The sequence below is a fragment of the Phaethon aethereus genome, assembly GCF_964289735.1.
Source record: "Phaethon aethereus genome assembly, chromosome: W".
Lineage (NCBI taxonomy): Eukaryota > Metazoa > Chordata > Aves > Phaethontiformes > Phaethontidae > Phaethon > Phaethon aethereus.
This window is the reverse complement of record NC_138581.1, coordinates 2,130,181-2,201,361: the sequence shown is the minus strand read 5'-3', so window position 1 is coordinate 2,201,361 and position 71,181 is coordinate 2,130,181. Positions and strand designations below refer to the sequence as shown.

Genomic DNA, 71,181 nt, shown 5'->3' with positions numbered 1-71,181 from the left:
AATAAAGGGATCGGGTCGGGGCCATCTATTCTGCCCTGCAGGCACCGGGTTTGCGCTGCAGTAGGAGGGAGAAATTACTTACGCTGTAAACAGATGTTTATCATTCTAGATAACGAATGCTCATTCAGTTTGTAGATAAATTCTAAAGTTTTCTGTTTGTCAGCCTATTGCGCACAGCTCTTCGTCTGCATGATGAACTGCTCTCCGTTCTCTGCCCCAGTAAAATGCTCCTCTGTTTGCAACGGGGCTGCAAATCTATGATTCCTGTAACTATCTTACAACAGTCAAAGGCTTTGTGGCTACCTCTGCATCTGCGGAGGGCACACACCTAACTTGGGCCGACGAGTGTGCCAGCGTTGCGCGAGTCCTTTGTCGTGGCTTGGGCAGGAGTGGCTGGAGCAGCCCGGGGAAAGGGACCTGGGGGTGCTGGTTGGCAGCCGGCTGAACATGAGCCGGCAGTGTGCCCAGGTGGCCAAGAAGGCCAACAGCATCCTGGCCTGTATCAGCACTGGTGTGGCCAGCAGGAGCAGGGCAGGGATCGTGCCCCTGCACTCGGCACTGGTGAGGCCGCACCTTGAATCCTGTGTTCAGTTCTGGGCCCCTCACTCCAAGAAGGACGTTGAGGTGCTGGAGCGTGTCCAGAGAAGGGCAACGGAGCTGGTGAGGGGTCTGGAGCACAAGTCTGATGAGGAGCGGCTGAGGGAACTGGGGGTGTTCAGTCTGGAGAAGAGGAGGCTGAGGGGAGCCCTCATCGCTCTCTACAGCTCCCTGAAACGGGGTTGTGGTGAGGTGGGTGTTGGTCTCTTCTCCCAAGTAACCAGCAATAGAACGAGAGGAAATGGCCTCAAGTTGCGCCAGGGAAGGTTTAGGCTGGATATCAGGAAAAATTTCTTTACGGAGAGAGTGGTCAAGCATTGGAACAGGCTGCCCAGGGAGGTGGTGGAGTCGCCATCACTGGAGGTGTTCAAAAAATGTGTGGATGTGGCACTTCGGGACATGGTTCAGTGGGCATGGTGGTGTTGGATTGATGGTTGGACTTGATGATCTTGCAGGTCTTTTCCAGCCTTAATGAATCTGTGATTCTGTAAATGCAAAATACACAGATGCAATGCAAGTCTCTCCTGAAATCAACGAGCAGTGGGAGCCGCCGTTCTCCATGTGCATGGCCTCCACGGCCCGAGGGGGGACAGCTCGGAGACACCCTCGTCTGAAACCTCCTGCAGATTTTGCTAGTGCTGTCCTGGCTTGATAGTTTTTCTGCTCTTCTGTAAGATGGGGGAGCAGGAACTCGTACCGGTGCCGTCAAGCTGACTCAGAGGACGCAGATCACTTGCCAGCTCCTAGATAGTAGATGCTAAAATGATCAAAACGTTAAAAAAAGATACTAATCCTTTCCTTGTGGCAATTACATCAAGACAGATGGTGTACAGTAAAAAGGAAAAGGGACGCTGTTATGCTTGAAATCACTGTTGAAATAAAGAGCGTAGCTCGTTCTTCGCTCTGAGCCTGCCTCCCTTCGCTGTGCGGACGGACTGGCCGAGCCGCCTTTCTCGCCGTCCCCGCACCGCGACTCCCTCCTGCCACGGAGACTCGTCGCGATTAATGGATGTCATGATCCCCCGTGCTGCCGAGCGCCCAGGGTGCTGAGAACCCAGCCTGGCTCTACCTTCAGCTAAAAATCCTACTTCAGAGCTACAGAGAAATGGTCAGTGCAGCATCTGGTTCCTGAATGACGCATCTTCGGTCATACATTTGGCTTAGAGGGTTTCTCCCGCTGTCACAGCGCTGCCCAAAGTAAATGATTCTTCCAAATCAGCTCTTCATTTAGGAAGAGAGAGCACGTTGACCGTTGATCACTGCGGGCTTCCCATGCCCACTCTTGTCATCTAAATTCAGGAATTGCTTCACATCCACCAGTTTTGAGGATGGAGATATTATATAGGAATAACTATTGGAAGCGAAAAGTGTCAAGATCTGCCTGGAAGGTGCCCATGTCTTGGGTACTGTCTTCTCATGGTTTTTAACATGATTTTCAGTTATTTGTTATTTTTAGTTACTTGTCTTGGTGCTGACATCCCAGGATCTAAAGCAATCCGGACGGCTTTCCTAAGAACTAGGTTGCTGGTGAAGACTTTACCTTCAAACTGCCCAGCGTGTATTCTTCAAAATATCCTATTGTGGCTAAAACTACTTTTAAATTTCATATATATTGAAGAAAAAATTCCAGCCAAAGACAGCCTCAAATGCTCCAGCTCAGCACCACGAAGCCCGAGCTGCTGGCCCTGCTCCGCACACGGATCGGCTCCAGCAACCCACGAGTGAAAGACAGGCATCATTGAGGGCTCATTTAGCAGAAAATAAAGATGCCAAGGTAAAAACTCATCAGATTCCACCGGACTCACTCAAAAAAAAGCCAGTAGGTGCCTGACACACAAGCACTGGCAGCACGGGCAGTAAATAACAGGTGCTGGTACTGGTCTGAGCACATTCCTGAGCACAAACTGGGTCCGGTTATTACTTAAACCCAACAGGAGGGTTGCTGAGGCTGGAAAGCGCAAGTCGGTGTCTTTGAGTGGTTTAGCGAGCAGCAAGAAGAGGAGTGCTTTGCCCAACGCCCAGCACCCAGAGCCGCCTCGCGGGGGGCTGAGCCGGCGCGGGACCGGAGCACGGCCGCCCGCAGAGCAGCCCGGAGGAGCGCAAACGCTGCACGCCGGATGCCGTGGCCAGTGCGCCGGTATCCCCGGTGAAAATGAATATTTATAAAACCTTGCACAGGCTGTTCGTGTCCTTGTATTCCGGCTGGTGCATTTGTGAGTCTGAGAAGCGAGCAGCGAGTTAAGAGCATCGCACGGGGTTAACTCGGGAAATGCAGCTGATCTAAATGAGCGGCGTCAAACTTAATTGCGGAGCTTCTTCCAATTATTGAGGCTGTTTTGTAATCTCCCAGCACTACCTCGCGTGCGTCCCCCGAGGATCTGCCTGAGGAAGTAGGTATAATTCATGGAATCAATATTTCTTGCCTGACGCTCCCCCGGGGACCCGTTATTTCACAGGGCGGACGTAGCCTCTGCCAGCAGCCGGGCACCGAGACGCGCCGGCCAGCGCGGACCCGGGGAGCGGGCAAGCGGGAGAGCCCGGTGCTGCCCAGGCGCCGAGGGGAGCCGGTGGGCGTGCACGGGGCTGCACCCCCGGGCACCCCTGCTTTGCTCGGGCCTCCTGCGCCCACGGATGCTCCTGCTTTGAGGACTCGGGCTCTTTGCAACACCTTCATACGCAGTTTTCCCCTCAGCCTTACTGGAATTTCTTCAGATATCTTTTTAACCAAGTAACTGTGTTACGGGCTATGTTTGTTACGGGAAAGGTTGATTATTGCCGCTAGGGAAAGTCCCACAACACCTGAAAAAGCAGTTCGCTGTGAACGGGTGGAGTGGCTGCTGAATCGCGGCGCTGTGACGGAGCTCCCTGGAGAGCAGCCGTGCTGACGCAGGTGCTGCGGCCGGCGACGTCCGGCATTTGCGCTCACTCCTTCTGCGCCGCAGCATCCTCGGGGCACAGCCTCGCCGCCGTGCAGGCAGCGTCCGAGATCGCCCCGTCCAGGCGCAGCCCTTCCCGGGGGTGGCCCGTGCGTGCCTGGCAGCCCCCGTTCCTCCCCTGCGTGTCCCTGTTTTGCTCCCGGTCCCTTTCCAATCCTCCCCGCCCCAAAGCGTTGCGCTAACCGCATGTGCGAGCATTTGGCCAGCCCGGGGGCTCCCGTGCTGTCGCGGTGGTCCTGAGTCCCCAGCCAGAGCCTCCACCTCCGCCCTCCGATATTGCGATTAGAGAGGAGCCCTCGAGTCATGCCAGGACGATAACAGCACTTCACCTGACAGACAACAGTGACACGCTTTTGACAAATTGTTTATTGTCTCTCCTCTGCTTCAAGGGCAGCATCGCCAGCCCTGCCATTGCCGGCTTGCCTTGTGGGTGCTTGCTGCAGCTCAGCCTTTTAGTGCTGCTCAGCACTTCTCCTCTGCAAGGCTTTGTTGCTTCCTTGGTAGGTCTAAAATGCATGGATTACACTGGAAATATCCAATAATTCTACAGAAACTGCAAAGCGTAGCTCACGGGGTTAACCTGCTAATACAATACCTAAAACGCGTAGCTGGATTTTCATGGGAACAAGGAAGAGCAGATCGCAAGGAAAACGCGAGTAAGACAGAGGCAGCACGAAACCAGTTCTGTTTCATTACAGTTAAATCACTTATTCTCACATGTGTAAAATTTAAAAATAACCCAGACAGTTCATCAGAGGCTTCAGACTATGCTGTCTGCTTAACGCCGCAACAAACAGCCTTCATCTCTTGCCCCTGTAAGCAGATGACTAGTGATAGGTGTAGGTGGTGAAACTGGAAAACTCGGTTTGAAACAATCACTTTTCTTCTAGACAACACTATTTTGTATGTTCGCTATTATAGAGCTTTTAATTTAATAATTAGATACAAATGCTAATCCCTCTTTGCATCTCCAGTCTGTTCCGTGCAGTGTACTCCAGATAGCATTTCACAATGCAGCTAAAAGAACTTGGTGCCATGAATTTCTTAATTTAGCATGTGCCCTAAAATGTGTAAAACATAATAACCCCTGCTTATACGAGAAGGTTTTGATATTAACAATGTATACCTGTATGATTATAATGTGTAGATCACTATTTAGGCTACTCTGTGGGTAAGAAACCCAAGCCGCATCCCGGCATCCCACGGTGCCGGGCACTGTGCAGGTGCAGATTAGCCCCCTGAAACAGTCACTGAATTTGCAGTGATAATAGATACTTCTCCAGAAGTTATCTCTTCTTTTAATGTTATCGGTGAGCCATTCTATGATTCTAAGTTACCGTTCTCTTTCCAGCTACGAAATCAGAATTTTTCCTACTTTAATATATTTACCAAAATGATTACATTATACCATAAGGTAGTATTGCACAACTGTGTGAGCAACATGAGTAATTCTTGAGAATAACTTGGCATTTTCTAATAACCCTTTTGAGCTTGCTGAAGGAACGGCACAGGGCGGTTTGGTTTCAGCCTGCTTTGAGGCTCAGGTGACAAAGACGAGATGAGATATATCGTTCCCTCGACTGGTTGAATCCAATCTGTTCAGCTCAATCTTTCCTTGGGGGAACAGATTGCTTCATTACTTTCTGCTTCCTTCCACTAGGCTGGTTTTTCTCAGTTATCCTTCATGGTCCCTTAGAAATAGTCCACGGACTCCCAGGAGGTCGGCAATTACAAACCGGTGCTTAGCTGCGCTGAAGCTGTAGGATGCACAGGTATCCAGTGACCTGGAGGCTTAGGATTTGCCTCAGCTCACCAGGCGTCAAAAAAGACGGACTTCAACGAGGATGCAAAGGTCTTAATCAGTGATGTGGACTTTTTCCCGTTCCCATTTTGTGGGGAGTCGCCTGGGTGGGGCTGAGACACCTAGAATAGTCCTTTCCGCCATCCCCACTTTGCAACAGAGGTCAAAAAATCAAAACACGTTCAGCTCAGCAGAGGAAAGGCCTGTGATAAGGAAAGCCACCCTCAGCTTCTCCAGGGGTAAGGTGACTTCCAGTTTTACATTTTTCTCCTTTGAGAGTCTGTGGCTCCCAACATCTGAGTCTGCCCTACAGCAGCGAACTGGTTCAGCGAAACCAAACCACCAGCAACCTTCACCAGGTCTCTTCCTCAGCTTTGCCTGAAGGTTTACGAGAGCATTTAGGGCAACAAAATAATCCAGCTGCCCACCAAATACTGCTTACAGCGACCAAGGTGAGAAGCTGCCAGAGCCGTCGGTGCCCGTGCCATGGCTGCACGGGGAAGGCCCCGGGCTGCTGTGACAGCCACCCTGGTTGTACCCCCGGGGCGACGCCAGCGGTGCTGCGTACGGCCGGGAACGAGAGCCCGTGTCCCTGTGCAGGGACGTAGCCATGCCCCCCCGGGATGCCTCCTACCCCAGCTGCCCCCAAACCCACCTAATTGCAGCCTGTTTTGATCCTTAGATCGTGTTTTCTAACAGCGGTGCTGACCACCCCTGCAGTGAGATTATCTCTTGATAATATTCTGGCTTTTCTTCACTATTTGTCATGGACCTTCCCCACAGTCTATGGAAAAACATGGTTCCGACTTGCCGAGTGACTGCCGGCACGCTCCTGTGCGCTGTCCCGTCAAGCGGGGAAATACAGGTTTAAAAGTACTTCTCGCAGCAGGCAGTATGGCAAACCGATTTCCCAAATCCTCCGCGAATGCCCACAGAAATTCCATCGGAGTTCCTCGCCAGTTGCCTTTAAAAAAAGGGAACAAACCCTGAACCCCAAGAGACCAGCTTGACTGAGCTGCCAGGAGCAGTAGGTTCGGGGCTGTTAACCACAACGGGAAAGTGCCTCTTCATAAGCCTCCCCGAGGCACCTAATTACCTCCGTGGGACTTGCAACGTGCCCCGGGCCGCGGTGCCTCCCCGCTGCCTGTGCCCGGGGAGCTCGGCGCCGCTCCTCCGCGGCGGTTTGCCGCAGCGCGCCGGGTTTCCAGGCGCGGGGGGAAGGAACGGGGAGCGTGACCCCCGGGGCGGCGCGCCCGACAGCCCCGCTCCGGCAAGCGCCGCTGCGCTGCAGCACGTGCTGTAACGCCGCACGCGCACCGGCGAGCCGCGCGCAGCTCGCCGCCCTGCCCCACGGGGCTGCTTGGGTAGGACGAAGTGGCTGCGCTCGTGCCCCGATTCAGCTGCTTGGTCCATCATACGTGAATGCTTTCGACACTAGAATTGTTTTTCTAAGACTTCTAGATAAATGCCTTATTGGGGCAAACGGGACGGAGCGGGGGGTTTTCCGGCGTGATATCGGACCTGGCTCTGCCGTTTCTCACGCACCGTCACCGTCGGTCCAGCGTGCCCGCAGGCTCTCCCGCAGCCAGCCCCGGCTTACACAGGGGTTACAAGTGGTGCAGAACTAAACCCGAAAGCTGAAGACCGACTTCGCTGCAGCCAAACCCAAAGGTGTCAGAGCTTCCTCCGCAGGGAGAGCGGGGAAGGGTCAGCGACGGCCACGCGCCCGAGCGCGACTTGGACTGCCCTGCGTTGGTGAGGCTGGTAAAGCAGCCCCGGTGCCGCCCCGGGAGGAGGGAGCGTGCACGGGCGAGGCGCGGGACCGAGCCTGGGGCATGTAACCCCAGCTAGATGCAGGTCTGCTTGTCGGTCCACGGCTACGGCATCCGCTGGGGAAATGGCTTTCCCCAGCATCCGCAGGCTACGGCTGCCATGAGCAGGCGTAACTCACGACACGACTGTGGCACCGGTTTAGAACAGAAATAACCATCCTCCTTATTCCGGTGGAAGGCTAACGAGCAGGGCACACAATTACACGGCAGACGAGTTTAAATCCACTCTCCTAATCGCACGCCACGGTAGGCGCTACCTTTCAGTTCTTAATGATGTCTCCTCCCGCCACGCACACGGCTCGGCGCATAGGCAACGCCGGGATGACATTCAACAAGAATAGCTGTCTCCATCCCACTGGGATGGAAACGACTCAGTCAAAGTAAGGAAGAAATATCCTCCTCTCTAAAAGGGCTTTTAAAAATCTTCACAGCCAGGACCTGGAGTTATTCAGGGACGTTAGCGCTGGCTGGAAAGGAGGATGGGGACATGTCCATTCTAGCTAAAAGAGCAACAGAGGACAGGCGGGCGTGGGTGACATTTTCAGATGCCGTTCATCCTCTGCCGGTAAGGTACAGCGGGGAGGCAGGACAAAACGGGATTTCCAGGGCCATCAGCTCCCACCCCTGCCACTGCAGGGCCACCGCTCACCGGGTCCTGCTGAAGGCAACGGCACAGGTCCCCCTTCGGGGAGGGCACCCTCTGCACCTCGCCTTCTCTTTCGTGCGTGAATTGGACAGAAAAAGATTTTTTTTTCAGCAGATATTTTCTGTTCAGTGTGGTCTCCAACCTGTTTGAGCAGTTGCTTATTCAGTGAAATGTGTTTTGTTCTGCGGCCTGACAATTACAAATTCTGCTCTGAATATTCAGTACTCAGTAATTTAGCTGGGATCACATGCTGGAGCTGCTGTTCCTCAAAATTAATTGTCTTTGGGTAAGTTATACAAAGTAACGTACTTTACCCGAAAGCAATTAATTTTTGAGTGGCAACTTGTCACAATTCAACACAGAATTCAAAATTCACAAGTAGTCAGTATTTCCAGTGTCTGAGCTTTAAATTTCTTTTCCATGAACATTTATGTGGCTCCTTAATGATTGCAAATAGTGAAATAAAATTTTTGAAAAAGGAGAGCATTGACATTTCAATTTAAGAATTACTATTAAAGACTATTTTCTTGTTCATAGTCATCTCAAGACACTACCTTTTATTTTAAGAAAAACTATCTGCATAATTCTCTTCTTGTAAGGTATAACACTGAGAATTAGATCCTCCAAGCAAAAGAGAAACGAAAAGAAACTTCTATTGGTAAAAATCGGTGTGTGCAAAACAGCCAAGACATCAGAGGCAGGAAGAAAATTGTGCATCCATAGCCACGAGCTCTTGCAGAAAGGGGGCTTAAGCTGCGCCGAGCGAGCCTTTCACCACTCATCGAGATTATAAAATCTTGACGGATTGTTTCCATGGAAAACAAGAGATATTCGCTTCCTAAGGAGAATAAGGGCCGCCCTGCGTAAAGCCCTGCGTGTTGCTTGTGCTCCTGGCACTGGCAGTGAAAGCACCCATACCTGAGACCTTGCAAATGAAAAACCAAAAGAAGAGGAAGACAGAGAGATAGGAAATAACTAATAAAAGGCTTGGACAGATTCTAAAATATTTTAAAGCAGGTTTCAGTCGACAATTGCGGAGTATCTCAGGGTTTATATTCCCCAGTTGCTGCCCGCGAGCAGGCACCGGCACAGGCTCGGTGCCGCCGGCTCTTGCTGCTCTGCTGACGGGGAACGAAGCCCCGCGGGCGCTCGCAGAGCAGCGTCGCACCAAGGGAAAACTGGCAATATTTCAGACCAGAGGGATATTTTGTTTAGTTACAAAATCGAGGCCAACTGGTTTGGGCTGTGCTCCCGATATGAGCGCACCGTTCCAGCCGCGACAGCGGAGGGACCTCGGAGAGCCAGGAAAACGCAGAATGAGAAACAGGACCGTCGCAGAGCCTGGGCCATGACGTGAAAAACCCCGTTTCCTCCCGTCGACGTCCTTTGCGTAACAGTGCGTATGGTTAGAGGGAAATAACTAAACAACCGAGGGAGAATCTTGAGCAAGCCGTGCTATTACGCGTAGAGCACGGTCAGGGTGGCGATCGACCGCGCGCAGGGCCCGCCGGCAGCCCCAGCGCGGCGTGCACGGCACGTCTCCCGCGCCCGCCGGAGCACTGAGCAGCTACTCAAGCTCATTTGGATGCCGAGGCCAGCGGCCCCCCCGGACTGCCGCATCTCCAGACGCGAGCGGCTCTGCAGAAGCCACCTGGGACCCAACTGGGTCAACGCCGAGCAGAAGCTAACAAGGCTTGATGAGTCTGATTTGAATTTGAGCTGTTGATTGCCTCCACGGTGAATCCTTATTTCGTGTCGTACGCTTCCCATTTAAATGTGAAGAGCCACTTCTCCTCAAAGCTGTGGAGCACTTTAGGCCACATTTGTTCCTTCTGGGCCAAATCACCCGTTCCTTCTCCAAACGAGGTATGAAGTGCTCGTGAAGCACCTACGGCACGTGTGTCCCCACGTATTTCTGTGGCCCCTCGTGCTCCGACGTGGGGGGGTGACTCAGTTCCCCGGGCGCAGGCTGCAGCTGTGGTTTAGACCCCATCGGGTTTTGCATCTTGCCCCCACGTGCTGCTTCAGCAGACAAGGCCATCCCTGCCGTCCCCGCCAGCCCGAGGCCATTCCCCAGGCAGTGCTGTCCTGCCCGCCTGCGGACATCGCGCAGCCCGTGGCTCCGGCTTCCCGCTCGGCCCACGCTTTGATTTTACTCTTCCCAGGGCAGGGTTTCTAAAGAGAAAGAGGCAGGGTGGGGAGCGAGCGGGTGCCCAGCGGCGCCGGCTCTGCGCTGCCGGGCGCTCCCCGCTCCCCCCGGCCAGCAGCCGCCTCCGAGCGCACGCTGCCTCGCAGGCTTTAATTAGGCAGAGTGCATCCAGGAGCTTTTCTCAGTGGGTCGTAATTTTATGGAAATCTTGTTAGATTAATTTTTAGCAGGGATAAAGCACTCCTTGTTCTCGGCACTCCACGCTGTTTTCCAGTGCCCGGCAAATCAGGCTCGCACAGCTCATTAAGGAACACTCTGTTTTCAGGTTTTACAGATTAATTTCATTCAGGCCTTTTTAGCCTCGCTACGCTTCATGTAGTAAGAGCCACTTTTGGTGCAAAGAAAGATTTTTATATGTGATTCCTAAGTAAAATGTCTTCTGTTCTATATTCTGGATGGGGGATATATGAACATATGTAAATGCTTCAAGGAGCTGATGGCTTGCGTCAGGGTGCCACATGCCTAAATTACCCCTGTTCTCTGCCTGTGTGACTGACTCACAAAGTCACCCTCATTGAATCACTCTTGTGGACTTGCAAGATGGGCAGAGGAGAGCTCTACGGCCACCTTGTCTGGCAGCTCAGGGCATAGACCTCGTCTACCTGATCAGCAGTACCTCTTCATCCAGGCAAATATGTTTTGTTCGAACTAGAGCAAACAATTTTGAGCTATTGGTTCAGAAAATGGGGGCTTTCACCTACATTTCTGCCATTCCACTGACTCACTTTTTAATTGAATTATCCCATTCTCATCAGTGCATATCTTTGCACAGGATTACTAGGTGCTTCTTTTTTCTCCCTTACTCCAGCAGAGATTTTGGCAATGATATTTACACTGCTTCCTTCTGCTGCAGAAGTGCACAACGTCATCATCCAAGTTACTGGGGTAAACCCTGGTCTTGCCTCTTGTCTCTCCTGTAGCGCGGCGGGTCGGTCTCTGCCTCGCCGACCAGCACGGCAGAGCAGCGGGGACCCCAGCCCGCGTCTGCACAGCGAGGCTGTCCCTTCCCCAACACCCCGGAAAACCCACCCCGCAAACGAGCAGCTTCCTCTCCCCTGTTGCTGATTAACTTGGTGCAGGAATCAGTCGAAAATCCTGCAGTTATCACACCGGCTGGTGCCTCGAGAGACCACAGCTACCACCGCGGGAGAGGGGGAACCGCACGAAGCTGGGTGTTTCCCTTCAGCGTCTTTTTCTGGGTTTATAAAAGTGATTCCACATAATTTTAAAGCAAATTTGCAGCTAGCTCTGTTGCAACACAGGAGTAGCTTGCTCAAGAGAGATGCAGTTTAGGCCTGCATGAAATATTTTTCTGCTGGGTTTTGTTCTGGTTTTGTAATGTTTCTGTAGGTAACATGAAAATGTCCAGAGGAAACTTAGGGAAAAGGAACCCACACAGACACAGTGTGACAAGCTGTTATAAATCGGCTGAAATGAACTTAAGATAATGAGACAGGTCTGTTCAAATTAGAGCATTTTTTCCTATCACAACAGCCCCAGGTACTGAAAAGGGACATTATTACATTTCCAGCTGGCCAGCACTTACTAATTGCTGCTTCTGCAGCAAGTGAGAGTCACGGGAGACCAAGTCAAAATCAAGGAGCGGATGAAGTTCAACGCAGGCTTTACTGTACAGCTTTCTTCACCACGACTAAATAAGTGCAGATGCACACAGTTAATTTAGGTGCTGATACTGGGTGTTTGCAACATCAAAGTGACCCTGGTTTGTTTCTGAATGGTTGAGCACATCAAATATTTAAAACACTGTAACACAGGGAATTAGGAAAAATGGGTGTGTTTTGAAGTTAAATAACAGATCTGATTTTAAAGAGTGATGCAAATCACTTGCAACTGAAGACTGAATTTTTGACTAGGAAGAAACGATCAAGGTCATCATCTGCTGGCCTTGACAGTGTTCTTTTTTCAGGAAAATAACATTTTCTGTGTCTGAAAAAAATCTGGGGCAACCTTCTAGATGAAAAATGTATTTTAATCCAAAAACTTAGTTGCAACAAATAATTAAATAATCAGGGCTTTTCTTTTTAACATCATTTTGTGCAGAAGAGGATGTTGGTGTCTGACCAACCTTGTTCGTTCCTCTTATTCTTAACCAACTAGCCCCTGGCTATCGAATCATGGTGCAGAAAAGATGAGCATATCCTGCTAAATTATTATTGTTTAGGAAACACGGAATGGATTAAATACACTATCGGCATAAATTGGTCGAGTTTTGTTGCACTCAGTGGAGTTACACTGACGAGCACCAAGAGGTGAGCTCTGTTTCTAGATGTAAGTGCAGACACAGACTAGACTAGACTATTTCAGTTAGAGGGGACCTACAGCAATCATCTAGTCCAACATCCAGCGAGCACACAAACCAGAGAAAGGGGTGACAGGATCTCCTGGGAACCTGGCCCATTCGGGGATGCTCAGCAAATTGGGAGAGGATGTGGGTGGCAGAGGAGTGGAGGAGGAAGGAGAGAAAGCAGGATAGAGATTTAAGACTTACTCATCAAGTAAATCTGCAATATGTGCCTTATCTAATTAACTTGTTGGCTTTATGTAATTAAGTCAACGGTTTGCTCCAGATTCACCTTTGTCATATATCTAATTTCTACGTTCTAATCTAAATAAGCCTTTTAAAAATGGCTTGTAGTGCTTCTTGAGAGTTTAGTCTGGGCGGGGTTTTTTGTGTAGAGGGCCAAGACACATGCTTGATACTATCTAAAACATACAGAAGGTTTCTCTTCAAAGAATCTTGGCAATTCGGCCAGTGCTTTGGTCAAGGATAGGATGAGAAAGAACATGAAATTCGTGAGCAACACCTTGTCATTACTCAGTTGAGACATACCCGTGTCTGATTGCTTTCATTAAATATCCCTAATTGCTACTGACAGCCCTTTGGAGGGCCCCTGGGCAGTCCTATGTGTGTGAAGGCTCCCCACAACAGGTCACATATTTGGCACGTCGCATGCGCCAGCGACAGAAATCCCACCTGATGTGTGACTCGTTAGGCCACCGTAACGAGCGCAGCGCGCCCCAGTCCTTACAGACCCACACTGAGGGAGTTAAGCAAGAATAAAGCAGATTGAGTGCATTTGCATGAGACGTTTGTAGCAGTTTAATGAGGTTGAATATACATTAATTTAGCTTGCATTAGTGAGATGAAAAATGACGCTATTAATACTTTGTGAAAAACCACAACTGAGCCACAAGAACTAGTTTAAGACAGCTTACTTAAAGGCATACACCAGTTTTGCTAAACATAGTTAAAATAATCCCCCCCCAAGTAGAGCAGACCTTAAAGAAAAATTTGAATAAGAAATAACTTTCTGGGATAATTAAAGGAAAAACAGGGGAGAGAGAGGGTTGGCTGCAACTTCTTCCTTATTGCTGGAGAAAAGTGAAGCTATGCCGAGCCGGGCAGCTGCTGCCAGCTGGTATTCGTTCCCAGCCATGGGCACAGGGAGAACAGGTGAGATAACATATTTGCTTTCATTGTGGTGCAATATTGCTCCTAATGCAAATACGCTCGTCACGAGGAACAGAAATACCACATCCTGCTCCTACTCCCAAAGCAGATCCAGCCCTCTTTTAAAAAAAAAAGTGTATCAGGAAATACTACCCTTTCATTATTAATTTTGTATGATTTTCTCTAATAACTCTGTGAAGTACTTGTTTAGTCGCTGCTGCTTCACATGAAATTTCTCTATCTGTAAAGAACAGGATCCACGCACATTTCCTGTTCTCGTGAATAATGCTGAATTTTAATTGTTAGAGGAATAAGCAGGAAAATGAGGTTACTGAGTAAGACGTTCACCTTTAATTTAAGGGATCCAAAAGAAACACAACTACAATAGTTTTATTTAACATTTAGCAGCCTAGGGGAGATAAAGAGAAAACTTATCTAGAAACTGCAAGGGCTTTAGAGAAACGCTTCTGTCTGAAACCATCCATCATAGCAAAACATTTCCAGTTACATAAAAAGAGCTGGCAACCAGCAGAGTTACTAATTGCCTGTGTGGCCAAACTGAATCACTGCTGATTGCCAGCCAATTTGTCGGATACTGTGTGGGTGCGAAGTTCTGAGCTGGGAGGCCTCAAAGAAATGTTTGCCAACAGTTTGATCTCCTCTGTCTATGAGCACTGGGCATTTACCAGCGGGGAAAGGGGCAAACAGACCAGCGATAACCCATTTACGAATGTCGCAGCAGCTAACACCGGCAACCGGTCTGACTGATCTTAAACTGAGTGATTGCTGTTCCCAGCTGAGCTGCATGGAAAGTATTTTTCAAAAAAGGATGTGTGCGCCATCAGTAAGAAGGCTTATTTGGAAGCTGTGCAGCCCAAAGAACAAAACTGTTCAGAAAAACTCTTTTTCTCATGGTAGCAACAGCACTATTTTGAAACAGTGCCAGTAACAAACCCCAGGGAAGGGCAGAAACCATTTAAACAGGCCTGTCAGTGGCTGTAAGTGCTGGAAAGTGGGACTGGGCGCAGGATCTGCAGCTGGATCGTCCTCCTGGGATCATGACAGGTTACCTGTTTTGCAGGTATCCCTGGGCACGCAGAAATCAAAATAGAAAAAATAATGGCAGAGAGTTCCTGCATGTTCGTGTAGGTTATGAAGCTCAAACTCCCATTCTTTGTTCCTCACCCGACAATGTGTTCTGTCTATCAACCTGCTTTACCAGTGTGATACCTCAGCATTCCCCATCACATCCCACTGATGACCTCACACACAAAAAAATTACATATAAAAGAGGAATTATAAGTTGTAACTTCACAGTACACTCTGCTGAAACTATGACAAATCCAAGGATTCTAGTGAAATTATTAGAACCCACAGCTCTGCCACCCAAGGCCTTTGCAGTGTGCTATAACCTTGACAAAATAAGTACGTGCGGTAACGCCAGCCCGTATTTTTCTATGCTGTTCTCACTCAGCTTTTTCGCTCTCCTGCCTGTTGTCTTCTTATTTCTAAAGCAGGTATTTTGAGGCCAAACTATGCTGGTAATATGTGCCAGTTATCATCAGTGTGGTGCAAATGTTGTTACCGTTTTCCACATGAATGCCAATGCGCAGTACTAAAGAGAGGACGCATCTCTCCCAGCCCCGTGAGTCTTCTCAAGTGCTCTGCGATGGAGACATCGAATTCATTTCAAGTTAGGGTGAAGAGGTACCCTCATGTAATGACAAGCCTGTAGCAGAAATATATAACCATGCTGTTGTGCTGCACGAGCTCACTGAAGGTACTCCAGTCCTGGTGTCGTGTGAAAGCGTGCTTAAGCTACAAAATACCGGTGGTGGTTTTTTTTTTTTTTTCAGTAGCACAGCAGTTGGTTTAGCAGGAACTGGATTAGCACTGGATGAGCTCTTCCAGCTGGACCACTGGATCCTCAGTGTTGGAATATGGGACCAGTGAGAGGGTTTGAAACACAACCTGGCTGGCCGACTGCCTCAGATTGCGTTTTGGGAACTGGGAGATGGATTAAAGGGAAAATCTGAGTCAACTTGAGCTAGGAAGACCGTGGAAAGAAGCCCTTTAAGCTTCTTCCCCTAAGGATTCAGGGGGGTGATAAGTGACGGGTTACAGCTGCTCTTCGCTCTGGATCAGGCCTGCAACATGGTGCTGGTGCTCAGCCAGGGCTGCTCCCCTGGAGAGCTGCTGGTAAAACCTGAGCGCGCATCAGACCGACGGCAGGGCACAAGCTGGGGCTGGCCGGGCTGCGGGAGTCGGCTGGCAGGCTCCTGCCCTCCTCCTCCTCTTCCTCCAGGGCAGCAGGGCTGGGCCCGCTTGGGGCAGGGACTCTCCCTCAGAGCAAAGATACCGCTCAGGCCCCTGGTTTCCTCAGGGGGAAAGCCGGACATCCTTCACTGGAGATGGGCCGGTTCGCCTGAGGGAAAATCAGGGAAGGAGGGGCCCACCATGACGACCCTTTCTTCCCGGACCCCGAGGGCTTTGGCCTCAGCCACTCCCAGCTGGCTGGGCACCGTCCCCCGGCCTTTCCTGCCCGTCGCCTGCCTCCCCAGAGGGAAGGCTGAGCTCCCCCTCACCACCGCAGGCTTTAGCGTCTCAATAAGAGGCACCCGTGGCGGGCGGGGAGAACGAGCGGAGGATGCCTTCTCTCAGGAGAACCCGGCCTCCCTCCCTCACGCCCCGTCCCCGCCCCGCCGCCGGCAGCCGCCAGCCTCGGCCCCGGGGCGAGCGCCCACATCCGTGCGCCGGCCCTGGCAGCGACGCCTCCCGCCTCAGCCCAGCCTCGGCGCCGGGCTCCCGCAGAGGGAGGTGCTCCGCGCCTGGCTCCGGCCCCTTATTGCCGCCGACAGCGAGGGAAGAGGCGCAGGCGGCGCGGCGCTCCCGGAGAGCAGGTCTCTGCCGCCGGCGGGGAGGGGAAGCGGGGTGGGAAGCGGGGAGAGCCTTCCCGCCCCGCCGGCCGCTGTCGGCCTCCGCTCCGCCGTTACCGCGGCCCGGCGTGTGGCGAGGCGGTGGGCCAGGCCCGCGGCGGGGAGGCTCGGGGCGGCCCTGGGTCTTGGTGTCGGGAGAGAGGGTAAAATGGAGACCGGAGGTGCGGAGCCGGTTTGCGGGGTGCGCTGAAATCGTTCGGTGAAGGTGAGGACGGAGCTCGGCAAGTCGCCCCGTTCCAGCCCGCGGCCCGGGGCGCCTTCCAGTCCGGGCCGCGGGCTGGAGCGGGGCGGCAGGCGGGAGTCCCACCGCCGACATGCGGCCACTATCGCGACTGTGCTCTCCTCATGACAGCTGGGGGACGACGGACGTGCAGAGGCGATCTGGGGTGTATAGATGTCTGGCATCTCCTTGCATTCTGAGTTGGCAGATTGGTGAATCCCCGGCTCGTAGAAAGGGAAGGGCAGTGTAAAGCATCTAGCGAACGACGCATGTAAATGAGGGATGCGTATAAAGTGAATTTGTAACAATTATTCCAGAATGTCCAAATATAGTTACCCCGAAATAGTTCTTCCATGAACAGACGCGTTTTTACGGCGCTGCGTCTGCTGTCACTCCTTAATTTGGGTGGAGGAATGAGATGAGAGTATGATAGGAAGTATATAAAAAGATCAGCTGAGACGCAAGCAGAATGCACTTTTTAATTTAAAAAAAATTCCATGAATTTGGTATTGTTATCCCAATGTACGGTTCATACTCTTTTATACCTATTAGATCAGATTGTTGTGGAGAGGCATCTTTCATGTAGCTTTATGCACTTTGCAGGGATCATGGAAACAGATTTGGTCCTTAAGTTCTTAGCCAAGCACAACTCCTGCAGAGTTTTAACTGAAGCATCTTTGCGAGTGGCTGTGGCAGGAGGAGAAAGGCAGGTACACAGAGTAGCAGAGAAAGTTTGCCTCTTCTGAACGCTATTATAAAAGTTCTTTTAAAGTAGCTCTATGCCTTGGGCTGTAGGCGGAAAAAAAAATTGCCAAAGGTAAAATGAATTGCATACTTGAAGGCGTATGGGGGGGAAAAAGGCCTGAGTCTTGGAGTTATGCTAATTCACACCAGTGAGAAAGAGTGGGACTCTTTTTTCAGTTCTTTAATCAGACTTTGACTCAAAGGAGAAACAGTTTTCTCATGCTGAAAAACTCTTCTCAACAAATCTGGTGGGTTTTGGCTGCGTGTGAAGTTCTCAAGATGGGGTGTTACAAGTAAATGCGCAAGAAGGCTCTGTTGGCAGTTTTGCACACAGCGTTGTTGGAAAGCTCTGTTAAAACATGGTGCTGGGGAAGTTTGAACAGCTGCAGAGAAAAGCGACAGCTCTCATTGCGTGGTGCTTATTTTTGCTTCAAAGAAACAGCAATATATTGCAGCCTGCTAAAATGTGTGAACTGGGGAGTAGCAACATACTCCCTTAGAGCGTGCCTAGAAACTGCTAAGGCTGACATACCACAACCTGGTCATTACGGAAATAAATGCTGTTGCTGTTTAAAGCTGGCATAATAGCATCTCGAAAAATATACTGCCCTTGAGAGCACGTCACAAAATACAGTTGTATGCTGCTTACCTGTGTAGCTGCAAGCCCTGCCTGCTGAAAGTCTGAATTTGCATTTATGAGAACTGGATAGCTTTCAGAAAAGAAGCTGTTCTTTTCTCACTGTTCATGCATTGCAGCCTCAATTTTCCAAGCTGATTTTCCTGTTAGCGTGTGGCAGGTATTTGGTCTCAGAAGTGCTGCACAGGCGACTATAAGTATATGTTGTGCTGGTTCCCACGAAAGCTTTGGTTTTGCTCTTTCTTTCATTGGAAAACAAAATAGCTGAGAGTAATTCAGCAAAGTCTATGTCTGCATTTTGTGTGTTGAAATGGGACAAGAGGAAGCAACATTGTCAGTAGCGTAACACAGCAGGCCTGGGTTTGACTTGGGTGGCATTATGAAAAATTTTGAGCCTGGCAGTTGGTCCTTCCCCCCTGCCACCCCCAGGTGAGGTTGTTGGTCTGGGTGGAGGTACCTGTGTCCGACAGCCCAGAAGAAGCATGACCCTGTGCCTGCAGCCAAGTACTCCCTGCTGCGGTATTCACTGCACGCTGTTCTAGTTAATGCAGCATTATGAAATGGCCAGACAGTATGGAAATGGCAGTTTCTGTGGTCTAAACCACAGCAGGTTTATCAAGCAATGAAATTATCAAGCGATTCTCTGGAATGTCATTCTGGATGATGAGAGGACCATGTAATCTTGAAATTTCGTATCAGGAAAGGACCTTTAAGATTTATGTTTCCTTTTGAATCTTGAAGAACTGGCTAATTCCCATAGGGTTAGAGTGATAAAACTCATTGCTAATCTTGCTCGTGGCAGCTCCTTAATTCACTCCTTGTTCTCTCAAAATCTTTCATTTGCTTGTCTGCCCCTGAACTCCCATGTCCAATCCCAGTGCCTTTGGCGTGGGACAGGCAGGGCTGGCATTAACTGGGGTGGGGTGGGTATGGCTGTTTCTTGAGGGATGGGAGAAGGACCAGCTAATGTGAGAACTTTGGAGGTGGTGTTTCTGGTGTCTGTCTGCCATGTTCTGCGAGCGGAAGGCCACTGGTGCAGCGAGAGGAGGAGAACACCATGGGTTGCTTGCTGGCAGCAGCACGGTCACAGGCAGGAGAAATATCCCAGAGGAGCATCACAGGGAGTCGAGAAGACGGGCATGAGAAGACCTTTCTCCCTCTGGTACAGCCTCAGCTGGAGGAGAGAAAAAAACCTGTTCTCTCTGCAGCTTTAAGGGGCTAAAACTTCTGGGATAACCAATTTGTGCATGAGCAGTACAATAGACTTTAATTCCTAAAAGCTTTCATGGAATAATCAGATTGCTTCAGTGTTCTCATAAGATTGTCTGCTGTAAAAAGCAGAAATGATTTACTGTTTCAAAAGCAGTGATTTAAATGTATAATAGCCATTAGCTTGTTAGAACTAATGACTTTCTATCTCGAGGAACCTTCTTTACAATTTGCAGTCCTTAAAGAGCCACGATAAATGGGATGAGATTATTTGACAAGCCAAACCATTTTGATCACTGTTGTACATTTTTATTTAAACAGAATGGTACAGGGAGTGGAAGTCTGCCTTACTGTATGGAGGGAGGTGTAGCTGCTGTTGTGGCTAACAATTATTGCAGAGACTGTTTAAAGGGACACTCCAAGTGTTAGAGCTTCCCAAGCCTGCCCAAAGTAATATGGAACAGAAGGCATTAATTTTCAGTTATGCCAAAGATCATTTTTACCTGTCTGGCAGCAAAAGGGAAACTGCTTTGAGGATTGCAGAAGGGCTTTTCATGAAGTGCAAACATATTTACCTGTATAGCATTCCCTGGGATCAGGTGTGAACTAAGGGTACAAAAGCCCTTTAGGGTTTGAGAACTGTGTAAAGCTGCACTTCAGCCATGGAAAAGCCTCCGTGTTTCTAGGTAAGTCCCTGCACAGGCCTGGGATACAGCAAAGTGAATTTGGAGGTTTGGTATTAAAGGAACTGAAAACCTAGCCCAAAGATTTTGGAAAAAGCAGCAATGTATGGAAATACAGACCTATCAAGGGGTCAGCTGGCCAACAGCTTACACTACTTGTAATAGCAGCTTTGCTTTTTTATTCACTGAAATGATGTACCCCTTTTTCAGGTGTGACTGAGGTCTCCCTGGCTGGAGTTCAAACCTAGCAGAAGCAGCAGAGAGTGGGTCCCTTCCCCTTTGTGGCTGTCCTCCCACTCTGGAGGAGGCCGGTACCAACTGGGAGCATAGATTTGTAAGTCAGGTTGGCAGCGTCTGTAGCCGGGATCTGTAACAGGGCAGTCTGAAACAGGCGATTCCTTTCCGGCGGCATTGTGCACTCGGTTTAGTTCCTGCTAGCCTCAGGCAGGCAGAGGAGTACAGGCCACTTGCACAGCGATGCAAATGAATCAAGTCCAAGGAAGCTGTTGTGGTGGTTTTTTGTTTTTTTTTTTAGGAAGGGGATAGGTGTTAGAAGGACCATCAGCTTTACAGGAGTAGTGGCTGCGGTGTTTCAGAGCTGTAACAGGTGCTGTATCCAGCAGTAGGCTCCGCTCGCTGTTTTCTGTCCATTCCCAAACTGATATGGCTGGGTTGCCTTTTTTCCCCCCGCCTTTACTATACATACAGCCCATTATCTATAGGCAGCACAAAATAGAAATTTTCCTAGTCTTAATCTTGATTCAGACTTTCCGTTAGATACTTCACTATGAAGATGCTCCAAAAGGCAGGTTTGGGTTGATTCAGAGATCAGTTAGAGGGCTAATGATGGTGCCTGGCCGATTGTGGTCAGCCCTGTGTTCCCCTGCTGCTTCTGAAAATATTTTTTGAAGGAGATTAAAAAGGATCCACGGTAACAAAATCAAGCTGTATAGGCCAGCCTTTGGGCTGACTAACTGTAAACTAACAGAACTGGTTAGTGGAGTGATGCTGTTTCTTACCATTGAAGGATGGCCCCAACTATCGGGACAGGCTTTCTAAGCTGTGGAGTTGACTTTCCTCCCTCCACCCACTTGCTCTTTACTATGCTGATAACTGTTCATTGCCCATATTGATTCATGTATGCAGGAAGAAGGGTGGTGTTATAAAAAACATGAGTAGCTGGCAAACGTTCAGGTCTTTTAGATGTAATCATCCAGTTTGGAGTCTTCATCAGCATATCAGGGTTCCTAAATTTAAATAGAGATCTGGAGAAAAACAGTGTAACAGTCACGTGCTTGGTGGCAAAGGCTGGGCTTTGTCAGAGGAGTTTTACAAAAGATTCATGATGAGTTTTGGATTCAAAACATGAATTTGATAAGGTCAGGGAGAGATGAAGTATGGATAATGATACCATGCTTCTGCAGTTAAAAGGGAAGTCTAGCCCACTTCATGTCTTTCAAATAACTACATTAGCTCATAAATTTTCATAGAATTAATTTTTTTCTCTAACACACAGACAGGTAAGTAACATAACGAATGGTAGGTTTCACTTGCCTTCAAAAGAGCAGGAAAGACTTGGAGAGTTTGAACAGCAAGTCAGCAGGGAGCTACTCGGTGTCTCTCCTGGAATCTGCGGTGTGTTGGGCTGTGTCAGTAGGGTGGGAAGTGACCCTGCACTTGTGACAGCAGTCCTGATACCCCGCTTTTCTCCTGTTTAACCAGGGGTACTTCCCTGTGCACGTCTAATCCTTGTACAACTTTAGGACTCCCTCAAAGGGAGTTACATGATTTATATATTTTATGAGATTTCTTTTCAGTGAGCCACTGGAACTTCCTCATACTGGCTCTCTTCCTTCTTAAATACATTCCTATAAATGCCATTAATGCATGTGCTTGTTTTCCTTTTTGAAATGTGAGTTAAAGACTAGAGTATTTGCCATCTGGGTTATTTTACAGTGGCAGGATTCTGCTGCCTTTTGCAAAATCCATTTCTGGCTTGTGTATTTTGCAGATATTTTGTAAATCATCATTGTTTTCTGGTCAGTAGCACAATTATATTTGTGTAGTCAATCAAGTGTGATAGACTGGATTATGTGCTAAATACAGACCTACTATGGCATAGTCAACCCAGAACTAATTCCTATACTTACCAAGCAGGTTTTTGAAATGGTGAAATAGAGGATAATGTGTATAGTTGCTTGTGTTACAACTCTCCTTGTGCTATGTGCTTGGACAAGAGGAAAAAAGCACCAGGGAAGTGTCATGATAACAGCTTCTGGTAATGGTTGGGCGTGGTCCTTGTCTTTGCCTTTCTTTCTTTTTTTGTATTGTATGTATTTTTCATATTGATTAGTACTGAAAAGGACTGAATTAGTCACTCTCTCCCTTGCCCGCACAAATGTAAATATGTATTTGCTATGTGTGTTTGTAGCAAGAGAGTTTTTAGGCCACGACACCACATCAGCTGGAAGGGAAGGGCTTCTGCACTGCTCTTCACTCTTTAAGTATGACTTGGGGTGGCAGAGCACACTGAGTGAGGAAAGGACCCCAAAAGGTGTGGGTATGTGACTAGAAAACACGGATGGACGTGGGTAGTTGAGAGCATGCTGCTTGGTTTAATCTGAATAATACGTGTGGGATGTGCGGCTGTCTGAATGGGTTCCAGCTTAGGAAATGTCTGGTGTTTACCCATCTATTTAGGAAGCAGTATGTGGAGATTTTACTGGTTTTGTTTGTGTGACTGCTCACTGCAGGCTTCTCATGAGTTGGAGGGGAATTTAAAATGGAAGTCCTGATGGCTCCTTCGCAGGGCATGTGTAGCAGTGAGGAGCGTGGTAACAAGCTCACCTGCTTACCTGTGGAGTTATGTTTAGCCTGTGCTCAAATAGGCAAAAGCTGAAAGTCCATATATTCGAAGAAGAACTTCTAAAATGCAGTATGTTCTGTATATATTTCTTGCCCTATTAAAAAGGGTGTCCCGGCTTACTAAAAGGGAGTCGTATGTGGCTGTGGCTTGCCAAGAGTCTTTTACATACTGAAGCCTGAAGCTGTCTGCACTGAAATGCTGTGAGGCATCCATGCCAGAAAGCATGCGTCTGGTCCTCCGGGGGTTTCCACTGTAAGGAAGAAAATGAGGAAAGATCATTTCTGTCACACTAATGCCACATTTGTTACGTATTTTTGCTCACAGCTCCTATATGGAAATTACTGTGTATGCCTGATTTTGAGCAGAGAAGCCAGCTTTAATTTCATTTCAGCATAGCTCCAGTCAGTTGTTTGATTTTTGAGGGGAAAAAAATGTTTGGCTCATTGTGGGCCATTTACTTGGCAGCTGTGAGGCTCTACTTTTTTGGCAGAAAATTGCAGACAAATTATAGCGTGATGGTAGGATGACTGGATGGAGTTTTATCTTGACTTTCCTGCATCCTGTCTCTTCTGCTCGGGAAGGACTTGTGAGGTTACTTTCTGATAATGCACTCTTTAATTTTCTGTCTGTTCCCCTTTGTATTGCAGGCAGTCCTGTATGTTCTCTCTACTAGGGAAGAGCTGCCTAACATGACTGTGTTAATGAGTTTGATGTTCTTAATCTGGTCAGCATGCGGTTCTCTCTTGGACGCTCCATTGGCGAGAGACATTGTCTCACAGCAAGAGGGGAACAGGTTGTGGGGTTTTGAGGGCAACAGGGAACTGGAGTTTAGTTCTTCACTGTACTGGTTGTGGCTGAGATAGAGTTAATAGCAGTCAGAATCTTGAGGATGAAAGAAAAAGAAGTTTTCTGGTGTTCCTGCAGAAGACCAGGGGAGGCTTTCTGTTCGTATTGCAGAACTTTGTGTTTCTGTTCAAAGGACATAGCTAAAGAACTTCAAAGCCCAGCCATGTCCAGGTCGATCTTGGGATGTCTTTCTGCTGCAGCCTGTATGATTTCTTTAGGAGGATAGACAGAGCTAGAAATAATGCATTTCAAAGCTCTCTTTACATAATGACTCTGATTTCCAAAAGGAACCTGCTGCCATCAGTGTTTTTCATCTTCCAGAAGTGACTCTAACAGGAAACCTAGCAGGCAGCCTGTCCTCCCACAGACCAGCTTTGCCTAGCTCTCTGCTCTTTTCTTCATTGGAAGTCTCCATGCAGAAATTTGTTTATGAGAAGGTTAATGGTACGTCTGTGGAGTGCTGGGGGATGAGAATGGGTCTTCTTGGTACCGTGCTAAACTTGGTCAATGCCCACCTGTCTTGCAGGCCCTTTCTAAAGTACTTTTAATTTTATTTATTGGGGTCATCTTTCTGCATGCCACGCGTCACCTGCGTCCAATTGCTGACCCTGAAGGGATCCGGGAGCAGGATCTCTGGAGTGAAAGGATGGTGCCACAGGCATTCTGAGGGATCCTGCAGGTCATCTTTATGTGGTCCAGTACCTTTGCCAGTGCTTAGGAACGTCATCTCATGACCCGGGGTGTGATGGTTCATGTCATGCACCAAAGAAAGTTGAATGGGGTCTGTTTGTAGTTTTTTGGTGCTATTTGATCTATTAGGCTGTTGCTGGGCTCTTGGAACAGCATTGTGTTTTATTTGAGTATCAGATTTGTATCAGCTGATGACATTTCTAGGTGCCAGAAGCTGTCAAAAAAAGGGGAACTGGTGAAGGTCTTAATGGTGCTGGAGAAGTCGGACTCTGGCCTCACTGCAGCAGAATCAAGGAGGAGCAGTGTGTCTCCCAATGCCAGATGTGGTGGGGAGCGTAGAGCTTGCTCATGAAGCTTTCCCCTGGTTGGCTCAGGGTTTGCTGATTTGATACAGTCATTCCTGAGTTGGCCCTCAGGCACTGATTTTTTTTTTTTTGGTTATTAATTTTACATGTGAAAAAAAAAAAGCTTGGATGAATAGTAGTGGTGCTGATTTATTTTGCTGCAGAGGGAACGAATCTCTTACTGACCAGCTGCTGGTACAATGTGCACTGTGATTTTTTTATACCCTGCACTATCTGGAGTAAATGCTATTTATACAACATTTGTGTTTGTTTGACTTTTAACTAGTAGTGTGTCAAGGGAAATAAAATCATATTTTCTGGAACTGACTTTTCTCTCATTGCGCATGTGACTTTTCCTTGATGATATTCCCATTTGCTACTTACATAATTGTTAAACTCCTTTCAACAACTCTCTCCATTAATGAGAAAATGTGTTATCATAAAATCTAGTAGATAGTCTATTTGATTAGGAAAGTCCTTGAAAATTTAAAAATCTGCAAAGTTTGAAATTTAGAAGTTTTAAAATTTTTCAATCTTTTCCAATTCTGAGAGGCTAAAAGTATGACTAACAGGCAGCGTTTTTAGGTTAAGTTCATCAGAGTTTTAGCCTGCTTAATTTGTTTTCACGGTACACGTAAACATCCCGAGATGAAAAAGAGTTTCTGAATTGAAACACATTTTTCTGTAGTTTGTTCCTGGCCAAAAGTAATTTTTTTTTTCAAAAGCAATTTAGATTTCAATGACTTGCCTTTCTCCCAGTTTTGAAGGAACACACTACGAATGGAAGAAGAAAACCAGACTTACAACTTTTCTCCTCCGCATCCCTTTCCGTGCGCTGGGGTGGGTCTTCTGGAGCAGAGTTCAGCGTTACTTCAGGGAGAGCTGCTGACTCTTGCCGAGGCTGCTCCTTCAGGTGGAGGGGTTATTGATGGATGTGCAAAGGGCTGGAGCCCTCCTGCTTCCACAGTCCCACCTTTGGAGGTGCTGTGTTTGGGAGGCTCCTCTGGGCATGCCAAACTGGCTACGGTGGGATGTGCCGTGGTGCAGTTCCTCTGTGTCTTGGGTACGGAGCCACAGAGCAAAAGCACGGTGCCCGAGGAGCAGGTTTTCTTCTCCCTGTAGTCTTAAAGTTTGGTTGGTTTATGTGAAGCCATATCTCTCTATCAAGAAAATGTTCTCTGGAGTATCTGCTGACAAGTGACAGATTTTAAATGATCTCTCACACTGTAGTTAGAGAACATTAAATAGGGGTGGAATAAAATAATCAATCAAGATGCTGCTTCTGGTCTAGATGGGAATCTTGCCTGCCAAGAAAGCAGAAAAGTGTTTTGTTTTTTTTTTTTAAATCAGGCTCCGTCTCGATGCACAGCCTGGAAGAACAGCATCAAAACGCCACGTTTATCATCCCCTGGCTGTTGGCCATGTTGGCAGAGAAGGCTGGGAGGGACGGTCAGGAGGCCTGTCTGGCTTTTTGTGAAGCTTAATCGGTAACATGGTATTAGAGAGACAGCATGGGCTTCAGAAGGGGAGGGTGCGGTTGCGTTAGCTGAGTGGAAAGTTGGTTTTGACCTGCGTGGGCGCTTGCAGGTTGACTGAGCCCCGCAGGACAGGCGGGGGGGAGACCTCGCAGGTTCGGGCTGCTCTGGCTGCAGGTGGTCTGTGGTGGAGACACAGTCACGGCAAAATGAGTCACCGGCGCTGGTGTTACAACTTCAGGTCCACGTAGATGCTCGCAGGATGGTGAGGACTTGAAAGATAAGGTTCCAGGCACAGGGGTGGTTTTTGAGTGTCGTCACGGAAAACTGTGAATTGAGTTGCTTTGTCGTAGCCATTTAAGACTTTTGCTTTACAGGCCAGGGGTGTTTCTTTTCAGTGGCGCAATATATGGAGCCATTTAAAATTAGAGTTGGATAAAGTATACTGCACTTTTAGTAAAATGCCTTGCTAATAACCTCTTAATAGAAAATTCTGAAGTGTTTTTCAGATTCTCGCTATAAGAAATTCTCTTGAAATAAAGTTTCTTTTCTTTAAGAACCCCACACCTCCTCCACTGAAGAACCTTGCTTTGTTGCAGATATGGTGTATGATTTTTATACTTCAGTTGTACGTACTGTTTGAGTTAACATTTGTCATTAAACAAAATGCAACATTCAGAATTTTCAAATCCAGTTAATTATAGGCACGTTTAAAAGCATGCTTAGATGTTTATCTAATAGTAATTATTAGTAATCAGTAGTAATTTTAACTCTTTCATTCTAAATGAAATTAAAATCATAAAGTTAAAATTTCCTGTGGAACAAGAACTTAGTTTGCTGTACTACAGCATTTTGGAAGTGGTAAAACAGCAATGGCCGTGGCTCAGTCTGTTCTGTGAAACTCTCCCCGCGCCCAGGTTTTTGTGAAGCTTGCTCCTCCTGTCTCCATCGCGTAGCTGGTCAAGGAGAGGAAAACCTGGGAGAGGCTGCAACGCCTGTGCAGCCCGTGCTGCAAACAGGCAGGAATTTCTGGAAAAGCAGCCAGTGCTGGGAATAGGAGTGCCAACTGCCTTCTCGTGACAGATACACAAAAATAGGTTTTTAATCATCCTAGTCTGATGTGTATTTTGCTCAACGTTTACCGGTCTGGAAAATTCTGAATATTCTGCTTTGCACATTTGCATAGCAAGGAGATGCTGAACTTCAGCTCACAGAGAACATGGATGTTTGGGAGTAGTGTCTAATCCCAAGTTAATACTTTGTATTATCAGTCAAGCAGTTGGGAGAGAATCATCTCCCAAGATACCTTTCTTTTTCTGATCTGTTGGATGAAACGCCTGAAGAACAGTTATTGCATTGATCACAGGTACTTTGATTTTGATAATCCTCAAACTTCTGGGGAGAAATTACTCTTGCTCAGTGGAGCCTTGTGGTAAACTTGGGATGTTCTCAATGGATTAAAGGCCTTGAATTAATTTCTGTGAAGTTGCTGTGTTGGTGCTCTGGCCTTCCCCTGCCCAGCACAGACCAAAGGCAGTGCAAGGCAGAGCAGAGCTGTCAGATCAGGGACCTTTTTCTGTGGATTCGTTAAACCTTCTTCATCAGAAGATTAATTTCTCAAAAGCTCATCCTGCCTCTCTGGGTGGCTCTATATCTATCGAAGGTACAAATCTCTTACAATGAAACTGCTCAGTATGCAGCCAGCTTTTTTTAATCCTTAAAGCTGTTGAAATGCAGGATAATCAAAACGGGCTTAGTTCGCTATCTTAGTCAAACCAGGTCAGTCCTTGCTAATTTAAATGCTCAGAAAGGTAGGTTTTATTCTGATGGAAATTAAGGTCTTCTGATGAAACAAGCAGTAGTTTTTATGAATGGGATATGGCCCAGGGTCTCCTGCTCTGATACCACAGTAATTAGTCTCAGCATGGAGATCCGAATGGAATGGCTGTTCATCCGTGCTAAGGATTAACAAGATGTTGGAAAAAAGAGAAGGCTTAAATTACGTTGAGAACAAGGTAGGAGAGGATGTAAACGAGGTGGTGTTTCATAATGATTCCAGTTTTCTCATCATCAGGGCGTTTCATACATGTGAATAAATACTTTATAGGTCAATTTCTTACATAGATTCCCTTTCCCTCTCCTGTAGAGCTTAATAGCCAATACCAACAAAGTAAATAGAGTAGTAAGAGCTTTAGGTTTAGGGCAATACAACACTCCCCTTGAAGTTGAAACCTAAAAAAGCCAAGAAAAAGCAGTGAAGGTTGGTCCCTGCTGATAATCCTGGGGAAGCAGCCTGGCTGGAGAAAGGGTGCTCCTGCTCTGCGTGAAGGCTTGGCCAGGCTGGGAAGTAATTTTATGAAGGTGCTCTGCACAAGCTGGGTGTTCGTGGCGTGCCTGTTGCAGGAGGTTGTGCTGGCCGATAGTGTGCTCAGCTTTGGATGGAGGATGAACGTTTCTGTTGGTGGGAGCCCAAGTGACCCTGAAGGCAGGCGATCGGTTGCATTGGCCAACCAGGAAAAGACCAAAGTAGACAAAAATGCTGAAAAGCTGTCCCTCCTTTGTAGCTGGCTTTCCCTCCCAAATATCTTGCATCACTCAACTCTGCAGATTGGGAAAAGCCAGGAACTGTTGTGTGGGGCTGTGAAAACCCCACAAAATAATTTCTGCAGCATGCACTTTGCTCTGGGAGCTCCTGTCTGGGCTGTGGGGCAGCCTAGTAAATAGGATAAATATTTTCCTCTTTCTGCAAATTTGTGTTAATTTCTGACACATATATTTGTTTTACAAGTGCTTAATGAGGCAGGCTTTGCTGCTGTCCTTCACTGCTAGGTATAGAAAAGGGTCTACAACTGCTGTGGAGGCGTGTAAGCTGCCTGTGGCTTTCTGCGGACCTCGGCCACTCTCAGGTGGCTCCCGGGGCTGCGGGAGATGCCCGCGCTCGCAGTCGCAGCAGCAGCTTAGCCAAGGCGTGGAGCTGAACCCAGGCGGTGGGCTTGCCATCTGCTTTGCTTTCTTCTCCACCCCAATTAGTATCTGCAGCATTTGATGAGGGGGCGGTTTTGGTCATGTGCTTCGTAGAACAAGGCAGCTGTGGGTGCATCTGGTTATAGTAGAGAAGAAACTGCATTTGAGCTCTCTCCTTTTATTAACAGTGGCCCGAGGATAATTGCTTACTCTGCTTTTTTAATTAGCCCTCTTAGTGGGGGACAAAACATTTCTTTCAAGATAAAAATACATAGCCCTGATAATGTCATGTAATATTATTTAGGGCTTGAGCCCTGAGAATGGTCCTTGCCATCTCCGAGTTTCTTTTTCACACCTCTTTCTGCACTACCCTTCTTCTTTAAATTCATAATAAAATACTTGGAGCAGAAGGAACCGTAATGATTCTGTGATTGTTTCATACCTATGCTCATTATAGGTCTTATTGTCATCCTTAGAACAAAAATCTTTTTTTCCCCAGATCTACCACTCTAAGCTTCAATTTTATTTATTTAGAAAATTGAGTGTAAATTGTGTTATCTCTGAACTGAAATTGAGAGTTTCACTGCTGCTTTGCATTAGTGTTTTTTCAAAATACACAAACATAACTTTCAACCCTGAGCACAGGCAGTAGCATTTCAATGGACAAAACCAGAAATGAGGCAAAAACAAACAGGAAGGGAGTTTTGTTATCATTAAATCTTTTTTTTTTTCCCCTCCTCTTTACGTAGGTTCCTAAAAATTAGCACTATGACTGATGGAGACTATGATTATCTGATCAAGCTCCTGGCCCTTGGAGACTCTGGGGTTGGAAAAACAACGTTCTTGTACAGATACACCGATAATAAATTCAATCCAAAATTCATCACAACAGTGGGGATAGATTTTCGGGAAAAACGAGTGGTAAGTTGTCTCATACAAATGATAGCACCTTCTGTTTTCTTTGTTCATTTCTACTGAGAACAAATCCTATATAAATGTGTACTGCCTCTCTTACTGTGGGGTATAGCATGTGTTGATAATGCTTTTCCTGGTCTAGTTTTCGGCTTAAGCAAGTCATAATTAGGAACTGAATAAAGGGGAAAAATGTCATTATCCTTTTTCTGATGTTGGATTGTGGAGTGGTTTATTGCACATTGGTATAGAAGGATCTTTCGAAGAGCAGGTTTCCATAGTGCTGGTGAACGAGGTGTGTTTATGGCTAGACGTAAGTCTGTCCCCCAAACTCATCGTTTAAATAGAAAAGGCGGAAACTTGCAGAAGCACAGAAGGTTCAGCTTACTTTCCCATCACACAGTAAGCTCGCGAAGGCACAAGAAGCGGTTCCACCAGCTGGACCACGCTGTTCCTCTGAGTCGCTGCCAGCAGCAAGGCTGGAGGCTGAGCGTACTGAGCCTGTGATCAGGAGTCCTCATAGGTTAGGATCTATGTGCTTCTTAACGCAAGGTGTGCAAGCCTGCTCTGCTGTGCTTTGTTTCTTGATGTTAAATAGAAGATGAGAGTCTTCTGTAGTGTTATTCAGATGCTGTTTGTGGATATGAGAGCACACTCGCTTTGTTTTAATTTAATGTGACTAATGTATCTGCTTATAGATCCTGACAACTGATACAGGCTAAATATACGGGACAAATACAGCTTTCTCATAGGAATCCCTCTAGCTTGCTTGAACAGTAAAACCAGAACAAATATAAGATGTTAGACCCTGGGACATTATTTTAGTCATTGCCTTAAAAATGTAAATACTTGGCCAGTTGAAAGATGGAGACGTCTTTAAATTTGATTCTTTTGAACTTAAGTTTTAAGCTACTATTATTTCACTAGAATACTATGAAAAGATGGACATCACTCCCCCATTCACCTTCATCTTCCCTGGCAACTTTTTCATGGCCAGTATTTGTGGCTGCTGTGCCGAGTTCAGTTTTGTCATGGTGACAGAGGCATGCAGGTTCTGCCTGGAAGATGGGGGTTCAGGGCTGAGTAAAAGAACCATGGATCTGGATTCTGTCTTAAATTCCTCATAATCAGCACTACACAAGTTCAGGCCAGTTAAACGTGATGCTCAGGTTGGAGTGGAGCCTGGCTCCTTCTCTGCACTGTGGGATTGCACTGATGTAATAAGAGTAAAATATTAAAAACACAGTTTTATTGCAAGGAAATGTCTGAACATGCAAATTGCCAGAATACGTTTTCCCTGGCTGGTCAGACGCTCATTACCGTGTTTTGAACACGGGTGCTGCATTCCTTCCAGAAGGTTGAACTTTGTTGCGAAAGGTTGCAGACAGATTTCTTCCATAATTTTCCATTACCATACATTTTGGGGTAAGATAGTTCATAAGTGTGGGAGAAACTGCATCTTAAGTGAAATTACCAGCTTTGGAATGTCTTGAAGGTCTGTCTAACAAATTGTCTTCTAAGAAAGAGATCTAAAAGGTTAAATATTTTTTTTCCTGTTGTGTAAAAGTCATATTAAAAGAATGACCCTGTGAGATTCCTTGTTTATCACAATAATATTACAGGTACATGCTCCAGCAAACTAGTTTAATTCACAAATGTGGTGCGGTTGATCTTTTTGATTCTTTTCTGGTTTTCAGATCAGGCACCTGCCACAAAGGAAAGGCAGGCATGTTGTGGTCAGAAGCTACCTGTTGAAATGGCAAGAGTTTAAAGAAGTCCACATTATCTCAGAATAGTCTAGGCTGGAATGGACCTCCAGAGGTCATCTGGTCCAACCCCCAATTAATATTAACTTGGTTGTGCAGGAGAACTAATTGCTGTATTTTACAGACCAGGGAGGGCAGGTGAGCCAGTCTTCCGCTTCCCCGGGTAAGGTCAGTGCAGCCTTTGGGTACAGACATGTTGGTGAAGTCCATATTCTCTTGACCTGAATGCAAGGGCAATATTTGCTTGCTTTTAAAATTGCTGAGGATCTGCTAAACTATCTCAGATAACAAAACCCACTTACACTTATTTTATCCCACTGTCTTTTACTGCAACAGCTAATTTACACGCTGTTTCTATGTAATAAAGAATTGAGCTCCAGCAAAAGGTCACAGTGATTTCTTTAAGCACTATGAGTTTGCAGTTGTAAGGAAGTCATTAATGTCCAACAGAACTTAATGAAGAAAAAATAGCTTTTTATAATAGTGGTTAATCCTGTCAGCCAGCTGTAAATTTTGTAAGAACAGCAATGAAACAGAATGCAGACAGCTTGCTCAGCACAGTGCTATGCCAAGTTTTAAATAATTGGTATCTGATATGAAGTACTAAATATGACCAAATTATCTTTAAAGTGCAGCTTTCATAGATGTTTAATGTGGCTCCTGGGTTTTTAAATATTATTATAAGCAGCCCTCTGAAGTGGCTTTTAGAGGTAAGAGTCAGCTTTTACTGAAGGACTGAGCTTTTACTACTTATTACTGCTTGCACAAAACATAACAGTCTGTGACCCATGTGATGGATTTCAGTGTGAGCTGTACTGATTTGACTCTCTCATTAGGTATACAACAGCAGAGGACCAAATGGATCTCCAGGAAAAGCCTTCAAGGTACATCTCCAGCTTTGGGACACAGCCGGACAGGAAAGGTAACTGGAAAGCAGTTCTGAGTTTTTCACATTTCTGGGTAAACCATTAGTCCATTCAGGTGGAAAATATCAGAAATCCTCATATTTTAGGCCAAGAAAAATATCTTCTAGAAGTAAAGTTTTTCTGATGCTGCTATGGTGCCGAGATCAGAGGGTGTCAGAAAATAGGACTGGAAGAACTGAAGATGGTCTGCTCCCTGCCCTCAGCAGCACGCTGCCTCCTTTCTGGCACACATGGGCTATTGGATCGTTGGTTAGCTTTTTTGTTTGTTTTGTAGTGTTATTTTGGCTTCATAATACATTCCTAATCTCCTCTGTAAGATACTGTATAACCTACCGAAGTGTCTTGTTCTTGTATTTCACATTTTTTCTGTTAGGTTGGATGGTAGGGCATGTTTTGATGAAGGCGCACAGCGTACAGGACTGCATTGGCACACGTGTGGCCATCAGACTGAGGGAAGTGGTTATTACCCTTTATGCAGCACTTCTGAGGCCACATCTGGAGTACTGTTTCCACTCTTGGGACCCCCAGCGTGGGATGCTTTGACTGATAAACTGAAGTCCCGCGAAGTGCCGTTAGAACGGGTCAGGAGACAGAGGCATGAGATGATCCGGTGAGGGCTCAGGGGGCTAAGCTTGTTCAGCCTGAAGATGGGAAGACTAAGAGGAGACTAACTGCTGTCTTCATCTACCCAGTGGGGAGAGGACAAGAGCCAGACTCTTCTCAGGTAAAGGGCAAGAGGCGGCGGTCACAAGCAGCAGCAAGGATATTCCAGCTAGGTAGAAGGACACAAGTGTTTACCGTGGGAGTGGTTAAGCCCTGGAGCAGGTCACTCTCGAGGCTCTGCAGTTCGTGTTCTCGCAGGTGTTCACAACTCAGGTGGACAAGGTCCTGAGCAGCCCGATGCCTTCCTTAAGTCCTCTCCAGTGTATGTGCCCTGGGCTTGCTCAGTCTTTTCTATCATGAGCAGGCTTTCTGTTCTGTACTGTCCCAGGCTGGTTCCAGCCTCTCTCACCACCAGCATGCAAGTGGGATGGAGAATTCTAGTTCAAGTCTTACCAGTGCGCAGTAGTGTGGAAGAATTGCTTCTTATCTTACTTTTATGATTTTTGTTGTGCTTGCCTTCTTTGCAGTAGCATACCGTGGTTGACATGTATTAAGTTCATGACTAATCAGAATGTTCCTTTGCAGAAGGATTCTTATGTCTAACCAGTTTTTCCCCATCTTCCATGTGCACACTTACTTACTTGTTTTTTCCAAATACCTTCTTGACTTGTCACTATTAAATTTGATCATCTTATTTTTTTAAAGGGAGAAGTGTGCCTCCCTGCTGCTTTCTTAAGCTTCCCCTGGCTAGTTACATACACTGTTTTTTGCTCTCGTAAAATGTGTGAGGTTGCCCTCAGTGTGACTACTGACGTCATCTGTCAACAAGGGCAGAAAATGCGACTCACGCCTATTTGCTGTGTAATGGTGACTGAAGAGCAGCGGACTGAAACGTTTGCCCAGTGGGGAGGAAGGAAAGTCGTGATGAGGCAGGTTTCAGGTTTTTGGAGTGAGTGGTGCAAATACCACATGGGAGGGGTTGCTGCTGGATGAAAAGCAGAAGCAAGCTGAAATTTTGTGTCTGCATCTCTTTCCCTTACTCTCAAACGCTGTTTGTATGGACAGTCTGCAAGAGATTAAGCTTTTTTTTTTTTGCTGAAAAGAAACCCTAAAAGTAGCATCAGGTATCTGACATTTCTGAGGAGAGCTTTTGTTTTCATTTTCATGGATGTGTGTTGTAAAATATCAGTTACTGTTTCTGGTACTGCTGGTTTGTGCGAGTTTATTTAGTGCTGTTTTGTGGCGTACTGGATCCCTGCGATATAGAAAACATCAGAGTGCCATGGCACAGTTTTCCAACTGTTTCTTCACGTTTCTGATTTGAACAGACTTGTGACCTTTTGGTGACAGAGTTGCATTTCATGGTTTGTGGTTTCATCCAGCTCCATAGCTGTGCAGGAAGGCTGTGACCCATGTCTCTTGTGCATGCAGGTCTGTGGACGGAATGCATGCGTGTCTAGCGTGCACCTTTTCCTTTTAGCTGAGCTTCACAGCAGATAGTCACGCTGAACAATCAAAAGCATGTAAACAGCCACCTACTCTTCTGTTGTTTTCTTTAATATTGATGATATTGAGTAGTGCACATCCATCGACAAAGTGTGTGTAATCTCAGGAGGTGAATCCATGTCTATCACTGTGATATGTGATTTTTTTTTTTTTTTTTTTTCCCCATTTAACCAACCTTCTCTCTTTGTCTCTGTCTCATTCTCGGTTAAGTCAGGCAGAATTTGAACTAATAGATTAGTCACTGACAATGTTTATATTCTCACACATAAGCTTCCTCGGGTAAATTGCTAACACATTGATTAATAAAAGTTGACTGGTGTGATGCATCATGGCAAAAATGAAAGCCAAGGATTATTTTATTTTGTTTTTACTTCCAAGGGAATGTATGTCCACTAAATCTTGTAGACTCTTCGGATTTCAAGATATTTTTAAAGAGAAGTTTTGCACAAGCAATTCAGAAAAGCTTTACTTCATCTCTTTTTCGTTAACTCAGCTCAGGCTTGCCAGAAAAGTGCTTACCTTAGAGATCACTTTGTATTAATAGAGCTATGTTGTCTTTTTTTCTTCCACCTTCAGATTTCGAAGTCTCACCACAGCGTTTTTCAGAGATGCTATGGGCTTTTTACTAATGTTTGATCTCACCAGTCAACAGAGCTTCTTAAATGTCAGAAATTGGATGAGTAAGTAGAACCTTAGAGCTTGCATTTATCGGTTGACTTGAAGCTTTCTTGTGTGTTTCATGCTTCTAGGCTTTATGTGTGTCACTATTTGTGAGCTGGAAAGCGCTCAAAGAAAGTAGTTATGTCTAGCGCAGCCATAAATGGGGTACTTGCAGCCTTTAATTTGGGGTGAAAGCTTCATCAAATTGGAAAGATACATGCTCTTCATTTTTTTGCACGATAGACTGTTTTGGCCATATTCTTGATAATATTGTTTGGATTTGGTACAATTTCAATAAATCTGTTGCTGCTTGAAAATTCCTGGCATTCGACACTTCCTTGGCCATACCCCATATTTTAGATGATATACAGGAGCTTGGAAGCTCTACTTTCGATATTGCTGTTATCTTTATGGTGTGTTTTCTATTTGTAAAGCAGAATGTGATTCCTTCCTGTCTGCTTTGAGTTTTAAATTAAAATTAAGATTGGGCTTCGGGGACTTGGTTTGAAAGCGCATAGCATTTGCTGTTGTTGGTTTTCCTTCAGACAACGGCTAGACTAGAAGTGAAACAGAAGTTAAATTCTTAAAGTTTGTTTTTAATTGAGGATATTTAGAGTGCTAGAAGGAGAGAGGCCAATACATTTCCGGCTGGCAGTTTCCCAGCAAACAAGCTGAAGTGGGGATATGTGAGAATCCGGATAGCTTTGTGAAAATAGCTGCATCATCTTCAGAGATTCCTTCTTCCCACTAAACAATCCCTGTCATCACAATCTTCCACTGCTTACCAAGCTGAGTCTCTTAATTTCTTCTGTGTTTACTGCACCTTTTCAATTCAGTCCCATCAGGATTGAGGCAGGGATAAGTAAATGGCTTTGTACAATTATTGATGAGAGGTGAGGCTGTGGACAGTAGCAGTGGCTGGATCTTCAAGTGGATAAAACTGCATTTAAACCATTGAGTATATGCAAGAGAAAAACACTCTTGAGGGTTTTGTCCTAAACTTCTGAAGAGCTGCATTTGCATATGATGTGAGACGTTGTTTGTACATCGTACACAACATCTTTATGAGTCTTGTAGAGTAAAAGTTCTGGCTGGTGGAGGTTTTCCTCTGCTCAAGCACTGTGTTTAGTGCACCTTGTTGCAGTTAAGTCTTGTTGTATGTTGGTAAAATAAATACTGGAAATCATTTCTAGTACCATTTCTACTTCCTATTTTGAAAAATTCCCCTTAGCAAGTAAATGTACAACAAGGAAGAGTGTTTGGCATGAAGTGGTTGGCTGGTTAGTCTAGGATGTTTTGAGGTGGGGAGCAAGAAGGATATTTTGAATTATTTTGTTAACAATCTTGATCTCAAGGTGCTTCCAACATTCCCTTAACTTATGTTTATTTTTGCTCCTAGGTCAGCTGCAAGCCAATGCGTATTGTGAGAATCCAGATATAGTCTTAATTGGTAATAAAGCTGATTTATCAGACCAAAGGGAGGTAAACGAAAGGCAAGCAAAAGATCTGGCAGACAAATACGGGTAAGCAAATTGTAAAAGAAGCTAAATTTAGTCTGTAACTGTTGTAAGTGTAGCTGATGACTGGCTGGAGATACTTGTAAGTATACTTACAAACTGTAAGATTTGTAGGCATTGCAGTATCACATACACCTGTAGTGATATCCAACTTGTCACTCTTCCAGGTAAAGCTGTTTGAATAGGAAATAGATAGAATGAAACACACTGTTCTAGTAATTTGGCCAAAATACTACAACATAAGAAATAAAGCTGAAATGAAACATTCTTACTAGAAAACTCCATTCTTGGGACGTTGGCTTATCCTGAGAGTTCAGGACAGAGTATACCAAAGGCTGATGAACACTCAGTGTCATGAACTAAACAACTAACAATATTTATAATTTGCATTTCTAGCTAGTTTGGAAGTGGAGACACCTGTGGATTTTGGTCAGGTTCTATATGTGCTGTGGCACTGAATTTATTTGTTTTTCCCTGATAGATAATGAACTTGTTCTAGTGAGCCTTCTACATTTCTTTGCAGTAAAAACACCTGCAGAGTGTCCTATAGCTGGATAAACTGGCTGATGGTTAATGTAGTTAGTAAATAGTGCTGTGGGCAAAAAGAATGTGGTTGGTTTTTTTTCCTTAGTTGCCCACTGAGGGATGTTCAGAGAGAATTGCACCAGCAGCAGAAGATGGCCTGAGAGACTGAGGTGTAGTAAGCAAATTAGACTTAAAAATAATAAAAGAAGAGAGTTGTCTGCAGCCAGGCAAGGAGGACAGTGACACTGAGGAGAAGGTAGCTCATGCGAGATTTCATATGATGGAAGTGCTGGAGCATCTGGTAATCTTCTCTTCTGAAAAAGGTGATCTAGAAGGCAATATTCTGGATTCGAAGGGGATTTCAGAATAGAAACAGCTAAGTTAAATTGTGCTTAAAAGTAGACAGGAGGGGAGGGAGATAGTTACAACTACAACTGCTATTTAGCAGTCCCTGCAAGTACTATCTACCTAAAAAAAACCCAAAAAACATTTCTGGTATGTTCTGTGGTCCCTGAAATTTTCTGTAATGCAGACCTAGGTTTCTCTTTCAGGTAACCAGAAAGTCTATTTTAAAGACTTTTTCAGCCAAGGTTTATGCTGATGTTATTGCAATTTGAAGTCAAAATGCCAGGACACATAAATTAATGTGTCATTGTTGTGCTCATGTCGTCATGCCACCATGTGCTAGGAACAGGAGTTTGGGTTCTGCCCAGCAAGGAAATAGAGTCCTGACAGGTCGGAAGTCTGTCCCATTCACTTCATTGCCACTAAATCCACCCTTGACAGCTGCACAGAGAGTGTTACAAAGACTTGAGTCTCGGTTGCTTTTAAAAGTCTCTCTAGCAAAACTTTTCCTTTTCACCCTAGCATACCGTACTTTGAAACAAGTGCTGCTACTGGACAGAACGTGGAGAAGGCTGTGGACACGCTTCTGGACTTGATAATGAAGCGTATGGAGCAGTGTGTGGACAAGACACAGGTCTCCGACACAGCCAACGGAGGAAGCTCGGGAAAGCTAGATTCAGCAAAACCGGAGGATAAAAAGTGTGCCTGCTAAATGTCACCTCTAAACTGTGAGAACCAATGAAAATATTTCATCAGAATATGGCTGACCTACCACCAAATTCAAACCGGCTCTCTTGAGCCGTGCACAGAAGCAAAGTTACGTTGTTTTATTGGGATTGTGCATTTTTCTCCAAAGAACTGGTTTAAAACTAAAAGCTGTGTTTCAGTGAGGCTCTTGTGCTGAAATGATTCTTCCTGATATGGTGCCATCTTCATGGGAAAACTCTCCCACCTCTTCTTCCCCACTCCTTTTCCCCCAGCCCTCATCTTTATTTTTCATGTGATCAGGATACTGAATAGAGGAAAGTAGCTTTATTTTTTTTAAAAAAGGAGGGAAAGAACCTATTGTCTGCATACACTGGATCTTGACATTAAAATGGAGGTGGGTGGTTTTCTAGGTCTCTGCCATTTTTCCACAGAATCCTTTTTCTTTGTAATTCTTAATCTGTGTCAGGGACCATGTGTTTTCTAAGGCAGAGATACAAAATATTTTATGTGGCCTGTTAAGAAAAACTTTTATCACTTGCACAGAGTAAGCAATGCTGTGAATGTGTCCTGACTGAATCACTGAGGCTGTGGTTGGGGGGGGGGGTTGTTTGTGTGTTTTGGGTTTGGGGGGAGGAAACAGGGCATTTAATTTGGAAAAAAAAAAAAAAATTATCAGGGAATTGTGCAGCATTACTTGTGTTGCAAATAATCCAAGCAGGGATTGGAGTGTTATGGGAAAAATTGCGGAGAGGGATTCTGATGCTGCAGGGACAGTTTATAAAGAAGAGAGTATAATGTATGGGAACAGAGATAAACTATATTTTATGAAACAACTTCTTACCATTAGCAAAAAATATTCTCCCCTCCTCAACTTAAGGAAACTATCCTTTTTCTTCTTTTTCACTGGGTAACTACACATCACAGGTAGGACTTGGGAAAAAACCTGTGGCTGTTTGCACTGCCTGGAAGGGAACTGTAAACTCTGCTGTGCTGAGAGAGCCTCTAACTTCTGCTTATGCCTTTGTCGGGTCCGCCGTACACTTAGGTTTTCAACAGAGGACAGCTTTCTCATACTCTTAAATTCTCTGCAAGAAGGCAAGATGGAAAAAATGTGATGTGGAGACTTGGAATGATGGGAGTTCAGAATATGTGACTGACCAAGTAGAAGTGTGTTGCAGAAGTTGCAGGTATCTCAGCGCAGAGGGTAGAACTTGTTCTGTCGGTGTGCTGCAGCGGAAGGGTGCAATGCAAAAGATTTCTTCTACGGGTGAAAGCAAGTTCTAGTGAAATAGCAAGTTGCTTATCACAAAGACGAATACAGGAAAAAATAAAGAAAAATACTATATTTATAAGTATAGATCATTTTCTAAACCAATTTACAGCATATTTATTAGTCTACCCTGTCCTTTTTTGTAGAACAAGCGTTCTGGTTTTATATGGGTGGTAGTTAAAGGTCTACTTGTGTTTATTGTGCTTTAAGCTACTTTAAAATCACTTGGGAGAGTGCAGATTGGGCGGGTGGAAATGGATCTCTTTACAAGTCAAGCTGCTTTAGTTGGGTTGGCAGGATTGCAGGATTTCATTTATTTAAATGTTTTCAGTTTTGATTGACTGAAAATTGCAAACTTCATGAATAGCAAGCTCATAAAGTATTTCAGTGCTTCCCCAAAATGGATAATTTACCTGATACACTGCTGAAAAAATAACATTTTTTTTTCTGCCCAGCCCCTAAAATTATATTTATTTGATGATTTGGCATGTTAACAGGGCAGATGGTACATCGGTAGGAGCAGACCCACTGGGTGAGTAACCAAATAGCTGTGATGATTACCATGCCAGAAACCTAACTTGCAGGCTGTAAAGATTATGTAAGTGATAGACTTGCATAATATATATACCTAAAGGCTATATATAGTGTATACTATACAACCAGGTATAATACAGGTCCTTTTATAGGCTATAAACCTGAGGAGGTGGAAAAACTGTTGTGGTAGTCAACAGGTGATGTCCCAGGCAGAAGATGTAAGTAGACTGATAGCAAGCAGGCTGATATTCAGACAGGTTCCTCACTTACCTGAGATACGTAGACTGGAAGCTCAGGGTTTTCTTTGAAGTGAAGTCATATTGCTTTTTATGTAGCATAAAATGTACACATAATTTAAAAAACAAAATTGTAATAGATCTTAAATTCCTTTAAGCTCCCTGTCTCACTTTCAAAGAAATCTTTCATTTTGCAGCACCAGATTTTTGTCGGTTGAACGGGAGTGAAAAGTTGTGAAGAACGGTAAATTACTGACAGCCACCTGGAGTGTGTTTCCCACAGCAGCTGAAGGTGTAGTTTGTCTAAAAGCTGTTAGAGAGCCAAACGTGACTTCAGTGGCAGACAGATAATTCACACAAAGGTGTATAAAATCCCAAACCTGGCACTGTTTCAAAGCACCTTGATGAAGCTCAGTTGCTTCTATTTATCTCTCCACCTGCTGAAACTAGCACTCTTAGGATAATACCAATTTAAAAAAGTGAAAAAAAAATACAGCAGTGATACCCAGAACAGTTTGGTCTAGGGGAAGGTTTCTGTTAACCTTGCCAGTGAGCTTCAGTGACTCTGAATTGTCAGAGCTGGCGGTCTGTTACCAGGGAGCTCCGTTCCGTAAGGATACGGTCTCTGACACTCTCCAGTGCGGATGGAGCGAGGACATGGCCAGCCCATGCAGCCCAGTGTTGCTCGAGGGGTTTGTTTAGGAACAAAAGGGAAATGAGTGTAGTAAAAATTCCATTGCTTGTTTTACATATATGTACTTCCTAATACAAAAAACTGATGATTATTCTGTGTTTTGAAAAAAAAGGAAATCTATGAATGCATGTGAAACTATTATCCCAAAAGGATTTTTGGCTTCAGAACTTTGTTTAGAGGAAAGGAAGAGAAGTTTAAAGGTGTTTCCTTTCATGGTAGGTGGTATAGTAGCTGTCAGTTATTAAATTAAAAAAAGAGGAATATGATAAGTGATTCTAAATGGCTACTGACAGCTTTGTTGTTTATCAGGATGTCTTTTTGCAAAAAACTAGATAATGAAGTGTTACTAAAAATCTCCTTCTGTCCCTTCTCCATCATCGTCTGACTCTTGCTACATTTTTTTTCTTCATAACTATTCCTCTTAGGTTTCACATGCCCACCAGCAGATTCACATTCTTCTGTGTCCACTTGGCGATGTCCGTTTGTCTTCCTGCAGCGTCACGGCTCTTGCGAACCCCCACTGAGCAACTGCAGCCCTGCAGAGATGACTCAGGGCTGCTCCTTGCTGCTGTGGCAGGAACTGAAAGCGATAGCAGTGTTCAGGTTCACAAGTTCTGTGTAATACCCAGGAAATAATGGTAACCGCAGCAAAGAAAGAAGACTGCAAGGGGGCTGCGCACAGTCTTACAGAGCCATGCCTGTATGGAAAGGAACTTTTCTATCCCATGTGCTGGAAGCCCCTCTCTCAGTTCTGTCCAGTACCCCGTTTCTGGCTGAAGGGCTTTCCTTCACTTCTACTGTAGCCCTGTAATGGATCCCCTTAGTTTTTCCAACTGCAGCACGGTGGGCTGGATGCACAGCGAGCCTCTGCTAGCTGCTTGCGACCTGCTGGAAAAGAGCCGGCGGGGCAAGGGCGGCACAGCCGAGTCATCCGTACGGTGGGTAGTGCCGTCCCGCGTACAGGCTGCTGTGATGCCAGCGAGGTGCAGCGTCACGGCACAGCGCTTTACTAGTTCCAGCTCTTCTGACTGCATTGTGAACTCCCGAATGTATCCCTTGCTGGAGCCACGTATCCTACCGTTTTCATCCTTTTCGCACTCCTGTTGCTTGAAGCGTTTCACTTTGACATGTTTGGTCCTATAAATTCTTCCAGGACACCAGCCTGGGAAATAAATTTACTTTAACTTAACGTCTCTGGTAGGGCGTAGCCTCATCCCATCCCACTAGAACTTGAATCCAGATTCTGCTGTTGCAAAATTTTGACTATACATATTTAAATTGGAAGTTAAGCATTTGTGTTTGAGCACAAATACAGCTTGTTTGCAAGCCTGTTTAGATAGATAACCTGCATCAGGGCTGGAGATGGAGAGAAGGTCCAAAGATACTTTATCCAGGGTGATAAATTAAATGTCAGTGCAGGTATTCTAATCATGTGGGCTTTTGTCTTGAATTTCAGTCCAGGCACTGGTTTATCAAGGTTTCTTTTTTTGTGTCCTTTTGGAAATACCTTATTTCAGTTATCCAGTATCCCTCCAGTAAAGTGCTCTTGCTGCAGACTTTACTGCAGAGCGTGTGTGGTTATTTCTGAACCGAACAGTGCTGTGCACTGACAAAGGTGACGGTAAATACCCATCCTTCCGAGGTGTGACTTGCGGGATGTTACGCAGAGGATAATTTTGGTTTCCTTTTCTCTCTGCGTAGTTCTGCCTGCCTGGTCTCCAGCAGCTGTCTCAGGCTGTGCTATTTACCAAGACAGTTCAAGTTACATGACTTCTTGTTGAATCTGCTCCCTTAATCCTCTCGGTGTATCCTGGTTAATTCACGTATACAGCGTAACGGCGTTAACACCTTTTGTTTCATCCTTAGAGCTCACCATAGTCCATTCTTCTTCCTGATCTACAGCTATTTTTGTCCTCCCAGTTTTAAGCATGAATGTGAAAATGTGGCATCAAAAAATGTTAGTACACTATGCTAGAGCAGTGCTGGAGTGCTGACCTGTGGCTATAGGCACTACAGTGATCCCCTGGTTGCAGCTCCTTCTGTTCGCCTGCAGCCTTTCGCTCAGTGTGTCTTGGTGGAAGAAATATGTCCATTATCTGTGGCTAAATATTTGCATTCCCAAAGTGTGGTGCCAAAGTCTGGTGCTGCTGCTCCATTTATGAACTGCCCTGTTCAGTGAATCCAGACCCTGGGGGTAATACTCGGAGGAGCGAGGAAGCTTACAGTCAGCAGGGAATGTCTTTAAGCTTAATGCTCTGGCATTTGTGTGTCCTTTGCTGACCTTGCCCTCACCTTCCCCGGCCCCTCTCCTTGGAGTGGCAGTGCCAAGACCTTTTTTAGGAACGCAGGAAAGGAAAGGTGCTGTTGTCAAATGGGATTTTTTTTGAAGCGTACATTGAAAGTACCTTTCCGGCTGCAGAGATCACTCCAGCAGTGAATTTACACTGCCTGTTTTCTGTTACGCCTCCGTGGTGCCTCAGCCCAGCCTTGCTACCCAGTGGGCAAGGGGAGATGTGAGCCAGGGCCAGGGCAGGGTCCTGTGCTTCTTTGCATCCTCAGGAATAAAATAAGTTACCTGTGGAGACAGGCAGAGGCGTGGGAATACCTAGGGCTGGCTGAAAGTTGCAGGATTAAAGGCAACGTGCTTTACATGATAAGAGAAATGCCCTTAAATATTTACCAGAGAGACCGGTTTGAGAAGATGATTGATACTTAAGCTTGTGTGTAAGTAAGTGCGTGGCTGAATTGGGTCTGGAGTGTCTCTGTGAAGTAAGGAGCTATTGCTGGGGCAAAACAACTAGAGGTAAAATGGTGTAAAATGCAAAAAACTGCACGGAAGTACCTGCTCCGTGAACATACAGAGTGAATTAGCTTATTTTTATTATTTTATTTTAAATATCGTCCAGCCATGAAGAAAGTTATTCCATCAACTGAAAAAGGCCAGGAGAGTATTAATGACTGTTCTTCAAGGCACAGTTTTTAGATGCTTAAGCAGGTGATGCTCTCCAGAAGTCCTTACGGGTCTGTTGCTGACACGTAGCAACACCCGTTCAGAGCCATGAGAGCATTTAAAAAGTGTTAGGGGCCAGGAGATGATAGCATGTGGCATATCATGTGTTTCAGGCTTCACTATCATTTAAGCTTCTGCTTTCACCTTACGAAATATTTTCGTGATCAGCTAGTACTGTGAGGTTTTCTTCCCTGGTTCTAATGACCCCTTTCCCAATAAAAGCATGTGGCAGGGGCGTGACTCTCCGCTCAGCACCCGCTGCCCCAGGAGAGGTGGTGTCACTAAAGAAAACCAGTAGCAGGGGCTTAAGTAACTCGTCTTTTCTATAGCCTTTGCCTTCTGTGGCTTTTTACAGACGTTTGCAAGAGGAAAGGTCTTTGCTTCTCTTAAATAAAAATTTTTTTAAAAGGGAAAAAAGAGGGGGTTTAGGTGCCTGAAACATGCTCTTTTTTTAAAAAAGAGGAAACAAGGCAAGAACAGGCAATTTGCTGACTGCTCACACGGCTGGGAGGGGCAGTGGGTATGATGTAGCACAAGACATTTGAGAGCAGCTACCACATCCTTGCTGTCTTGGTAACTTTATAAAAACCCGATTGCCTTAACTGTTTTCTGAAGGCTATATCTTATTTAACATTCTGAATGTGTAAAAAGTGTCATACATACGTTTACATTTTAGAGGACTGGATCATGTAAGAAAGTTCATGAAAAGTTGTAGAAGATGCGATTTTTGATAACCTGCTCCATAGTGACTCTTTGGGACTGTTGCAAGGCAAGAGGTTTTATCTCCTAGAACTAATTCAATCCATGGATAGAACTACATTTTTCAGCCTGAAGTGTAAAAAAAAAAAAAAAATTTAAAAAGCTGGAGCTGTTACTTAAAATCTGTATTCTTGGCACTATAACTGAAGAAAAGTAGCAAGCTTTTGTAACCTCAAGTGACTGCTATTTTTATACAGGTGTGAACACTGTAGGAGTTTCAGACCATGCTCTGATGTTACTTACAAGAAGAGGAGAAAAAAAAGTGCTGTAAGTGAAGCTGTAAAAATGAAAAAGTTTTACCTGCTAGGAGACCTGGCTTGAGGCACCTTTAAAGGGAAAGCCAACTTTTCACAGCTTCTTTCCTGTCTTTATTATTCTTCTACTTTAAACATAAATCCCCTTCCTCTCTCAGAAAAACCCCATACCCACATAGGATAAATTTTGTAGGTTGGTTTGTTTTCCAGAGGATGCTGTTGACTTGGGACTATGTTCTTAGATGCTGGGCAGATCTGTTTCTAATTTATTACTATTATTATTTCTATCTTAACTAGTTAAAGGCAACAGAGGAAATGATTCTTTGCTATGTGCTTTTGTTCCATACGGTTACCTAGTTAAAACATAACTTTAGAAAGTAGACCCTAAAATTGTCCATCCTCATCGTGCAATAGGGCTTAATGGACAAGCTGTATAGTAGAAGCAGCCTGTTGTATCTTACTCAACTTACTTATGGAAGTTAAATGGTTCTTCTTTGATTTTGTTAAGGTATCTTTCACCTTCTGGATAAACACTAAGCATCCTGTATCACTTACCTTTTAAGTGTTTCCTTCTGTTATGCTACTGTAAGCATGTTTTATGTTTGTCTTCAACAGATCTGTGCTATGCCTAGTGCTATGAGTGTGACTGAAACTATCTTGAACACAAATAGTATTTTTATTATAGATGCCCCTTAACTGGACAGTGGCGCTTACTTACCGATGTTAATGTCACTCTGTTGTACCAAAGTACCCGTGGCTTCAAAACATACTGTCAACCGATTCACTGGTGTCCGGGTTTGTGTAATACAGCTGAGGAATGTATCCTGTGACTCAGTTTCTGCACTGTTTTTTTCAGAATAAAAGTACATTTTTAAACGTGGCGTCTCAGCAGTTTTGGGGGGAAGCAGAGGCTTCTCCCTAAGAGGTCCAGCCTAGTTAACGTAGCATAAGCAATCCGTCAGCTTAGGCAAAACAAGTGGAGGACCAGGGAAAGAGAGACAGGGCTTTTCAGGCTTAAATGGTGACGAAGTGGTGAGTAAGTAAGTATAACTCAGCAGGCTGGGTACTGCGACGCCTGACGAAACACACACAACCGGCCGCACCCCAGTGTTGAGCAGCTGCCAAGCTTTTATTTGCACCTTAACCGAGTTAATCCTGGAGTGACACCAGGTATGAATAATGTATCTAAAGTTAGATAAGAAAAGGAACAAACTGAAACTTAGTACCTTTAAACCTTATTTAAGGATCAATGCTTTTCTTTGTTAATATTTCTTTTTTTTTCTCCAAATGCTGCTCTGCCTGCATGTCAGGGATTACAAGACAGACCAGGCACATGGCAGTTCCCGGGTTCCCTCTGTCCCACAGTGCAGAGGTAAACGTGAGTGTGTAAAGCTGCTGTCACTCCCTTGGGGACACCGTTTAGTTCCCGAGGCATGCCACATCTCTGGAACGGGATCGCTGACCACCGCAGCACCTCTCCCACTTTAGGGAAGAGAAAAAACAGCCCTCCCCTCCCTCTGCAGCAGCTGCTTTCCCCTCCAAAAGGGATTTCAGCTGGAGGAAAGGCTCAAGGAGGAACTTCGCACTCCTGCTGACACGGGCAGAAAACTTAGCATTTACCATGGAAGGTTTTCAGGAAAGCAAGAGCCAGGTTAGCCTAGAAAGGGATCTGCTCGTGCCTTGCCTGAGGACACATTATGCTGCTGCTATGCCTAAAACAGGCTGTGCCCGTGGGGTCGAACACCAGAGGAGAGCAGAGCCCCTCTGAAAGGTCAGGGCCACCATTCCACCTCCACCCTGTGCTCCATCCATCCTACGAGAGCAGGTGGGAAAGCGGCGACTGTAACCACATACCGGCAAGCTGAAGGTTTATTTTATAATCTTACCTAAATGAGAGTCACGGTTAAACCGAGTCTCTGCTGCAGCCTGTGTGGGTGGGAGCCCCTTCGTGCAGGCAGGTGCCTGCCGCTGCCCGCACCAGGGCGGGCACAGCGCGGGTCCGGGAGTGCAGCAGCCCCCAGGTATGGCCGGGGCTGCCTTTGCCATGCGCGCTGAGCTCACCGCTGCTCTCGTCAGCTCTTGTTTCCAGGTTTATTCTTTGAAAGTGCAGCTCTGCAGCCCATGTTGTAGAGAGGCAGCACGTGCGGGAGGTGCTTTGCAGTAACAAAGAGGCCGTAGGAATTACAGGTCGCAGCACGCAGAAAAAGTCCTTCTGACCAAGGTAGGAGACAAACATCCAGTCGTTCCTTTAGCCCTCTTGCTTCCTTAGCCTCGTGAGCATCAGGTAAGGGGATGCTCCAAAAGCTCCAAAATCCTCTGGGGCACTGCAGAGTGAAGCACAAGAAGGTAGAGATCACTCAGACACCCTCACCTGCCCAAGCCAGGCTTAAACCCACCACAACTGTATATATGTCAGAAGTTTGTGACCATGTCCCTGGATATGGAGGAGCTGGCTTCAAATGCCTGTTCTGCTGAGAGCAGAAACTTGCATCCAGATCTACTGAAGCGAAGGACTGTATCCCCAAGAAAAGGCTCCCATTTAATCCTGAACGGATGTACAAGCTTCTGCAGATGCCCTCGGGCGACATACTGAGCACGCCCTGCCTGCGCTGGATGGCTGCGTGGGAGGCAACGACTTGGGCTACCACCGTCACACCACCAGCTACTTGGTTTGAAGCAGAGCTTGTGTTTTTCCTCTCCTTTATGGAGAAGATAATCACTGCAGGATGAAGTTCGGTTGTTCCTAGCAGGGCCTGACTTGGCTCAAACCCTTGCAGGGACACTGGAGGTGGCCTGCAAAAGCCACTGGCTCAGCCGTTCCCGAGCCCCACGGTACCTCCCGAGGTACTTACTCTGTCCAGACAGCTTTTGAAACTTTAGTCTTGGGTTGGCCAGACCAGAACTCCACTCTGTCTTTCAGTTCTTTATTCTGCAAGGAGAAGAATAAAATAAACCCCTCTCAGCATAACGTGGCAGACAAAAGACAAGCCTGGATGCCAGCCAGGACCTGCCGCTCCTCCAGAAAGGTTCTTGGGGGGTTTGTTTTTTTGGTGTTTTTTGTGTTTTCTTTTTTTTTTTTTTTAATAAACCCAGTGAAAGATGCAGTGCAAAGAAATACCACCCTGATAGTGTCGTACTGACACAAGCCCAGCAGCATGAAGGGCCCCTGATTGTAGAGAACTACTTTTGCTCTCTCCCTTCAATGTATCTTTCTACTTTCCCACCTTACCTGGGCTTCCAGTGCAGTCAGCTTCTCTGTCAGGTTTTCTATTTTTTTATCTTGACTTCTAAGTTCATTGTTCAGTTCCTCTGCCTAAGAGTTAGGAATTAATGTTTGTAAGAGATTTGAAACCTTAATACATCACACACATCTCTGTGTCGAACAAAACCACGGAGTTAAATATCTCACCATACCAGGAGAATCTCAGACCATTCAGGTCCCTGGTCCTTTCCCACAGAAAAACCTCAAACTAATTGATTCACCAATGTACAAAACATTTTCTCAACACACGGTTGTCACATTTTCCTTGGGATAACAAGTCTACCTCTTGTTGGCATATGTAGAGAAACATGATTATGAAAGCTAATTAGTGCAGGGCCTTGCCTTACCTGGCTGGGAAAAGGCAAGCACACATTCAGCGAGGCAAGGGGAGTACAGTGGGAGCTCATACATACAAAAGCAGTCGGTAGGTAAAATAGCTCATGTTCTATCATAACTTCGGGAAGCCGGCTGACTGCTTTGAATTTTGCTTCAGCGCTTCTAGGACTGTCAGCCTGGTGGCTTTGCTCCTGGGAGCAGCTTCACCAGCTTCCTGTGAAACCAGCTGCAGGGTGGGCACCTCGGGGCAGCCAGGTCCCCCTGGGAACGTGCTAGGAAAACTCAGGGGTCCGTCTGAAACCGCTGACTCCACCACAACAATCCCAATTTTTCAGCGATGCCACTTCCATCTTAACGTTGCAATGCCTACGGCTGTCTGAATGCGGGATGCACAAAACCAAGCACAGCGTGACGAGCAAGCTGCTTGTCCCCAGCGCACGCTCTTAAGACAAGAGCCCACATCCCAGCATCTCCCGTTTCTCTTCCCAACCGCTGCAGACCTGCCCGGGGGGGCGGCCCGCGCCCGCCTCACCTCCTGTATGACGCTGCGCAGGCCCTGGTGCTGCGCCCGGATCACGCGCTGCAGGTGGCAGATCTGTTCCTGCAGGGTGGCAATCTGCCTCTGGAGATCCCGGCACCTGCGGGCGAGAGCAGAGCACCACGGCTTCAGTCCTCAGGGATTGCTGACCCACCCAGCCCCTTTCCCACCTCCGGATCAGCTCAAGAGCTTGTGGCTAGCAAGGATATTCCTGAGGACACAGAGCTGCAATTCATATGGGACCATACACAGAAAGGCTTCTTTATGGAGCAGAACAAACAAAACCATAGTTCGAGACATATTTTGCCTGGCAGGACCACCCTCCACCCTTACTAGCTGTTGGTAAGTAAATTCATAAATAATGAAGGCTATTGCCTCACCTACCACACGCACAATGTCACCAAAGCAGCACTGACTCCAGGCGAGAATCGGGAAAGGGAAGCAAGTAGCGCATGCAAGGTGGAGGGAAAAGTAGTAGGAATTCGATTAGAATCAATATCTATAAGAGCTGTAGGACATCAACATCTGCTTTGGCTTCTTTAAGCAGTCACAGTAAAACAGGTTTTGAACCAGTTGCTTTCATCATGAATACTTTTACTACCAGAAGGAACTTGAGCAAGTGATTGTCTGGAATTCTACGTGAAATAATCCCCCAGAAAGAAAGAAAAACACTTTATCACGTGCATGTAATCACCGTTTGCCATCTTCATTCCTTGCCATCATCTGCTGAAGGATCTTTTTGAATGATATTTTCTTCTCTATCAGAGTTTTCTTCTCCTAAGGAAACAATTGAAGTTATATAAAAACTATATTACGCTTCCTGCCATTCCATTAGCAAGGGAAATTTGGTTGTATGTTCAACGGTTCCACTCAGTGTCTGAAAATAGGCAGAATTCACCAATGCCCACCTACATCAGCCGGCTTCAACATCACCTGTAGATACAAACCAGTCTGACCTCTCTGAATCAAATCCAAAAGGGGTGACTGTAGCGATTTACCGTGAGAAAAGTCCAAACTCTCTTAAAATAGCAGCTCTCTCCTTAATTAAGCAAAATCCTTAGGTCTTGTGAGAGTCCACAGTCAGTGGCCAGAGCATACTGCGTTACTGCTACATCCGCCTCTCAAAACCTTGTCCACAGGGGGAAAAATCTGCACCAAACTGATGACGAAACTCTTAGTGTCAGAAAGATTACCTGCCTGTGATGGGGGCAGACATACATTCATTGACCTTGTCTTTACAGTAATCCCACGCCAAGAAAAACTTCGTTATAGAATGGCACTTCTATAGGAGTAGTTCCCACGGCTGCTGAGTGCGTACACCACGCATGGAGCCACTGCTTCTTCCAACTCAACTAAAACCACCAAAGAAAATTCACAATGAAGGAGAAGAAATTTTCTGCACGTTTCTGTGTACGCAGCTGTCAGATGATTACAGCAGTCATTCGCCTGCCCAGGATTTCGCATACTTACAGCGGCACTTTTCTGAGAGTTAAGAAGGAGTGGTTGGTTTTTAGTACTAGGATGGCTACGTTTTCATTTCAAATGCTAGAAGTACGCCGACGGCAGAAGGTGAAAGAGCAACTATTCAGGAATAGAAATCACTAATAGCTACAAATTAAGATTCCTCCCTGATGCTCTACAGTTTTTAAGCAAGTGCTAAAATAACTGAAAGAGGGAGCTCAAACTGCACACTTTATTTAGAGTTACAGCTAAAGGTTTTCAATTTGCTGTAACACAGCAGAAGCCTTTTTAGTCCCAATTCCAACAGCTAACATGACCCAAACCCTGAAAGCAATTAACCCCTCTCTTTCCAAGCGCCGGCACTCCCAGGACACGTTCCTTGCCTGCGCTGACTCCCGGTGCCAGGATGGACAGACACGAGGAGCGGATGGACATACCTCCTCCATCCTTTGCACGCGCTTCTCCATCTCTGCGATGCGGGTACATTTTTTCTTGATGCCTTCAGCAAGGCGGCTGGCATTTTCTGAGCTTTGCTGGAGCTTCTCTTCTTGTTGGAGATTGTAGGCCTGGGACCAAGAAGGGCATCAATGCAGGCGTGCTGGGAGCCGGGGAACGCAGCGGATGGACAGAGACGGGGCTGCCGCAGCGGCTCAAGGAATTTTGAGCCAACTCTACCAACCCGATTCCAAGGATCGGGAATAAAACCAAAATAATTTTTCTTTTTAATTTTCCTACTCAACTTCCCCACTGTGCCAGCAGAAGAGACCCAGTAACACTTAGGTTGAAGCTTGCAGCACGGAGAGCCAGAGCCCACATAAATATTTTGATACTGAACAGAATGGTCATGGCCACACATGGGGGAGATTTGTACCTGTATTTGCTGCTTCTCGTTCTCGTTACTTTTTTTTAGTTCTTCTGACCGAGTCTGGTAATTCTCATACAGTTTCTGGGAGGCAGATCTGAGAGCCTGTACACCTGCTTCTCTCATGGCTTCCAGCTAGAAAGAGTAATTGTACAATATATATTGTGCTTTTTAAAAAAGCGATGTTACAATCACATGCCAAAAAATAAGCCCTCTATACAAGATCAAATTTCAGCACTTATCCTTGTCAAAAAAAGAAAGGAATCCTACACACCTGCGAGCAATATTTGACACGCATTTTAGTTTCCAAATAAAGGCAGATTTATCCAGTACTGAGCCATCCCCCCGTGACAAAGAAAGGATGATGGCTTAAAAGGAGAGATGCGCTTCCAACTGCTTGTGAATACACCTGCTGTCAGCTACCGACGGAGCGGACTCCGCCGTCCCACTCGCCACAAATGGGATGTGTCCCCAGAAGCAGATTTTGCCATGAATTGTGTTGCCTGCTGGAACACGAGAGCTTGCAGCAGCGGGGAAAGCGAAGCAGAGTCTGCCCCTTCCCTAAAGGAAAGGCTCCGGCACGGGATCGCTGGGCGGGCAGCGGGCTGCAGCAGCTGGGACCCAACCCTAACTGGGCTGCAAGGCACACATCTTCATCTGAAACCTTAAAAAACCCAACCCTGAACGCACCTTGATCTTCAGCACTTGGTTTTCCCTGCTCACCAGCAGCAACTGCTCTTCTGTTTCCCTCATCATCGTCGCAACGGGACTGCAGCTCCAGCTCCAGCCACTGCTCTTTGACTCCGCTTCATTGCCCGAGACTTGAGGAAGCTGCTGGAGGAAATGCACACGGAAATTATCTTAAAAATAACAGAAAAACAGCTTGAGCAATCACTCTGACTCTGGAAGACCTGGCTTCTTACAAACACCCCTCCCCGGCTCGCGCGGGGAGCACGGGGCAGACGACGGGCAGCTCTCCGGAGCGTCGGGTCCGAGCTGCTCACGGGGCAGCAACCAGCACTGCTCCTCCACCTCCACCCATTAACTGGAATTAAAACGTTCTGCTTGTTCAGCTCTCCGGGGCTTTGCATTGGAAAGCATCTGCATGTCGATCCTGATAAACAGCTCTCTTCCACTCCCTACAGCGTTATCCCACAGGTGTAAGATTAAATATCTTTTACAATATTGCAGCACACGTTGCTTTGTAGGTGAGGCTGCATAAATGCACGTGAGCAAACATTCTCCAACACTTCCCGTTAAAAGAACTACTCCCTACTCCAGCATATTTTAGTTGTTTGAACACAGCATTTCCAAGTCTGCTTGCTTCCTAGGAGCTGCCCCTTTGCTCAAAACCACTTGCTTAAATTGATTTTAAGTTGCTTAAACCACTTTTTTCCCCTACAGGTGTTCACAAATGTGTGCTCAGTGCTTGCCTTCTGTCTGTTTTGAGAGCTGCTATGTGCAAGGAACACGACCTGCAATCGGTCAGATTTATGCCAGAACGCACCGGCATTTATATGGCCTTTCTTACATTACACCAAGTTCATCTGTTAAAAATAAACTACTACAAACAAAGGGCAGCCTGTACTTTTTAAAGGGTCTAAACCATAAATCAGTTTCTTTTCACTACAGAGGCTTTTCTTTAACCTCATTCCTCAACTGAACAGAGAAAGGAGTAAGCATATTTTAAAAAGAACTTTTTGTGATCGATTATTTCTTAATTAGCCATGTTTCAGCCCACTGATCCTTCCTCTCCCTCATTCCACAGTGCTCAGCTGGGATGCTGAAAAACTGCCTTTGCATATTTATCATCACTGTGCTCTGGTGCTTGGAGCAAAGAAATAAGATATCGGAACTACCAGGCTGAGTCTTATTGCTCACAAGATCTCTCATGGGGGAAAAAAATGGCATGGCCTACCCGTTCATGGTGGTGTCCACACAATGTATTTCTTTTCTCAGTAATTGCTTCATGCAGAAGATTTTATAGTATGAGATGCTTAAGAATTCATCACAAAATTTTCAGATTCAAAGTTACAGCATTTGTTCTGCAACTTCATAAAGGTAATGATGAAGGGAATGAAGAAACCTTATCTCTTTTAACTTAGAAGTTTGAGATCGGCTCTTGCGTCTACACACACAAGTTCATTAAATGCATTCATTAAATTCCGTTCTTCCTGCACTTCCTCTGGCATTCAGGAAAGGAACAACTCAAGACTATTTCACACGTCTCAAAACTACTGTTCGTTGTGCTCTCCACGGCGCTCGGTTTTGCTGGCTGACACCTCCAGGACCTGCCCTCCCACCTCCACCTCCCGAGACACCGGTCCTCCAAAACCCAGGCTTGTGCTTCAGACAAGGCTGCTCGCTGCCCCAGGGCCTCCTCGGCTCTTCCAGGGACCAAGCCCAGCTGTACAATGCGGCTCAGCGTTGATGCTATACAGCAAACGCCTTCGAATAAAAACTTGCAGGTATACTGGTACGTACCGCCAGCGCGACGTTCAGCTGCCTAGCAGGGTGAACAGCAGCCTTAGAGACGCGTCTTTTTTAATGCATCACATCTCGTGTTATTCTTACTCTTTTTAAAGTACAATGTGTTCATCCTACGCTTTCTGACTGCTTAGTCACCGTCTTTGTATGCGAAGCAAGCAGAGAAGCTCCAACCACACGTGCGTTCATGCTCTTTTCCACCTTCCCGTCTTTCTCCATAGGATGGCCAATTTTTGATAAACCTTTGAGGGACCCAGGACAATCGTTAGCCCAGTATCAGCCTGCTTACCAGCCACACTACCAGACACCCTTTCAACTTCAGCTGCAAAGCGGAGACTTCACGCCGCGGACACGCTCCTCTCCACCGCAGCTCAGGCGTTCCCTAGTGCTGTGCTGACCACGGACGGGCTCCCGCGTCCTTCTCCTTGCACCTCCCAGCAAACAGCCCCAGCTCTGCCGCTGAAGAGCGGCGACTTTGGGTGGGGACACCCACTTCACCGTCTCTCGCAACAGCCCTAAATAAGGGGTGGAAAAACCTCACCACTTTTTAAGAGAGTGTACGTTATAACTGAGTCACTATTGTGGAGTAAACAGCACTCGCAGGATCGATGCGCAAATCAAAGGGTTGTCCTGTGTATTGCCACCCAGGTCAGAATTTTCTCTTTCATTCGTTGTTAGTTTTGCTCACCCTGTTTTCTGGAAGGAAAAGAACAGCAACAACGGCAGAAATACCTTTTTCACATATTCGGCTTCCTCGGTGATTTGGGCACAAGAGGATCCATAAAGGACGTAGTTTCCCTCCGAGCCGTGGTCTTCTCGTGTTACTTGCTCGGTGAGTAGCAGGGTAGTCATCACTACACGTGCGTTTCTCTGTTCTGTACAAGTGAGAGAAGAGAGGGGCTTGTTTCATTATGCAATGATGGAGAATAATTCCATTATTCCATCCCATTTCTTTCCATTTCAAGCTCAGGGATATCCTGGAGCCAAGCAGGCATTGCAAGCTTAAAGCACCAAACATTAAGGACCACTTTAAAAAAGAAAATGTAGACACCTGGGTTTTTTTTAATACATGGGGAAAAAGATATATTCACACATTATTTTCCCTGAAGATTTCAATGACTTTTTACTAGCAGCCTACACCCCAATCCTCTATTATTTCAGAAAACAAACAGCCAGAGACCCCAGCCAGATAATCCGTGAACAACTCGCGCACGCACGTGGTTTAACTCAGAACGAAACAAAACTTTTGCCACCCATCTGCGAAGTTTATAAACCAAACCCAATTATCCGGCACGCAGCAATCCCACCGCTGTCAGGGAGTTCAGTCCACACCTGGCTCTGCCCCCCCAGCGGCTACGCCAGCGCTGAACGGGTTTTAATCGGGTTCGGGAGGATTACCTGTCCTGCTTAGACATAAGCAGCAGCACAAAGCTTGAATAATATCATACCTACCTGGGGGGAACAGATGGGAGACAAAAGACAAGGCTTTTTTTCTCCATCTCATTCAGGGAGAAGAAAGTCCCGAGCACCTTCGGTTGGGTTTGTGCTGTGCAATGGTGACATCCAGTGTCAGCTCCATTGCTCTGAAGTGAGCGCCGGTATCTCCGGACACCCATTTCCAGCCCGATCCCAGGTAGTCAGCGAGCTCCCAGGTGCACGTCAGATAAGCTGATTTTTAAGGAGCACATTTGAAGTAGCTGGAACCAATTAAGGTTAACCCAGAGTAATAATAAAGGCACTTACGGAACACCAAGGGTGTGGATGGGCTCACAGTGGAAGAGACAAAAAGCAGTTGCACTTTACAAAGCTTACAGATAAATTACAATAATATTTCATTTAAAAATGCACTTATTTTAAAACACTCAAGTTCAAGGGCTTGGGGCTCCTGCAGTTTAGGTCAGTAACAGCAGTCCTGCCCGCACAGCACCGACGCTGTGGGCCAAACCCTCGTGTTCGTTGGGTCATCCCACCCCCAAGTATCGCAGCGCTACCAAGAAGATCGCTCAGGCTAGCACATTTCTTTACTAGCTCATTCTCTAATAAAATATAATCAGGCAACTTGAAACACTTATTGCAGTGATGGAGGAGGAATGCACGGAGCTGGTTTGCCCGGCTGGATGCGCAGCAGCTCACCCACACCACAGACACCTCCATATACCCTTACCTTGTGCTCCAGGCAGACAACAGCAAAAGGCTAAATTACAAATTAACTATAAATAAGTGTAAAGAAATTTAACACATGAGCTTTAAGTGTCTCAGGGCTACGGCCTAGAACTCCAATTCTTTGGTGATTTAGAAATTCAAAGAGCAACAAGATAAAAACTCTTTCTGCTCTCCTTTTTACTCTTCTCCACTTTCTAAAAGTCAGGAGCATCAGCAGCTGCCACATCCCCGGCCACCAGCGAGCCCCTCTGGGAGAGAGGAGTCGAATCAGGCTGCACAAGAGCGAGCTACCTTTCCTACCACGGCTTCTATGTGAACAGCAGAGAGGAGCTGGATACCCAGACACAACCCTCGAGGGCTTTGACCTCAGGCAAAAAGCCACTCACTCCGAATGCGTCCCCCGGTTTCACGGAGCCACGGTTTGTCCAGGCTGGAAGATAAAGCAGAAATCCCAGACACCTACAGCCACGGCACAGAAGAGGTTTTTTTCATGGGTGGAGAGGATGGTTCCCACCAAGGCTATAAGGGGTTAAACAAAGTTTGTTCTGCCTTGCTGGCCGAAGTCTAGCAGCTACTGAGTCACCCAACACAAAGGCAAACCAGGCAAATTCTCCTTTCAGCCTGCTAATTCAGGCTGAAACCTCTGCTCTCCCCCAGGGGGTAAGTCCTGGAATGGAAAAGTTTTTCAGCTCTGAAGCAGCTGAGCCAGGAGAAGGGGGTGGAGAAGGCACAGCTCTCTCAACTTGACCTGAGGGTCCTGGGCTGGGAGGCAGAGCCCTTGGGAGGGTCTTCCCCGGCTGGGCAACCACCAGCAGCAGAGCAGCGGCCCGCAGGGCTGCACAGCTGGACCTCAGTACTCCTCTGGGCACCCTGGTCCTCGTGGCAGGGGCGGTGGCAGCAGGACCCTCACACCAAAGCTGTCCGCGCCCCCTCGGAGCTCAGCACCCCCTCCCCACCCCAGCCACCCCTAAACAACCTGCGGAGAGAGCAGCCACGGGGGAAGTACCGCGGCCGCAAACGCTCCCTCCGCTGCGGAAGCAAGCGTAAAACGAAGGGCCAAGCTCACCTATTATTCCCAGACTGTCCTGGCTAGACGGCACCGTTTAAGAGGCTTGGCGTTCGCCCAAGAATCCTGCTGCCACCCTTTAGAAACACTCACCTTTCGGTGACCCATCAAGCACGCGAGATTTTCTTTGCTAGGCCTGAGATTGTCAACACAGGTGTGGCAAACGCAGCAATATCCAAGTCCTATTTTTACGAATATAAAAGCACATCTCTCTGCTTTTGCCTAGGACGGGTTGCTTGCTGTAAAGCTCACGCAAGGGAGCGCCCAGGACACGCCAAGCAGGAAAGCACCACCCTCGCTTACATGGGGAACATCCCAAATTATTCAGAGTAATGTTATTTTGAGTAACATTCAATACAAAATCGCGTTTCTATTATCACACTCCAGGCCGGAAAGAGGGGCAGCTCCTCGGCCACCCTGGCCATCGGTTTTGCGCAGCCCGAGGGAGAGGCAGAGCGCTGGGGTCCCCCGGGTGCGCGGGCTGCAGGCGCGGCCGCGCCTGAGCCCGGCACACGGCCAGGCTGGCCACAGCCAGGGCGGGCTGGCAGCTAAGGGGGCCACTTGGGAATTTAAAGGGAATTAAAAGCAGCTCACCTGCAATCACAACAGCCGGGTATTTGCCATAAACCTCTTAGGCTGGGCAGTGGGACTAGCTATGGAACGAAGGGCTGGACTGGAGTCATTCAAATTAAAATTAATCCATTTAATTGCAATTGTTGGGAATAGCCAGCGTCATTGCACGACAGTCTCTGGCTGAGCACCGTAACTCTAATGCAAAGCTTCTGCATTCCCGCCCCCCCCCCCCGTGCACGCTCTGGGAACAGCCAGGTAAATAAACGCCACGCTTCCCCCGCAGCTGAGCAGGAGTTTATACAATATTCATTCACTTTTTAATGTCTGGTGCGTGGGCACATCCACAGAAACGCAGTTATTTGTTACTGTTGGTCTCACAGGTGTTGGAGAAACAGTTTTTACGAATACATGAAGGTACACGTAAACACGACCGCCTCTCCGCAGGCAAATGGAACCTTTTTTCTGTTCTCCCACTGCACAAAAGCCCTTCTGCAGACAACCGGGGGAGAGGGAGAAGAGCAGATAACCGGTGACTAGCAGCACCGCGCACAACTCGGCGCAAAAAATCCGCGGGGACACTTCGCCAACAACCCCCAGCGCCCCGGCCACCAGCCGGCGGCTCATCCAGGCGCTTGAGCTGTGCCCGCGCCGGGAGGGGTAACTGTTCGGCGCCAGCGGAGGCACTAGCAAGGGCCGCGGCATGGGACGGAAACAACCGGGAGCAGGGCTGTGCTTAACTAGCAGCGTGGAAAAGCACCGGCGGCCACAGCGAGCCGGGGACTGCCGGCGCCCGCGGCCGCTGCCCGACGGCGGGAACGGGACCCCTCCCCGAAGAGCCCTCGGCGCCGTGGGGCGGGCAGGGGCTCTGGCTGCCGTCGGGGGTGGGCGCGGGGGAGGCAGTGGGGCCGCCGCCGCCCCACGGGGAACAAGGCGCCGCGCCCCCGGAGCCCCACAAGACTCACCCGTGGAGGGAGCGGACATGCTGCCACCGGCTCCGCTCCCGCGCAGCCGCTTCGCGCCCCGGCGCGGAGACCCGCGGAGACCCACCCACGCGGCCGCCGCCCGCCCCGCCCCGCCCTCACCTGCGGGCCGCCCCCACCTGCGGGCCGCCCCCGCGGGGCTCCCGGCCCCGGGGCTGACGCCCTGGTAGTGGTTGCTGTGGGGTGCGGCCCACAGCGGGGGTCTCCCACTCCCGCTGGCCCTGGGGCGCACCCGCTGAACCGGGGGTTGGCCGGTGGGTCCCCACCGCCAGCCTGGGCCGGGAGTGCCGCCGCTGGGGCACGTCCAGGCCCGGGGGCACACGTGGAGTCGGGGTGTCGTTCAGCTCGGAAAAGACCTCTAAGATCTTTGAGCCCAAGGCTAAACCTGACACTGCCCAGTCCATCAGTAAACCCTGTCCCAGCCAAAACCGGCGCGCTTGTGCACGCTGTGGGGCGATTTTCTTCACAGAAGCTAGCATGGGGCTGTGTTCTGGATGTGTGCTGAAAACAGTGGGGATAACACAGGGGTGTTTTCGTTATTGCTGAGCAGTGCTTGCATGGCGTCCAGGCCTTTTCTGCTCCTCACCCCACCCCACCGGCGAGTGGACTGGGGGGCACAGGAAGCTGGGAGGAGACACGGCTGGGACAGCTGACCCCAACAGACCAAAGGGATATTCTACTCCATGACAGAGCCCTGCTTCCCTGGGGATGGCTGAACCCCTGCATGCCCATGGGAAGTGGTGAACGAATTCCTGGTTTTGCTTTGCTTGCGTGCGTGGTTTTTGCTTTGCGTGTTAAACTGTCTTTATCTCAAACCATGAGGTTTCTCACTTTTACTCTTCCGGTTCTCTCCCTCATCCCACCGGGGGCAGGGGGGGGGGAGCGAGCGGCTGCGTGGGTCTTCGTTGCCGGCTTGGGCTAAACCACGACAACATGTCACTGCGAATGCGCACAGCACCTGGAACGGCTTTTCCCTCCTGGATAGGGCATCAAACCTCTCTTTTTCTATATGGGCAAAAATGGATGGGGATAAAGGAGGTATTGAGAGATGTCCCATCCCGCTGGTGTGATTAACGCTGCCTCTGAGTCCTATCGAGGCAGAAGAAAACGGGAAAGGAGCAAGTGAGAAAATATAGTAAACACAGGTACAAGCGAGGCACAGAAAAGGAGATGTCTTGAAGGAAAGAGGAACATCTTAAAGAAGCGGGCTTTAAAGAAAAGTGTTGATGGAATTACAGCTGAGAAAACCACAAACATACTGGGAAACAAGCTAAAAGAGGAGAAGGTAAAATGGAGAATGGGAACATAAAAGTGTCTTTTACAAACAGGAAAGTCTTGATCAGCCAGTCCAGGCCCCTACGATCCGTATCCCTCCCTGTCACATAACACCCATAAATATATCAAGTTGCACTCAGCTTTCTGTTTCCAGCAACATTTTGAATCTGAGGGTGCTTTTGCCCAGGGCAGGCACAGCAGAAGCCCAGGTGCTGCACACCCGTCCGTGCCCTGCTGTATGTGCCCGGCCATACGTGCCCTGCCGTACGTGCCCGGCCGTACGTCCCACGTGGCCAGGGGCCGCGGGAGCTGAGCCCTCCTGCTGTGCACACGCCGCACCTCTGCGGGGCAAAGGCCCCTTTCTGACCAAGGTTGAGATCCCTGTGTTTTAACGACAGGTCTCTGTTGGAGTGCAAGAGGATTTTCTTATTAATTAGAAATGGGAAAAAACCAACATTGCTGCTCCTTTTCCCTTCTGCCTGGGACGTGCCTCCCCTTTCTCACCTCCCTGCAGAAGCGGAGAGCTTGGAGGGCAAAGTCGGGCCAGCTCCCGGCCCCGGCTGCGGAGCAAACACAAGAATGGCGGCGCCCAGGGAGCCGAGGGCGAGCGCTGCCAGCCACCGGCCGGGTCCCCGCCTTACCCACCCGCTCCCGCCCTGCGTCGAGCTCCTACTGACTCCGGGCTGTTTCTTCCTTAGCAATGGAAGCTCTTAAATCTCTGAAATGGGGGGCCCAAGAGGTGGCTTTTCTTGTTATCAGACCAATTTAAATAGCTAACCGTTGGTGGTTAATCTTTAGCACGTTCCTGGGACTAGCAGCCTTCTCAGCAGGCTCCAGCTGTTCTCTGCAGCCCAGGAAGGCTGAATCCAGGGTGGTGATTTCATTTGCATTTTGCTTAAGGAAGGTGAGGCAAAATGCAGCTTGATATATCGATGAAGCCAGGTACAGAACCTCTTGCAAACTGCTGCGTTTCGCCACGGGGAATCTCTGAGGGTTTCATATTTAGCACTTTGCAGCGCGATTGTGACAGCGGAGCGTTGACGCGGGGTGGCGTGGGGATGCCCCTTTCAACGGGGAAGACCATTTGAGGTGATTTATGAGATATGGAGTGAGCTGACCCCCAGGTCCCCACGCAGGGCCACATCAGTGCTACCAGCACAGCAGAGGTATACTGCAGCGCTGGCAAGAGCCACCACACAAAAATGGGCTCCGTGCAACTCCTTCTAAACCTCTGTGTCAGCCCCTTGCTCCGGCTCAGCGGTGTTTGGCTAGGCAGTGTGTGTTCCTGCCCCGGCACAGGAGACAGGCTGCCTGCCTCAATTTTTATTGCTAGAGTTTGGATCCAGGGACTAACCTGAGTCCTTGACACGTGTAACACCCACGGGGCGGTGGAGGCTAACGAACCCTGGTAATTTAGGTCAGCGATTCCGTCTTGCCCCGGGATCATCGTTCCTCCTTGCTCCTGCATCCTGTTTTGATCTGGCTATTGCAATGCACGTGGGGTTTTATGGGATGTGCAGCGAGCTCGGCATAGGAACGGAAACTCTTTCAGCTCCGAGAGCTTGTTCGATTAGGCATTTCATGTTATTATTCAAATATCTAATTCTTACCTACATAAAACCACAGTTATATCCACACACTCATGAAAAGGAGAAGAAAAGTTAATATGTTGGTATAGGTTTTCCCTCAAAGCTTCAGTTATGTGCTTTGCTGAGTGAAGCATTAAGCTTATTTGCAAATTTGGGGGTCTGACCCAAAGCTTATTGAATACAATGGGAAGAACCTTTGCCTACATCTGTGAAAGAGGCTCTATTGAAAGATAACCAGTAATTCAGCTGCATCCTTTCTTCCTCTGTGCATGGTGGCTTAGTCACGGGTGTGACAGCAGAGACCTGCGAGCTTCAGCAATCACGTCCCAGGTCTCAATTAGCATGACGCTGATCCTAGCTGGGGATTTCCTTAGTGGCAAGGTTGTTGATCAATAAGGCATGACACATCCCTCTTGGGGAACCGGTTCGCCCTGACTCACGTTTCTTCTGGCCATGGCATGCAGCCGGCTCTTCCACGTGGCCCTCTGCCATGCATCCTGCCCAGCCAGCTTCCATGGAAAACACTAAGGAAGATTTAAAGTGAAGATTTATAAATTCACAGAATCACAGAATCACTAGGTTGGAAAGGACCTTCAAGATCATCAAGTCCAACCATTAATCCAGCGCCACCATGTTCCCTAAACCATGTCCTGAAGTGCCACATCCACACGTTTTTTGAACACTTCCAGAGATGGTGACTCAACCACCTCCCTGGGCAGCCTGTTCCAATGCCTGACCAACCTCTCGGTGAAGAAATTTTTCCTAATATCCAGTCTAAACCTCTCCTGGCACAACTTGAGGCCATTTCCTCTCGTCCTATCACTAGTTACTTGGGAGAAGAGACCAACACCCTCGTCGCCACAACCCCCTTTCAGGTAGCTGTAGAGAGCGATGAGGTCTCCCCTCAGCCTCCTCTTCTCCAGACTGAACACCCCCAGTTCCCTCAGCCGCTCCTCATCAGACTTGTGCTCCAGACCCCTCACCAGCTCTGTTGCCCTTCTCTGGACACACTCCAGCACCTCAACATTCTTCTTGTAGTGAGGGGCCCAAAACTGAACACAGTATTCAAGGTGCGGCCTCACCAGTGCCGAGTCCAGGGGCACGATCACTTCCCTACTCCTGCTGGCCACACTATTTCTGATACAGGCCAGGATGCTGTTGGCCTTCTTGGCCACCTCGACACACTGCTGGCTCCTGTTCAGCCGGCTGTCAACCAGCACCCCCAGGTCCCTTTCCACCAGGCAGCTCTCCAGCCACTCCTGCCCAAGCCTGGAGCGTTGCGTGGGGTTGTTGTGGCCGAAGTGCAGGACCCGGCACTTGGCCTTATTAAACCTCATACATTTGGCCTCTGCCCATCGATGCAGCCTGTCCAGATCCCTCTGCAGAGCACTCCTACCCTCCAGCAGATCAACACTCCCACCCAACTTGGTGTCATCTGCAAACTTACTGAGGGAGCACTCAATTCCCTCATCCAGATCATCAATAAAGATATTGAACAAGACCGGCCCCAGAACCGAGCCCTGGGGAACACCGCTTGTGACCGGCCGCCGTTCACCACAACTCTCTGGGCTCGGCCATCCAGCCAGTTCCTCACCCAGCGAAGAGTAAACCTGTCTAAGCCACGAGCCGCCAGTTTCTCCAGGAGAATGCTGTGGGAGACGCTGTCAAAGGCTTTACTGAAGTCCAGGTAGACAACGTCCACAGCCTTTCCCTCATCCACTAGGTGGGTCACCTGGTCATAGAAGGAGGTCAGGTTGCTCAAGCAGGACCTGCCTTTCATGAACCCTGATCCCTTGGTTGTCCTGCACATGCCCTGTGAGCACTCTCAAGACCAACCGCTCCATAATCTTCCCCGGTACAGAGGTCAGGCTGACAGGCCTGTAGTTCCCAGGGTCCTCCTTCCAGCCTTCCTTGTAGACGGGCGTCACATTGGCAAGCCTCCAGTCTTCTGGGACTTCCCCTGTTAACCAGGACTGATGATAAATGATGGAGAGTGGCTTGGCAAGCTCCTCCGCCAGCTCTCTCAGTACTCTCGGGTGGATCTCATCAGGCCCCATAGACTTGTGGGTGTCCAGGTGGTTTAACATGTCCTTGACTGCTTCCTCCTGGATTATGAGGAGTACATTGTGCTCTCCATCCCCATCTTCCAGCTCAGGGGGCTGAATACCCTGTGGATACCTGGACTGGCTATTAAAGACTGAGGCAAAGAAGGCATTAAGTACCTTGTAAATGAGGTTGAAAGTTCCTTCAAGTAAAGCTCCCCACGCACAAACAGCCTTTTATTGATAGCTTTTAAAAGACGTTCCATACATAACCCCAGAAAGAAGGTATTTTAAAAAAGATTTAATGTTAGAATTTTTAGATGAGAATGTCAGAGTACGTTTTGGCTCTGACAAGCCCAACAGCCCAATGAAAACTGCGAGGCATTTGGCTGCCGCCCGGCAAGAGTCACCCTGCACTCCAACAGAACCGAGGAGATGAGAGATGGCAAATACCCTGTGTGCCCCAGCATGCCACACGCGTGGGTTTTCACCAGTAGCGGTTTCCCTGGACTGACCCCGGGCAATGGCTTACAGGCATTTTCCTACAATTAAAATCCTGCTGCAGCTGATGTCTGTGTCCATCTCTCAAGGATCCTCGTTGCCACCACCAAAATCAGCCAAAACCTGGAGGAATGTGTTAGAGGACATCCCAACTCTCAAGTCAGAGACATGTTAGCAAAGCTGCCTCAAAAACCTTCGCATGTCTGCAAACACATTTGCACCAGAGAAAGTAACCTAGATCGTTCAAGCTGATGTTCAAACTAAATAGTAATAATCCTTCAACAAGGAGCAAAAGACAGCTCTTTTGCCTCAAGTGTTTAATAGTCACCAGGGAAGCCTGGTAATTAATTTATTGCTTTAATTATACAGTGTGTTAACTGTTCATGTCAATGTCTTTTTAAGATAAGAGTTTTGTTGCATGAGTAGTTTGGGCAAGAATAAAGAGTGTTTCTTATCTTGCCTAGGCTGAAAACACAACATTAGCAGGAAAATGAAGCCCTTGCTCTTCCTGCAGTTTATAGAGACGTTTTAAAAGCATCTAACCAAGACTAGGAAATGCCTGCTTACTCCTGACTAAATAGGTCCTCTCACAATATTTGTTATTTGAAAATGAAATAAATAAAGTGGTCTAACCAACCACTAATTTGAATTAAATAGAAACTAAAGCTTGAAATTTGTTCCTTCCGTTTCATATGTACAGAAGAGCTTGTGAACCGAAGAGCTTGTCATTTTTTTCCCCCAAATAAATCATTTGTTCTAACAAAATGCTCTCCCTATAAAAATTGCTTCACTGTAATTAAAATTAGGGGTGGTTATTGGCAAGATTTATATGCTCTGTTGCTACTAAATAATCCTACCAAACTTTACTTGCCTAAGACAATCTTGCTTTATATCGCGATTATAAAATATATATATACATAAAAAAGATTTCGCTTAGCATAAACACCCTGTCCTCCTTTCGTGTCTAGACTCCTCTGTCTCCTACAAATCGTTTTAAGGTCCAGTTTTCAATTTCTGCTGTGCACTTTGCTAAGTTGGAAGAAAGCCCTTACATCTCCCCAAGACCACCAGCGGATCGTTCAGAGGCGCGTTGCCTTACTCCTTAACGGGCTCCTTGGGCCAGCACAAGGCCGGCCAACGAGATCAAATGAACCAGCTAATCCAGTTAGCGCACAGAGGCCACCCTAGAAAGGGGTCCCTGGTTAGGCAGATGGACTCTTTACGCAAAGAAATCCAAAGGAGTCAGGAAAAACCTGACTTGGACCATTATGGTTATGTTTACACGTGGCTACTATAAAGCATTAGTGCTAATTTTCTGCACTTAGTGATAAGGAAAGTAAGGTCTGGAAATTGTGAATCACCAATTTCCACCCCAAGCTGCTGTGCAGCTGTATGGCACACTAAAGCACAGACACTTGGATTTTTTTAATCTTCATATGTGATTGCTTTTAGAAAATAACTATTTTCATGGTCCAATGCCGAAGAAGAAGATGCAAGACGCACATTTTCTTGGCTATGTGAATGCTCTGGATGATAAATGATTCAGCGATATTCTCTTACCTACTAACAAATAAGCTGTCTTCTTCCATTATGGGTTTTAAAGTTACGGTTTTCTCTTCCTCCAGACCTTTTCCCCCTCATGAACATGGCGAAATACACAAATGTATAAATCTTCTAGGATTTGCATTGCATGCTGTTATCCTCCGCTGCAGGAAACACAGTAAATACCTGAATCTGCCTTTCACAGCCTTGGGTCACAAAATCTGTGTTTGACCTGTAGCAAGAAAGTTCAGCCCAGAAGAGCACAAGGTGGACAGCCCCTGCTGCAGCAGAGCCGATCGCTTTGCTGCCTGGAGGACCCCACAGCCTCGACCCTTGCACACCAAGTTATCCTGGAGGAAATGAGTCGCGACGCGTGGCTTCGGCGCCAACGCAATACGAGACGTCGGGGACGCTGCCGGTAGACGGGTGATGTGCAGGTATAGCCCTTCAGGCAGAAAGGGGCATTTACCCTGGGTGAGTGCGCCGTGCAGGGACACGCCAAGTCAAGGGCTGGCACCTTCCTTCTGGAGGTGCTTCCAGCTGGCCCTCGCCCAGCAGATACGCCCAAGGAGAGCTTGTGGGTGAGATAAACAGGGCAGGGCCTCATCCTGAAGTCCCAAAGTAGCTGAAACGTGAGTGATGAGCAGCAGCCATGTGCTCAGCAGCAAATACTGATGGCTCAGAAGGAGTATCTGGGGAAATGCAGGACTGTGAGTAGGAACTCGGTGCCAGGGAAGGTTATGGAGCACATCATCTTGGCTGCCATCACATGGCACATACAGGGCAACCAGGTGATCAGGCCCAGCCAGCATGGGTTTATGAAAGGCAGGTCCTGCCTGACCAGCCTGATCTCCTTCTATGACCAGGTGACCCGCCTGGTGGATGAGGGAAAGGCTGTGGATGTTGTCTACCTGGACTTTAGTAAAGCCTTTGACAGCGTCTCCCACAGCATTCTCCTGGAGAAACTGGCAGCTCGTGGCTTGGATGGGCATGGCCGGGCCCAAAGAGTTGCTGTGACTGGAGTTCAATCCGGCTGGCAGCTGGTCACAAGCGGTGTTCCCCAGGGCTCGGTTCTGGGGCCGGTCTTGTTCAATATCATTATAGATGATCTGGATGAGGGGATCGAGTGCAGTTTGCAGATGACACCAAGTTGGGTGGGAGTGTTGATCTGCTGGAGGGTAGGAGGGCTCTGCAGAGGGATCTGGACAGGCTGCATCGCTGGGCCGAGGTCAATTGTATGGGATTTAATAAGGCCAAGTGCCAGGTCCTGCACTTCGGCCACAACAACCCCATGCAACGCTCCAGGCTTGGGCAGGAGTGGCTGGAGAGCTGCCCAGTGGAAAAGGACCTGGGGGTGCTGGTTGGCAGCCGGCTGAACATGAGCCGGCAGTGTGCCCAGGTGGCCAAGAAGGCCAACAGCATCCTGGCCTCTATCAGCACTAGTGTGGCCAGCAGGAGTAGGGAAGTGATCGTGTCCCTGTACCTGGCACTGGTGAGGCCGCAGCTTGAATCCTGTGTTCAGTGTTGGGTCCCTCACTACAAGGAGGACGTTGAGGTGCTGGAGTGTGTCCAGAGAAGGGCAACGGAGCTGGTGAGGGGTCTGGAGCACAAGTCTGATGAGGAGCGGCTGAGGGAACTGGGGGTGTTCAGTCTGGAGAAGAGGAGGCTGAGGGGAGACCTCATCGTTCTCTACAACTACCTGAAAGGGGGTTGTGGTGAGGTGGGGGTTGGTCTCTTCTCCCAAGTAACCAGCGACAGGATGAGAGGAAATGGCCTCAAGTTGCGCCAGGGGAGGTTTAGACTGGAGATTAGGGAAAATTTCTTTACGGAGAGAGTGGTCAGGCATTGGAACAAGCTGCCCAGGGAGGTGGTTGAGTCACCATCACTGGAGGTATTTAAAAGACGTGTGAATGTGCTGCTTAGGGACATGGTTTAGTGGTGGACTTGGCAGTGCTAAATTTACAGTTGGATTCAATGATCTTTTCCAACATAAACAATTCTATGATTCTATGATTGACCTGGAGGTCTATCAGGAGAAATATCTGGGCTCACCCAAAATTTCCCTGGTGTTGAGGGTACACATTCATACTTGGTTTCTTAAAGCAGAACTTACATGAGACACCTAATTCTTGTCATAGCTTTAGCCTTGAGGTGTTTTCCTGCCTCTCAGCACAGGAAAAATTCCATTTATTTGAGTGTTAGTCAGGTGCTTGAAAAGTGTGCCCGGGAGTGCTTCAGTGAGTGGGGCAGCAGCCGCTGTGCTCCGGAGCCAGCATGCGTAAGCCTGGAGGAATGCTGTGGTGTAGACATGGTGGATTTGGGTTTGGAAAGATGAAGTCATCATTACAGCCACAGAGCAACTTGCTGCAGTGAGGAGGAGTTTTCTCAAAGGTCTGCAGCCTTACAGCACTGTCCGCTATCACGTTATCTCTTTGGAGGGTGATCTACACGAATCCTTGTTGCCCTTCTTGATCCAATCACCCATCATGTTTTCTCACTGATTTTCAAGCAATTGTGTCATCAAGTATTAACTGAAACATGTAAAACCAACACGACTACGACACAAATTCAGACCCTTGCTATCCTTCCTTGTGGGTTACAGGTACTCTGTAGTCCGTACTTTGGGAATTACTGTATTTAAACTCCATTACCGATGTTACTTTCCAAGTGGTATTTTGTATATCAGCATCTCTTCACTGCTTGGCACTCATTTGCCTTCACACCTTGGCATTATGTTCAGGGTCCTCATGCCAGGAAACACGGTGCCAGTAAATGTCAGATGGAAAATGAGAAAACTGCTCAAAAACCTGCAAAAACGCAGTTAAAAAGCTGTTTAAAAGTGTCATTTCAGTGTGTTTTTATAGTGCTTACGTTTATTTTTATAGCATTGCCTTATAGAGAGGAAATGAGACGTATATGAACTACTGTCATTTTTACCATCTAGACATGAGTGTGAGAATAAACTTAAAAAATTTAAAATCCCTCCATACAAAGTCTTTCATTCCCAGCAAAGGGTTAAAAGTCACCGGTCAGGGGACACTTTGCTGCTGGCTCAGTGGGGCGGGATCGTGGCCCTGAGCACCGGCCCAGGCTCTGGGGCCCCATTCCGGTGAGCTGACCCTGCCGTGGGGTGAGCACACCGCTGTTTTGGGGAGGCTGAGGGGACGTGCACGCGCGCAGCTAGACGGGATTTTAATGAACCCATGACGATTTTAGTGATCGGGCTGGTGTGTCATAAATACATGAGTCTGCACTTCTCTCGGTGTCTTACCGGAGAGCAGAAATTCTTGAATTAAAAAAAAAAACAAAAAACCCTCACAAATTTAATTCTGCAAAGTCCATTTTGGTCTGAATTTCTATCCAAAGGTGTCTCTTCTCTCTATTTACACAATAAATGCTTATGAATAATGAATTCTCCAAACCCAATCGCTCAGTGCTGCCTTGCTCGAGCGGGTTCGGTGAATCGATCACTTGTGTTTGGAGGTAGTCATTAAATTCCCTTCTGTTCAGCTGCTTCCCACAGGACTGGTCTGCGATCCACGTCAATCTCTTTTCTCCCCATCCTACAGCTGCTGCGCTGGGTCTTCATTTTGATAAACAATCTGTTAACTGAAAATGGAGCCCCAAGTTACTGTAGCTAAATTATAATTATTCTACTCATCAGAAAGCGAGGCTTAGAAAGAAACATATTGAAAAATGACAGACAGTGATAAATTTGGGGTTTCTGTTCTAACAGTTTTGAAAATGTGGCACTTCCATTTAATTCCGCGTTCGAGAAATGATAGCACTGCTTACGGCTCGTTAGGCGGTACCAGATTTTGTCTCTGAGGCATGGCACTGCCGCAGCGACGTGACAAAACTTGTTCGGCCTCTCGCTGGAAAAAAAGCGCGGATGTCTCGGCGGCGAAGCCCCCGCGGCACTCAGTGACTCGGCCCGCGCTCCGCCCGAGGAGCACGGCCCGGCCTCCCGCCCAGTGGACGTGTCGCCGCGCGGGGCGGCCGCGCAGCTCCCCCCGGGCCGGGCACGGACGCCTTGCCGGCCGAATCGCCCCTCTTCTGCCAGCTGCGTGTCGCCTGGGAAAGGCGGAGGACCCAAGCCGCGCTGTCGTCCGCTCTGGCTCCGCTTCCCATCAGCCTCTCTGCTGAGCCGGGGGGACAGGCTCCCTGCGCTTGGGGCCCTTGGGCTGCCCGTTCTGGGCACGGTCGCTGAGCCAGACGCCATCAAGTACCTGCAAGCTCTGGCTTGTTGCGGTGTGCGTTCTTCTTCAATCCAGCAGACGCGGAGACGGCGAGGTGAAACGCTTGGGACCAAAGATATTGCAGCACCTGGGGGTTTTGTTGGTTTTCCTTGAATCGCTGATTAGTCAGGAATGTAAGGATCGGACCACTGCGGAATGGAGGGGATAAGGTTATTGATCTATGCATACATGACATGGAAATTTGGTGAGCAATGGCTGCCAATCGCCGTGCTCCTCTCACAAAGGCAGAGCCGCAGCCTTTCACCTGAAAGAGGCTGGAAATAGGTTAGGAATGGCCGTGCTTCCACCGGCGTTTCTAGGGCTGCCAGCTGGGTTCCTCTGCGCGTGTCTGGGAAGCAAATGCGCGCTCTCGGGACACAGGTCGTCGGGGACCCACACCGGTCGCTCATGTCCCAGCCTCGCCAGAGACACGTGGGAGAAGGACGGACGGGCCCCGCAATCTGTGAGGAGCTCGGAGGTGACTCGGCTCTCGCTCGAGCACGGGTCCGGCGGAGCGGACGGGGTGACGCCTGCCACTCCCCGCGCTCGCGCGGAGGTCTTCATCTCCTGCTTTTAGGCCCCTTGCGAAAGGTTGAAGGTGCGAAAGGAGAGGCGTGAGCTGAGGTCCCGGCTGCGCCCGTGAGCCGTGCTGGGTGCTCGCTGGGCTGCCGACTGCGTCCCACCCCACACCGCGCTGCTTTTGAAACCAGATCGGAAACGAGTAAGAACCCTTCGTAATGACTGGCAGAGCTAAAGGGCACTGACTTCAAGGGACTTCTGACCAAGTTTTTGGGGGTTTGTTGCTGTAATGTTTGTTTATAGAATTATTTAAGCCTTGACTATTTAACCCGGAAGGCTACATGGCTGTATTGCTTTTGACATCCTATTTAACACATTTAATTAACTTTAAATTCATCACTCTGGACTTCCATAT

The 71,181-nt window shown here is 47.4% G+C and overlaps 2 protein-coding genes across 2 annotated transcripts; one reads left to right on the top strand and one right to left on the bottom strand.

The window, feature by feature from the left end:
- Positions 1-29,875: 29,875 nt before the first annotated feature.
- LOC309415181 (ras-related protein Rab-27B) lies at positions 29,876-38,579 on the top strand (the record flags this gene model as incomplete). The annotated part of the gene is made up of 5 exons (XM_082012622.1): positions 29,876-30,028; positions 32,622-32,707; positions 35,397-35,500; positions 36,880-37,003; positions 38,390-38,579. 5 exons carry the CDS (start codon positions 29,876-29,878, stop codon positions 38,577-38,579), a joined length of 657 nt encoding a protein of 218 aa, XP_081868748.1.
- A 9,001-nt stretch (positions 38,580-47,580) lies between these two features.
- On the bottom strand, positions 47,581-59,061 carry LOC309415116 (coiled-coil domain-containing protein 68-like; the record flags this gene model as incomplete). The annotated part of the gene is made up of 10 exons (XM_082012565.1): positions 47,581-47,656; positions 48,185-48,261; positions 48,562-48,645; positions 49,463-49,568; positions 50,163-50,245; positions 51,367-51,495; positions 51,801-51,926; positions 52,482-52,625; positions 55,011-55,153; positions 59,043-59,061. The coding sequence occupies 10 exons, from the start codon at positions 59,059-59,061 to the stop codon at positions 47,581-47,583; spliced, it is 987 nt and encodes a 328-aa protein (XP_081868691.1).
- Positions 59,062-71,181: the final 12,120 nt, after the last annotated feature.